This window comes from Ixodes scapularis, unplaced genomic scaffold (assembly GCF_016920785.2).
Source record: "Ixodes scapularis isolate PalLabHiFi unplaced genomic scaffold, ASM1692078v2 PGA_scaffold8__174_contigs__length_109621045, whole genome shotgun sequence".
In the NCBI taxonomy this organism is placed as follows: Eukaryota; Metazoa; Arthropoda; class Arachnida; order Ixodida; family Ixodidae; genus Ixodes; species Ixodes scapularis.
The window spans coordinates 102,344,236-102,412,384 of record NW_024609883.1 but is presented as its reverse complement, the minus strand read 5'-3'; the positions used below and the strand labels follow the sequence as shown (position 1 = coordinate 102,412,384).

Sequence of the window (68,149 nt, the reverse complement as noted above, 5' to 3'; positions counted from 1 at the left end):
ATTATTATTATTATTATGATTATTATTATTATTATTATTATTATTATTATTATTGCACACGCGGACTAAAGCACATAGGGCTCTCCGCTGAATTGATCTTCAACCAGACTTCTACGCATCATCATCGGCGCCTTTCATAAATGTTTGTGTATTGGTCTCTGCATGTGTAGTTGTGTGCCTTCAGGTTTCTTCCGCTGAGCCCGTTACTTTCATATTCCAACCTTTGCATCTTCTTCCTCTCCGCTGTCTCTTGTCAACTCGGTCTCCCGTTCTTCATTATGTCCCTACCTCCTGCCTGCGGCGTGTGTGGTGTTTGTGTGCCGACGGATGGTAGATGTATGAAGTGCATGGAGTGCAATAGTTAACTTCACTTGGGTCAATGTGCCGGGATTGCCGAGGCTACCTTTACGACGATGGGAGCAGCCAAATGAGAAAAGTGGCGCTGCAAAAGCTGTCGCAGCAGGGACAACCGCACGGGCGCTGGAAACGTGGAGGCTACATCTCAGGATGAACCTCACTCTTTCTCCGCCCAGCTAACATCCGTCAACGAAAAGCTAGACGTGCCGCTGTCGTTAAAACAGAGCGTTGATTCGCTTCTCACGCTTCCAGCGGAGGTCGATTCCTTGTTGGCCTTAAAACCCACCGTTGAGTTGATGCGGACAACCGTCCAAGAGGTCCAGGATTCCGTTGTCTTCCTCAGTGCTCAGTACGACACGGTTCTCACTAAAATCACTGAGCAAAAAAAAAGTAACCAAGGACCTTGAGGCGGAAATCCAGTCGCTCCCAAACACAGTAAAGGAGCAAGCAAATTCTCTTCACCTGCTTCAGGCAGAACTGAATGACGCCGAGCAACAACATCGCCTACCGAACATGGTAATTCAGGGCTTGCCTTCCACGCCAAAAGAAAACTTGAACATGGTTCTCTGTGACCTAGCCTGTACCACCGGCCTGTCACAGTTTACGCCATCGGATGTTCTCTCCGTCCACCGTCTACCTCCGAAGAAGGCAGACAAACCAAACACTGCTCCATTTATACTGGTCAGGTTTGCGTCCGTTGCCCTCAACGAGCAACGGATGAGAGGCCGTGGGCGACTAAGAGAGCTCAGCAACGTCGGCAGTCAGCCCAAGCTATTCTTTAATGAAGATTTCACTCGTTCCAACCGTGAGCTTTTCTGGATGGCGAGGAACAAGGGAAAAGAAAGCCATTACAAGTATATCTGGGTAAAACAGGCACACATCTATGCAAGAAAGAGTGAAGGCTCACCTTTTTTACGGATCAACTCCGTAGGTGATATTGCAAAAATCGTTTAAGTTATGAGAGCCACTTCTTCCCAATGTAATAATTTTTCGTCTTTTCAAACCTTGCTAGATAAACCAAAAGGTGCGACTTTTAGATGTTTGCATGTTAATATCCGGAGCCTTCGAAAATATTGGGATCATTTTCTCATAATGGTACAAAATATTATGTTTCATGTCGATGCATTTAGACTTACGGAAATTAATGTCTCGGACTCTATGCTTTATCAATACACTTTCATAGACTACAACAACTTTTGTTTCACGCGTTCAAATCGTAGTGGCGGAGGCATAGCGGTTTTTGTACATCAAATGTGGCAAGTTTCTCCCCTTAATCTAGATGTTTATCACGTCGAAAATTTATCTGTCAAACTTGACAACTCCACCTTCTCACTTTTTCTGTTATGTTTCTACAGGCCTCCTTCAGAAAATGTTCGAATACTTTTAAATGAGCTGCAGGAAACTCTCTCCACATTATTTTCTATACAGCAACTTTGTTTGGTGGGCGACTTTAATACAGACACAATGAGCGCAGCCGATTCCAACGTAAACGACTATCTTAACATTTTGTAGACCTTTGGCTTAGAACGCGTTGTTGATGCTCCAACCCGACAATAAAATTTAAGAACAAAGTTAGTCACTCCCTGCATTGACCATATTTTAATACGAGCACCAGGTGTCTCTGTGAAATCTGCTGTAATTCAGGAAATATTTGCAGATCACTACTTCGTGGTATGTCAACTAACACACACAGTGGCGTCAAACTCTAAATGCGAAAGTTCAAGACAAGCCCAAATTAATGATAATGTTGTTTTCGACAAGTCAGTTTCCTCTCATGACTTGCAGGCCGTTTTAGGTACAGTTAATAACGCTGAGTTATACTCAAGTTTTGTTCAAGTTTTTCGTTCGCTCACTGTCGCTGCCAGTAGAGCTGTTACGTTGAAAAAGCGGCGACCTTATCTTCAATGGCTCAAAAGCAATATACTTGAGATGATTAAAGAGAAAGGTCCCGTGGAGTTCGTGTCGCCGATCTCCAAACAACAAAGATTTACAAAATGAATTCAAGCAGTTAAAAAACAAAGTAAACGCTGTCATTCGTTCTGCAAAGAGACCGTTTTATTAAATCACAATTCGAAAATTTCAGATTTAGTTCAGCCAAAACATGGTCACTAATTAATCAATTCTGAGGAACTGGTTCCGGAAATTATATTGACCAAACCCTCAAACGAAATTTCGGGTAACTTACCTCAGAATTATCAGACGACTTTAAAGACTTCTTTGCTAAATACTCTGGCGTGCAAAGAACCCCTGCTGTGAACTCATGCACACAAAATAATGAATTTTTGGCATCAGCTTTCCTTCCTTGCTTGACCGAGAAGGATTTCCACTCCCTTTTATTTAGTTTCAAAGCCAGCAAATCTCCCGGTATTGATGGTATTCGAGCGTATGACCTTCAGAGAAATTTCCCATATATTAATAACGTTCTGCTCGCTATGCTGAACGGCTTCATTACGTCTGGCAGCATACCTGATGAGCTCAAGGCTGCTATTATGCGGCCACTTCTCAAAGGAGGAGAACAATCCAATGTTGCAAATTATCGCCCTATTTCGATTCTACCTGTTTTTGGAGAAACCCTCGAGAAACACCTCTTTCTGACGATGAACAGTTTTTTAGATAAGAACGAAATATTTTTATCTACTCAGTCCGGATTCATTACTGGCAAAGCCACGCAACCGGCCCTTGATGATTTTTCTGATTACACATATTCAACATTCGAAAGTAATATGTCTGCATGTGCTCTTTTTGTTGATGTGTCCAAGGCTTTCGGTAGTGTCATCCATCAGTTGCTCCTAGCAAAATTATATCGCCTCGGTTTTCGTGGCCCGTTTTATTCTTTACTGAAAAACTTTCTGTCTAAAAGGTCCCAGTTTGTCCTAATTGGAAACTTTAATCCGCTTTCCTTACTGGCGGGAATGCCCCAGGGTTCTGTTATTTCTCCTCTACTTTTCAATATTTTTGTGAACGACATGGCCCATGTCATCAACAGGTGTAAAATTTACCAATATGCCGATGACACTCTCCTTGTGTCATGTCATATGTCATATAAATTTCTCTGACTCACTCCACACATTCGAAATAAACGCCTCTCATATAATGGATTGGTTCGGCGATAACCTCCTGAACATAAACCGCTCTAAAACAAAGCTGGTGTGTTTTCACAACCCTCTTAAAAGACGCCAGGCTCAAGTAAAGTTTTTGTTTCACCCTTCCAGTTGTGTTCAATGCAATTGTGTATCAATCCAGTCTGTCGATCACGTAAAATGCTTGGGTGTACATTTCGATTTTGATGTCTTGGAACACACATATGTCATATATGTGTAGCAATTTACGAATTGTGTCTTGTATGCTTTATAATACTAAATTCTTTATGCCAGTCGGTATCAGAATGACAATCGGCCATGCTCCTGATTACAGTATCCTTCGATACGGTGTTACGGTGTTTGGCAACTGTTCGGGTCGTTGGCTGTCCAGTCCAAAGTTAATTCTTTATTGAAAGGAATCCTGACAAGCGTTGCATATAATTTGAATTTTTCCAGCAACAGAGATATTTTTCGAAGTCTTCAATTGCCTAATCTGCGTTCTTTTTTTATACAAACGGTAGTGCTCCGTAGCCTTTGGAAAAATGAGTTTAACACACCATTTCAGTCTCCCCGAATACTTCGCCGCGTTCCTCGTTTTGTAGTGCCAATTTGTTCGACCAGGTACGGTAAATGCACTCGTGATTACTACGTTCCGTGTTTGTTCAACGCTCTCCTTGACACTTTCATTGGGATTACATCACTGAAACAATTGCAGAAGGAACTGAAGTGCACCAACTTTGATTTCATCTAGCATCTCTTTGCTGTGTCTGCGTGCTTCGAGCTTGAACAGTAATTAGCTAAGTTACTTTTAACTTAGCTTCACCTTTTGTCTATTTTTTCTTCCCTCTTACTTCGTTTTCGCGTAACGCTTTTCGTGTTTTTTTTTTCTAAGTGCTTTTTTCTTCTTCCGTGCTTTTTTCTTCTTCCGTGCTTTCTGTTTTTTTTTTAACGCTTTTCGTGCTTTTTTTTTTCTTGATGCTTTTTTCTCTCTTCATGCTTTTTTGTATTTTATAGTTCGACTTTCTGTCTTACATTCTGGAATCATGATAACCGTCTTTTTAATTTTTTTATGGGCGTCATCATACAATCCCTCTGCAGGCTTTGATATGCCCGAATCTAGTACTTGAATTCCAATTTGTGTGAAAATAAAATATATTCTTATATGTTATATATTATTATTATTATTATTATCATCATGAATACCATGACAAACCTAGCAGATCAACTTGGTGTGGAGGGTTTTGAACCCGCGCATGTTGTGGTAGCACATCGCTTGCCGGCTAAAACCGGGAACAGTCCCTCCCATCCTAGTCCGGTTCTCTACACTCTCTCAAAAAGAACGTTGGATGGCTTGTCGTGAACGCCTCGGCTCCATAGGTCAGGACGAATCTCATCCTAGGATATACTTCAATGATAACCTAACCGAAGCCAACAGGAAGCTGTTTTGGTTGGCACGAACTAGGGGCAAAGAAAAGGGTTACAGATTTGTATGGGTGCGCCACGGAAAAATCTTCGCAGAGCAAAACCAGAATTCTCCACTCCTTCGCATCCCCAACACTGATGCATTGGAACAATTGGTTTAGGCGTCTAATAGAGTATTAAAGTCTGAAAATATATCTCCAACCAAAAAATGAAAAGCAACCCGACGTTTCAAAACCAACACGGTTTCTTCTTCAGGGGTGACTGAAGGCGCGCGGACACAGCAGCAGCTCCCAACCTCTTCGTCTTCAAAAAAGGAAAGAAAAGAAAAAGAGAAAAGAAAAAATTAAAAACGAGAAGTTAGGAAATCGGAAAAATTGTAAAATAACTTGTTAGTTATGAAGATGGTCTTCTTCTCTTTTTCTTTTCTTTCCTTTTTTGAAGACGAAGAGGTTGGGAGCTGCTGCTGTGTCCGCGCGCCTTCAGTCACCCCTGAAGAAGAAACCGTGTTGGTTTTGAAACGTCGGGTTGCTTTTCATTTTTTGGTTGGAGATATATTTTCAAACTTTAACTTTCACCCAACCAGGCAGATATCTGCCGAATATGTTTACTTTCCACTAATAGAGTATTGTTAGATAAAAAACCTAGAATTATGTCGAGGAACAGTTTTTTTTTTCAGATAAAAAACCTGGACTCATGTAAAGAAATATTTAAGACAAGGGCAGGCAGTATTTTTACTTTGTTTCATGTCAATATATGAAACATTCGAAAGCACTGGAGTGAATTTCAGTTAGGCATTGACTCTGTGCGTTTTATTGCCGATGTGTTTGTTTTTACTGAAATTAATATTCAAGATGAGGATGTCGGTCAATTTTCGTTGCCGAGGTTTAATAGCACGTTCTATATTCATGACAAAAAGCGCGGCGGTGGTATCACGGTATTTTTGAAGGACGATTTGTTTTTCTCGTAGGTTAAGTTTTCAATCCGATCATGCATGACCATTTCACTGCGTATTCTTACTTCTGTCTATAATATATACCTGCTAGCCTGCTATAGGCCATCCTCTGGAAAACGTATCTGAATTCCTCTCTGACCTGGGAGACTGTTTGCAAACTTTGCCTAATAATGTGTCCCTCTGTCTTGTTGTGAATTTCAACATTGATCTATTGAAGCCTTCGAGAGCACTGGTGTGCGAGTATCTAACTCTTTTGGCTGATCACGGCGTAGTGCCTGCGATTCAGGCCCCACAAGGGAAGAGTTCCTCGGAGACAAAATTATAATATCATCTATTGGTCATATCAATTTAAGATCTTCAAATTCAACAAAAAAGGCAGCAGTCATTTCATACAAATTATCGGGCCGCTATATTATAGGATGTCAGTTGGAATTCCCAGGAGATGTGTTGGTGACAGGTATCAACAATAAGCACCGCGTTGAGATTGTTGATCGCCATAGTCTCGGCAAATGTATTTCTACTTATGACTGGCTTACATTTCAGCATTCCGTGTCACGCCCTGACATTTATCTCACATTTGGCAACCGTTTAGACAGTTTACTGAAGCGTCAAAAAAAAAATATTGTAGTAAAAAAAAAAAAGAAACATACGCTGGCTAAATAAAGACATATTGTCTGTTATAAAACTCAAAGAAATAGCCTGGAAGCGATGCCGCCGGTCTCCGCATAACTCTATCCTTAAAGCAGAATTCAGAACTATCTGGAACAGAGTCAACGCGATAATTCACTCAGCTAAGCGGCTGTACTTTCAAAAGGAGTTCTCGGATTCTAGACGCAACTCGGCTAAAACGTGGTTGTTAATCAACGAGTTACGTGGTGTTACATCTCCTCACATGCAAAATTTTGACGGTGCCTTTGGGCTTAATTCACTGGCTACGGCAGATACCTTCAACATTTTTTTTCCTTCTCGGGCAGTGCCCGGCTATCGGCCACAGCGGTCTTTTCTAGTCCCTCCCTGAACTCAGCTTCCCTATTTCTCCCTGAAATGACATCGCAGGACCTTGAGTCAATAATCTTAGGGCTCAAGCCAAATAAATTACCGGGTTATGATGGAATATGTCTTAGCGATCTCCGTAGAAAGTTAAGGTACTTAAAAGATACTCTTCTACTTATGCTCAACACAATGATCGAGACAGGTTCCATTCCCATCGAATTGAAAACTGCTACTGTTAAACCTCTTTTTAAAGAAGGTAAGCGTGGCCAGGTTGAAAACCATCCGCCAATTTCTAATCTATCATGTATAGCTAAAATATTGGAAACATTTATTTAAATCTCTATCTCTTCTTTTGTAAAGAAGTGCAACATAATATCTCCCAACCAATACGGTTTCGTGCCTGGTCGTGGGACTCAACCCCCTCTCGAAGCGCTATCTGATGAGGTAAATTTGGGTTTTGAGAACTACCTGTTTATTTACGCTTGCTTTCTGGATGTTAGAAAGACGTTGGACACAGTGAGTCACTATTTTATTGCAAGAATTTTCAGCTGTTGGTTTCCAGGATCCTTTTTGGTCCTTATTAATTTCCTGTAAGATCGTTCCCAGCTGGTTTTAATCAAAGGCATACAAGGCGTCAAAATCTCTCTAAAATCTGGTGTCCCACAGGGCTCTGTACTTTCGCCTTTACTCTTCAATATCTCTGTAAACGATATGTCGAACTCTGTTTTGAATTGCTCCCTTTATCAATGCGCGGACGACACTCTTGTTAACAAGTCATCTTACTTATTGAAGAAATATGGAGATGCTCCAGGAATGTTCTTTAGGACTAATGAACTGGTTCACCCGTAATCTTATCGATATCAATGTCTCAAAAACTAAATTAGTATGTTTTCACAACCCCGTTAAGTTAGTTGACCTAAATACTCATCTTTTCCTCCACACATCGCACTGTGTCAACTGGCAGTGCACTCCCATCGCTTTCTCAGACACCGTGAAGTATATAGGAATCATTTTTGATTATGATCTTTCTTGGAATTCACACTTCACAAGACTGTGTTCTAAGTTAAGGAGCGTTTGTTGCTTAGTGCACAACATCAAGGCTTTTCTACCACTTATTTTAAAAAAACTCATAGTTCACTCATTAGCATATGGCTCCGTCCGCTACGGAATCACCATTTTTGGAAATCGCTCTGGATTATGGCAGGCAAAATAATAATATTCTAAAAGGAATGCTGCGTAATGTTTACCACAGGCCTACCACTTCCTCTTAGGATATGTTTAAATTATTATCTATGCCCAACTTTCAATCTCTGTCTGTGGAAACGGTAGTCCTTGGTCACTACTGGAATACTGACTTCAAAACACCTCGTCCGAATATCCGGCAACTGCGAACGGTTCCACGATTTGTTATCACCAAATGTTACACTCGTTATGGCAATAACTTGCGGTCCTTCTACGTTCCTCGGATTTTTAATTCTTTACCTGCTAATTTCCCTAATTTCACTTCCAGAAAAAAGTTTCGAAAATCGCTTCGCCTTCTCCTGTCTCCCCATGAGTCAATCTAAAATTGTATAACATTTTTTTTGTGTGTGTGTGTTTTGTTTTTGCGTTCTGTATTTTTTCTCAAACGCCCCTATTGGATTTTATTTGACAGTTTCTTTTTGTCGCCACTAGTAATGTCACTAGGTATGTGTCTTTTGGGTGGTGCATCTTGCGTATAGTCCAAAGGTGATTGATTAAAATAATGCCTTTATTTATGGTTATTAATAATGACACAAATAGGGTGCCGTCCTCAATGTGGTGTATTTGTGATATTACTCAATTTTGCTTGTGTCAAATCACGGATGGGAAGTATTTCAAATATAAGTATTTGAAATACGTATTTCAAATACTTTGTGTTATTTGCGTATGTATTTAATTACAAATTGGGTACTGTATTTGACGTGTGTATTTAAATACTAAAACATGGGTATTTCAAATACAATTGTAATAAATACAATTTTGTGGGTGAAAATACATCCCTCAAATTTATTGCCACTGTCCAGAGCAAGAACAAAACTACGTTCTGCCCCGAATGCAGTGTTCTCATTTAAGCACAAGCGTTTAGTGACTTTGTGGTTACGGTGCTAGTCCAGGGCAAGAATAGTGACGAAATAGACGTTCACAGGCAGACTGGCTAAATAAGTGCCTTGGAGAAGTTGTGATGCTTTCCAGCCTGGTTTCCATCCATATTTTTGCTTGGAACATTCTAAATGCGCGAGTCGTCCAGATTTTCGTGACTGGTGCTAGTTGCAACTATAAAAAATTCTGTAGCTAGTGCTGCGCGTCTTGCTCGTCTCGGTTCTTTGTTGTTCTTTGTTGGTCTATTCCAAAATGTAATTGACAAAAAAAAAGCGGCTTGAAGCTCTGTACTTTTTCCGCCTATTACGTCCAATTCATAAAATTCCTTTCTGACGCCATATATTGTATGGTGTCAGGAAGGAAGCAGCATAGGAAGAGTTTCCTTCAAACGAAAATAAAATTAATATTGTAAACTGCCGGATGTCCGCTGAAAACTCCGGTGGAAGGCCCTTTAAGTATTCGTCTCAACATATAAATCGAAAGAAACAAAATATATAGCCTAACGGTCATCGGCGGCGTCATGACGCCTTGCCGAGTGCGGAGTATAACGGTCTTACAATTGTATATATTGTGCATTCGTTCTTCTCTCGTGTTTTCGTTTTTTCAGCCACGCCAGTCTGATGCAAAGGCTCTCCCCCTCCTCCGTTCCAAAGTGTGGTTTGCTATTAAAATAATAAATCAGCTTCAAATAAGTTTTGAAGACGTCGTGGTATCCGCTGAGGTAAACAAAAAGAGAAAACAAGGAACAACAAGGCAGAGGGATGATGAAATTCCTCCACAGGCCCACGGAGAACCACGCAAAACTACCCGAGCAACTTCCCGCATGTGAAGACATCGAGGAGATCACCGACAACAAGCCTAGGGCATGTAAAGGGAACAGCAAGCAGCTGACTCGTAAAGCCAAGGCACACACCAAGGTGGTAGAAGCATGGGAACCGAGTTGAATCGTGGCTGCCTACACGGATACCGCATCGCTGGACGGCACAGTCACCGTGAAGATGGGTGCTGTAGCCATCCCTGCCCTAGAAGTGAGTGCTGCCAAGCAGCTCCCCGAAGGCGCCTCGACCAAAGGAGGAGAACTTACAGCAATCCGCCTCGCCCTCGAGACGTTCCTCGCACTCCCCGACCCGCTCACAACGAATCTCCGCATCGTTCCATATTTGCAAGAGGCGGTGAAGGAATGTGGAATAAAAAACAATCTAGTCGCACGATAAAGAAAGTTGCCCCCCAACTAGTCTCAAGAGGCACCACAACAAGAATTGCATGAGTTACCGGTCACGCGGGCATACCAGGCAACGGGTATGCCCGCGTGCTACCTCCCCTTCCCAACCTCCGGACGGGGGGAAGGGAAGGTTGCGGAGCCTGCGCTAAGGGCCCCTGACTCTGCGAATCACAAACTCATATCATCAAAATCGCGTCTCTTTTTTTTTTGTGCTTTGTCTGTATTTTAGCAGCACCTTCAAGCTTTCTCCTCTACGTTGCATTATAGAAATTTCTTTGTTATCAACCTTAAAGGTGTAAACAAAACGCAAAACGAAAAAGTGAGTCTGACGATATGAGTTTGTTCAAGTCTTCAGCTTAAAAGGACTTTCTCAGGTTTAAAGTAAGCAGATTCTATTTCGCTTAATCTTGCGTTGTTTTGTTTTTTAACGTCGGATTTCATGCTGTCAAGAAATAGAAATACCTCACCGGCGTAGCCCATTCACGCAAGACACTCTTGACAGTCAGGCAAAAACGGCGCCACGTACGGTATGTCAGGATAGCGTCGGCGCGACCCATCCCATTTTTCACAGATATTGGCTAGACCAAAATAATATCGGCACAATCTTTCGGATTTATTTCCATAACAGCGCAATACTGTGTGCTGCCTAGGCAGTATATTTACACGTCTTCGTTCATTTTTTTTTTCTTGCGAGCGGATATGATTTTTTTTTAAATCAAGGTTGAACCGATAAAACTGATGCACGCGCGAAACGTAATTTTAGGCTCGTGTCGAACGAAGAGTTCAATAGGAGTTGTAAAAACTATTCTCTAGCCCTTCCTAATCATACGCGACTCCGTGTGGAGATTAATTATACTCGATGTTTGTACCGCCGTACATCAACAACAGTTTCACCAAAGCAATAAATATGAACGGCTATGAAATCATGGGTGTATTTGACAGCATCACCATTACGCCCCTTTCACACCATGTGGACGAAGGGCGTAAAATGCGCCCATACACCCTTTTTACACGATTTCAGACACCATCGCTGCAAGTGGGGGGTAAAAAGGGCGTGTAAAGGGTGTAAAGCGTCGGCACACCCTTTTTACACCCACCAATATTCAGAAATAGTGTAAAAAGCGTGTAAAAAGGGTGTTTTTCCTAACCTACACCCTTTTTACACGATTATGGGTGTTACAATGTTTAGTGTGTAGGCCAATTTGCAGATGCCAACTCGTCGAAAACCAATTTGTTTGGTAGGCTTCAGAGGATTTAAGAGGAACCCCCTTTTTGTCGTTTCTTGCTCTGCATTTTTGCCTTTAATTATTTTGTTCCCTTTGCATATCCAAGAACAAGGTACTATCGGGAGAATGATTAAATGCAAACGGCGGATTATGTGGGATTTGATACACACTGCGTCACCTGGCAGCTCCCTGGGGACTCGTGGAAATGTGCGTTAGGAATGAGGTTACGACTACTACCAACCCTATTATCTACTGGGAAGTGCTAGACCAAAGGTGCACAAATAAAAAATTAGGCAGGCCAAAATTATATTTATTAAAAACTATGCAGGCCGCACCTAGTGCAACGTGTCCCACATTTTGGTTGCGGTCAGGCTTCCGATATTAGGTGTTATCGCACTCGTTTCCGTCTTTAGCACATCTCGCAATGTCATGTCCGTCATAACAGATCCAAGGTAGTTCTTGTTCAGAGTCGTTAGTCGTTAGTAGCCTGCGAGTGGTTTCAGGCAGTTGTAAGCCTGATGATACGAGTACATTGAAGACTCGAGAGCTGCTGCCTGCCTGTGACAAATTAGACTGCGAGATCCGCATAGCTGTGACTCTCATGCCGATTATTTGTCTGTGCGCCTAATGTACTACATTCTTGCCGAGTGCGGCAACCGTTGATCGCCCTGTTTTTGTTTCCTGCGCATAACCAACATACTCAGGCACTCCTGTCTGTTGTGAAAGTGGTCATGAACGACTACGCGATTGGTCGCCCATGTTGCCATGTGTCCGAGTGTCAACCGACGATCATCTGAGGATCATCTTTGTTTGTGTCTCTGTGCATCACCAGTATCGCTAAAACAGTGCTGTCTATCCTGGAATTGGTTGTGAACGAAGACGCGACTGGTCGCTCAAATCTTCATGTGTTTCACGGCAAGATGGCATATGCTCTCGGGTTGCTAATTTATTTAAGATTTCAGTGTTTTAGGGAACCATTTGTGCGACTATGGTATAATCGATCAACCTGCAGATAGTCATGTTCTGACGCTGATCTAGCCGTGACTTCGATCATACTATGGCCAATATTGCTGTCGTCTGTATGCAATGTCATGCTAGCCGCATTTTGGGTACTCTCAGAAAAAGAAGGCTGAACAGCATTGAAATATTGGAGAAAGGAGACGTGTCCTTGTCTTCAAACAATTGTGTTTTTTAGAGGTCGAGACTCCTACGGCATGGTGCGCCAGCCTTGCCTGGGCTCCCAAAGCAGCGGAAGGCTACTGACTGTGTGTCTGCCTAATAGAGCTGAACCAGGTCATTGTCCGACAGCAGCCGACTGTCGACAAGGCGTTCGGGTTGCCGGGAAGCGCTACCATTTTTTGAAAACTGGGCGCGATCTCTGGGTTTCGCCAGGTGCGCCTCTTTGAAAGCTGCCAGGTGTACATGACGTTCATTACACCCTTCGGACGATTCTATTATCGCTGCCTGCCCTTCGCAATTAAGTTGGCCCCAGTGGTGTTCCTGAGCCCGATGTCACTGATTCTCAAGGGAATTAAAGGATGCGTCAACACGGTAGACAACATCCTGGTGTTTGGCAGAGACCGGTCTAAACCCGACAGCGGACTACAAGTTGCCCTCGAGAGACTGCAGCAAGCAGGAGTTGTACTGAATGCCTCCAAGTCCCGCCTCGAAGTGCCTCCCTCAAGTTCCTCAGTGTGGTGTTGAGCACCAATGGCATAGCACCAAACCCCGACAAGGCACCCCGCCATCACGGGTATGCGATTTCCGACGGACGTGCAGGGCATGCAGCGCCTCCTGGAAATGCTGGGCCACATTGGATATTTCTTGCTGTACTTATCCACCGCCACTGTGCCCATCACGCTCCTCCTAAACAAGGGCACGGTCTGGACCTGGGGGGGGGGGGGGGGGGGGAGGAGGGAGTGGCTAAGCTTCAGCCTTCAACTCACTGAAGATGGTGGCATCCAGCACTAGCGTGGCTTAAAAGTGCCCAGGATATTCAACAACCGTTTCTGGAGGCACCAGCTCGTACGGTCTGGGTACCGTCCTTCTGTGGGAGCAACATCTGGTGAGCGACAAGCGGTCGCCTTTGTGTCGCGCTCACTGACTACTGCCGAACAGCGGTACAGCAAAATCGAGAAGGAAGCGATGGGAGTCCTGTGGGCCATTCAGAGGATCATAAAGCTGCACAATCTGAGCTCTTTTGTCGAAACCGACCACCAGCCGCTGGTCCGGTTGCTGGGCTCCACCGACCTCGACCTCATGCCTCGTCACGTCCAGCAGTTCCGCATCCAGCTGCTGCGCTACCGGTTCATGGTGCAGTATGTTCCGGGCAAGTGCCTCGCCATTGCCAACATGTCGTCTAGAGACGCCGAGGTCCTCACTCCAGCTGCGTCTTCTGTATACTGCATTGAGCTCTTCGTGTCACAGGTTGTGACTGCACACTCTAAGACAAAAGGGAGGAGAAAGATAGCAACAGCGTGTTTTCCTCCATTTTACTAACGCGCCCTCGAGCAGATCCGAGTAGCAGGAAGGAACAAGACATCTTGCTTCTTTTTGAGGCTGACTGGAGGAAAGTTATTCCACCTTATCTTCGTGAACTGCTCTAGGCTTTGTGACTTTGTTATTATTTTCTTTCTGACACGCCGAATGGGCAGTTTGATAAGCCGTATTTGTGCACCCACGCATGCCCACGCAGCATGATAAGTTACCTGAAATTGTGAACCTTTGAATGTCAACCACAGGGCGTCCATAGTATATTCTGCCAAGAACGCAGAGCAGTATGCTGGTTTTGCCCTTCATTTTGTCAAATAAGTAAACAAAGCCGTCATGAACCGCCATGTTCTAAAATGGTGCCACGTACACCGGTCACGGTGGATTAGCAAGGGTGCGCGAGTCTGCTTGAGCCTACACTGTTAGAAAAACTCCTGTCAAAATATGGGACACATACATGCTAACCTTGTTGCCACAACATGTACTGTATTACCGGAGTACAGAACATGTTCCATACTTCTTTAGTACGGGACATGTTGTTGCTATATGGGCAGCCACAACAAGTTCCATACACCATCATAACGGAACAAGTACTGTATGCTACAGGAAATGTACCATTGTGGCACACAGCCGCACATGTTCTGTTGCAAGCCATGCCAGAAGATGTACCATTTTTACGAAGTACATTACATGTTCCAACGCGTCCAAAACGACACAGGTTACATTTCTTGTACGTACGGAAAAAGTTCAGTCTTGTTTGTGATAGTACTCGCCCCATTTTATGTTACTGCCGCTATTCATGAGTACATCCGGGCTTTGTATGTCACATGCCAAGCTCCTCCTTGAAAAAGTTGATATGCGACATGCAAAACGACATGCAAAACAGGGATGTCCCGGCAGTTTGCAGGCGCAACTTGATGCACGTCTTTGCAACATAAAATTGCCTGCAATGCGCAAATGTTCCCCAAACTTGTATGTATGGAAAATTTGAACTGTCGTATCTAATGCGAGCACTATCCTGTAAACAAAACAATGAATCTGTGACATATATACTCAATAGAAAAGCCAGGGATGCAATGAGAAAGTGTTCACATGCTACGTCAAGTTTAGAGAGCATTGTACATGTAGTGACGGGGATAACGGCAGATAAACATTTGTAAAAAAATCGTTATCAAACTAAGTTCACGCTTGGTCCTTTTGGTTCCAACCCATAGCAACGGACCCATTGCAAAGAAGACTGAACAGTTTGCTGCTTCAAAAATATTTACATTTATTTTCCTTTTAAATGACTAGAGCAGATACACAATAAAAAAAAAAAAAAAACACAGTTCATGCCGCAAATATTTTGGGGGGCAGCTCAGCCATAAAAAAATATCAAAGTGAGCAGTCTCCTAAAAAAATGTGACCAAAAATTATGCTAACATGCTACATCTCGAAAAGAACCATCTTGGCCTATACAACAAATTGTAATATTAACAATAGAAAAGAAAGATTAATCTAAACAAGCACCGAAGTTTCTTTCCACTTGTTTTTGGAACTTCGAGAACTCTTGGAGGGCTCCCTGCGCCTTCAGATGCACCAGAGCAACTTTTCTTGACGACTGCCGGGACCCGTCCTGCGGGTTCATTGCCACAAGTCGCCTGAAAAAAAAGATAACATAAATAATGGGTGGGATTTCTTAGAAGAGGATGTATAACAGAAGCTAAGGAGTTCCTGGCTCCTTCTTTAACTTCTCTATCGGTTAGTAATCCAATCTGGACAAAATCTAAACCTCGTCTATAGTATACTTTCTAGCCGAGACACGCCCTTAATTTGGACAGTCCGTGCAGACAGCATGAGCCTCCAAGTCTGATCCTTGCATCAAGACGAATTGTGATTGTACACAAAAAAAAAAAAAAAAAAAAAAAAAAAAACGATTCAGCTTATTGGCATCAGTTCTCAGTAATAACTAGACACATTTCGGATCTTGTGTCAGCACACAACGCTAAAACATTCTACAACCCGAGACGGAGGCTACAAATAAGGACGAACACATCCGTCCCAATTGAAACGTATGTCTTCGAAGCCTCCATCTCGGTTTGTAGAATGTCATATTAACCAGCTCGCCTGTCTAGTAAAGTTGTACCCAACGATACTTCGGTTAAAAAAAGGAATTCACAGTACCAGTAAATGCAATATTACAAAAAAACTTGTCTGCAGTGCTTAAGCAGAATATTCTGGTTATTATTAGAGGGAGGTTATCATTTGAGCCCGTTCTCGTTTCACCCTTCTCACGTGGCCCTTCTCAAAACAACCATTCTCAAAAAGATCTTCTCTCTTGGACCTGGCGCATTCGGTCCTTTCCCGTTTCGTCCTTCGCATTTCAACCCTCCTCATTTGAGTCCGTTCTCGTTTCGCCCTTTTCACCTGGCCCTTTTCAAAACAGCCATTCTCAAAAATATCTCGCTTTGACCCGTCGCACTTGACTCGTTCTATACGAAAATCGTTTTTTTTTTTTTTTTTTGGGGGGGGGGGGTTATATTAATAAGTACATTGATATATTTTGTGCGTGCGTGTGTGTGTGTGCCACGCTACAGGCATACTCTCTCTGCCAAGGATTTTAGCAGTGCGTCGAGATCGTTGTGAAAAGCTACTAGCTGACAATAAAACAGACCAACTATTTATCGCAGCCGGATCATATTCCGAAATGTCACGTTTTTTGGGGTCTCTCGACCTGGGACAATGCCACCACTTCTATATTGCAGTGTTGCTCAAATGGGGGTCGCGAAGGCATCTATAGGGGTCCGCGAAGCCATGTCTTATCAGTCAAGCACGACAATATTAGTTGTCTTTCTTCACGTCGTTAAGAAACGTTCCAATTTTTGGGTGAGTACTCTCGTGCGTTTGTCAATTAGATAAGTCTACTTCACACTAGCAATTAGTTATATTCATTTATTAAATCATTATCATGATAGCCTATACCTTTCTATTCCCCTCACCCCGAGCGGGGTCCTCCATCATCTCCGCCTTTCTACAAGGGGTCCGCGAAACATCAATGGTTGAGAACCACTGCTAATATGTGTGCTATTTCTGTTCACACAAAGTTTCAAAAATAAATGTTCATCGTTTTTTTTTCGTTTGCTTAGAGGAAGGGAAGGACGCGTCATTGTACGATTCTCAGTGCGCACCTCTACATATAACATATGCCTAATGGTATGTTGGGGGCCCAAGCAAGGTAAGGCTCATCAACAAAGCCGCGAAGGCATAACAACGTTAGAAGCATGCGGACGTAATGCCATTCGGTCGTAGGGCGAGCGGGCAAAATGAGAATGGGTCTAGTTGCGAAAAATACGATTCGAATTTTATGAGAAGGTTCAAACGAGAAGGACCAAATGAGAATAGGACAAAATGTGCAAGGTTCAAATGCGAATGGGACGTTTTGAGATACACCCATTATTAGAATGCTGAACATTCATGTCTTTTGGTTCATATTACTTATTCTAACTGATAAGCATAGCCCGGTCACAGGGATATTCGTGTGCCCCTGCAGCACATGGGCTCATGTATTTGAGGCCGATCGATACTAAGGCGGATTAAAATATAAGTTGCATGCTCCGTAGGATGCACAAGTTCTAGTATTGGTTCTATATGACAATGTATCTGAATACCAGATTCATCCTGATTCGTTCATTATATTGCAACATAATAATATAACTTACAGAGAAACGGTCCTCCCAAGCAGGTCACGCAGTTACTGCAGCACATCCAATTAATATGAGCAACGAATATTTTCAAGTGAATTGTGAATAAGGGTGTCTAGAAAGCAGCACGTTAACATCAGGCCTTTGCCTTTCTTAGTTCGAAGTTTCAACAAAAACATGGTACAACATGTTCGAGGTTGCTGTTGAACGTGCCAAACAAACACAAATGCTAACGCTAATATGCTGCTCTACAAAACATATTTCTTTCCGAATTGCTGCCGAAAGTTAGACACTTTGTTTAATGTAATTGACAATGCCTCAGCGAAAGTGTGACCAAGCTGAATGAAACCCTTAATATCTACATGGGAATACTGCAATACGTTTGAGGAATCGTTATGCGCCTGCTACACCGAGCGCTTTTCTTTTTTCTTTTTCGTACAGATTTGTTTAAAAAAAAAAAAACCATGAAAGCTAACCTTATCCGATTTGTGCGAGTGAGTTATACGCCCAGGGGGCATTTGGGGGTGGTTAATCTTCGCGATAAGTCGGATAATTAATTAAAATTCGTTAATTAACTTTTTAATTACTGAAAATAGTCATATGGTTCCAATTAGAAATTTGCTGAGCGTCGTCCAAAACCCCTAAATCAGTAATTTTTAGAAAGACTTTGAGCGCGTGAAAAGAGCAACAGTGCGCTGAAGCTACTAGTGGAGCAGGTACAAGGCTGGGTCTAAATAAGAGACAGAAAAATCGCACAGGCGCCTTACCGCGACAGCTAGCTTTGTATGTGCTCCACGAGTTGTAACTTAAATGCACTACTACGCTTCTCACGCGCTGAAAGTCTTTCTAAAAATGACTGATTTAGTGGTTTGCGATAACGCTCAGCAAGTTTCTAATTGGAACAATATGTCTATTTTCACTAATTAAAAAGTTATTTAACAAATTTTAATTAATTAGCCGACTAATCGCAAAGATTAGACACCCACATAATGTCCCCAATGGCGTATAACTCACTTGCAGAAACCGAATAAGTGTAGCTTTCATGGCTTTCTTTAAACAAATCTGTAAGAATAAAAAAAAAATCACCCTGTATATGTACAGTACTCACCAAAGGAACACGCTACTGTATTACCTCTGGAGATTACATCAATCCATGACGTAGCGCACAAAATTGTTGCATTAAGCAACATGTTATAGTTGTCGTTTGGCCACCGACAAGTTAGCACTTATATGAGGTAATGAACAGTTGGTGTGTTCCTATAAGTTTCGGAAACATTGCACATTGCCAAATGAAAACAGAATTTGAACTTTTTTGACTTGTACCATATTATATAATGTAAACGAAATATGTTTCGAGGCGCTCAATATTTCCCGATTGAGGTAAAAGTTGAAGTTTTGGAATAATTTGCGGGTTCTAATTTTCACGATGCGCTGGGATCTCAATATAGTTTCCAATGTGTTTACATTTTACCAGAATTGTTCGCGGGACCTTTTTTTTTCAAATTGTAGGCGATTTGCGAAAATTAGGTTCTTGCGAAAAATAAGTCGATTACAGTCTTCGAAATTTATAGTTTCGAGCCAAATTGGCTTTGCCGGAAATACGTTGAAGAGCACACCATCATTCAAAAGTATGCCAAACTGCTTAGGATGTTGGCAAGGACACGATAACAGATTACCTACATAATTTATTGCTAACGGCCATTATGTCATTAATGCTGTCAAAAAGTATTTAGCAGTTATTGCTGCTTCCCAGACAAAAAATCGCCTATTTATTTCTTCATGAAATGCAATATCCACTAGACACTTCTACCACCTGAAGGAATTAGAACTGTCCATACGATACATTTTTCCAAAGCAAATTCACAGCGCACATTTTCATAACTGAAAGGCACATCTATAGTTACCTCTAAACGAACTTCAACGCTGCTAGCAGCTCAGCAGGGTACTTTAGGTATGTGGCGTACATCAGCTTCATGGCAGAGAGGAAGCTGACTCCTTCGAAGCACCTGGTGCCATCCAGTGGCAGTCGAAGGTGCTTCTGCCTGAAAAAAAAGTAGATTTTTTTAGTCAAAAAGGAACGCTGAACCGAACGTTTATGATTTTAACTGTGTTTGAGAGCATTAATACCTAGGACTTCGGGAGTTATATTGTTTTCAAACATGGTACACCTTTTCAGTTTTTATCTGGGGAGGAGATTCTCAGTTTCTTCCGGTTAACATATATATCCATGAGTTTTATCGCTTTATTCCGGTGATATATATATAGTATTTTCCTTTAAATCACAAGGAGAAATCGCACTCCGTTGAGGTGAATGAACTTGATAAGCGATAAAAACAAGTCAAATCCCATCCTCAAAAAAAAAAAAAGTGAACTTGACATTTAAAACTTAATTACAATTCACGAGCATGCTCCTGAATGTGTGAGGCTGCATGCATAATGCGCGACTCTGGTCGCATATTCACGTCGTGAATTGCGAGGTTAATTAGGTCATGATGGGGCGAAAATATTTGTTTGAGGGGCTCTGCAGTATTTTTATTGGCAGAGCGAAGCTCTGCCACTATGGCTAGGATTCGGGTCGTCCAATCAAAGAACATCAACGCGCGTCGTGCGTACAGCCACTTCTGGTTGAGCTGCACGACGTCGTGCATGTAGCATTACTCTACATAAAAAGGGTGTCCTCAGGCCATAAGCGGGAGTTCACTCTGAGCATGCGCAGCGTTCAGAGAGCTCCGATGTGGCGTCCAGTCAATACCACCTATTACAATAAAGGTTTCAACTCGACCGGGGTAATTTCGAAGTAAATTTGTTTATCAGAAACTCAGGTTATTTAGGAAATATCAGTCCTGAAAAAATGGCATTAATTTAGTACGCAAAACGCCCGGAGCATCCGCGGCACGCACACGAGTATCACCACGACGATGATTGATCACTGGCTCAGCGCGGATAAGTTTACTGGGCGACTCAAAATATCGCACGATAATGCGTTACTATTCCTAATATGCAAAAGCCTGCACTATTTCTCTGCATCAAGCAGGTGCCACCCTTATTTCACCGCATATTTAGCAGGCTGCCAAGATCGCTCACACGGTCGAGTAGCAGAGGAACGCAGTGCTCGATTATGCTTTCAGACGCATTTAAAAAAAGAAAGTTAAAAACAAGCTCCGATTCTCAAACGCTCTATTGAGACTATATTACGCGTTCGACCTTATGAAAATACTTCGTTCCTTAAAACATAACTGACCAATGTTCACGCCTTCTAATCCAATCTTCCCTCATCCTCCAAGTGCCCCATCCCCCTCCCCGATCAAGCGCTAAACTTTGAATCATGTGAGGTTGAACTTGGCGGCGAAAGAAGTTTATATTCGACGCGCTGAAGCACGCATGTTGACAGCGGCTTGGCATAATAATGCGGGAGTACTGCGAAAACTGTGCCCTCCTAGTGCCCAACTACTAAGTAGGAATAATGAATGCTTGGAGTTGGGCTAGTTGGTTTGACATTGATGGTATGCTGCGCTGCGTAGTTACGCGGAGAAAAACTGGAGAAATGAAGTTAATGCAGAAGGACAGACAAAAACATGCATGAATTGGCGCAGACTAACAACTGTTTAATTTCTTCCTCTTTTTTCTCCCCCGGCCCGTATTTCCAAAATTGCGGCTAAGAAAACGAATGGTTGATGTCTTGAATTTGTTGGCTTCTGAACTTGATGGTGTTTGCTGTAGCTGCCACTTTGATATACGAACTGGATGGTGTGTTTTTTGTAGCGTTTACCTGGGGCCTGATGTTTGCTCCGACAAGTTTGGTATCTTATTGAGTAGATCTATTTCTTCTTGTCGCAAAGCTAGTGATGGCTCACTGACGCACGCTCCGTGTCTACCCGAGGCCATGTGAAAAGCTTCGATTATTTCACGCTTTGTTCTGTCCTTTGATCTGGCCAAGATGGAAGTAGTGTCAAGGAGAGCTTTGCAGTTGCATTTTGAACAATGCTCTGCAAGGTTGCCAAGTGCTTGCAGTTGTCCGCATGCATGGTTGTGCTCCCTTAGTCTCTCGTTAAGGCATCTTCCAGTCTGCCCGACGTAGGATCTTCCACACGACAGTGGTATTTTGTATACCACACCTTCGACACATTCAACGAATTTGCTCCTGTGTTTCACTTGACACAGTGCCTTGCTGTTAGTCTCGTCCACTTTATTGTTGACCTTCCTGCATAATCCTTTGAGCCTGAAAGGGGCAGATAGTGACACTCTGACTTCGTACCTTGCGGCGATGTTTTTTATCCTGTGTGAAAAATTGTGTATATATGGCAGTACCACCTGTACATGGCAAAAGGAAATAGAGAACTACAGGGGTTTTTCCAGAAAGATGGAGTCAGCAAGTGCTTTAGATATGTAGACGATTTTTTTGTGTGTTTTCCAATACACAAACTAACAGACAAGGTATGTTCAAAGATCACGGAGAAGTTTCGAGAAGCGCACAGAGGACTGGACTTTACTTTTGAGTTACTTGAGGAAAGCAGCCTTCAGTTCTTGGACATCCACATGACTTTTGATTACAGACACACATGCTGGATGTACAAAACTAGAGGAAAAAAACGAATTCTGCCGTATGACTCTGAACACACAAAGTTAGTAAAGAGGAGTGTTGCCTCAGGATGCATGTGGCGAGCAATTCAAAAATCGTGTCACCATAAAGTCTCAGAAAGTTTACAGAGGCAGACAAGCAGACTACAGGCAAGCGATTATCCTGAACCCATACTGGTAGCTGTCGCAGAAAAATGTATTTCCACACTCACAGGAAAGTGCAAAACCAAGGAGAAGATCTTGGACAAAAGACCAATGGTGGTACTGCCATATATAAACAATTTTTCACACAGGATAAAAAACATCGCCGCAAGGTACGAAGTCAGAGTGTCACTATTTGCCCCTTTCAGGCTCAAAGGATTATGCAGGAAGGTCAACAATGAAGTGGACGAGACTAACAGCAAGGCACTGTGTCAAGAGAAACACAGGAGCAAATTTGTTGAATGTGTCGAAGGTGTGGTATACAAAATACCACTGTCGTGTGGAAGATCCTACGTCGGGCAGACTGGGAGATGCCTTAACGACAGACTAAGGGAGCACAACCATGCATGCAGACAACTGCAAGCACCTGGCAACCTTGCAGCGCATTGTTCAAAATGCAACTGCAAAGCTCTCCTTGACACTACTTCCATCTTGGCCAGATCAAAGGACAGAACAAAGCGTGAAATAATCGAGGCTTTTCACATGGCCTCGGGTAGACACGGAGCGTGCGTCAGTGAGCCATCACTACCTTTGCGACAAGAAGAAATTAAGATCTGCTCAATAAGATACCAAACTTGTCGGAGCAAACATCAGGCCCCAGGTAAATGCTACAAAAAACACACCATCCAGTTCGTATATCAAAGAGGCAGCTACAGCAAACACCATCAAGTTCAGAAGCCAACAAATTCGAGACATCAACCATTCGTTTTCTTAGCCGCAAATTTGGAAATACGGGTCGGGGGAGAAAGAAGAGAAAGAAATTAAACAGTTGTTAGTCTGCGCCAATTCATGCATGATTTTGTCTGTCCTTCTGCATTAACTTCATTTCTCCAGTTTTTTTCTGCGTAACTACGCAGCGCAGCATACCATCAATACTAAGTAGGGTCGGGCAGTATGCCGCCCCGAATCAGGAACTATAAAAGGCCTAGCTTTATGCAGCTGGGAAGACGAGACGCTACACGCTGGGCATCCCGAACTTGGAATATACGACACCCTTAGAGATAGTAAAATAACACTGCGTTAGGAACAACTTAACGTATACGTACCTTGGAAAACAAAGCCGTCTACGCACCGCTGAACGCCTCTGACGACGCGATAACAACGCCGAACTCGCCTTCCGAACGGGCAGCAGCACTCCGCAGTTCGCGGGCCCACGCCGGCCGGCAGCGGCTTGCGCATGCGCGGGTGAGAGATGTCTTCCTGCTCGCGGCGTAACACGGCTCACAGGCACTGTACTTCCGCGGTCTGATAGAGTTCCATAAAAATTGCTGGATATCCGGCACTTTTGGGCGCGTTCAATTCGCTTATACCAGTTGAACCGACTATAAACTGTAGTCTTGTAAGGCTTTTTTTATTTATACGGATAAGCTCATACTTATTGCCTAAATAGCACATTTCAATGCATATGGTACAATTCCCGTTTTTGAAAGCAAACAGCACATTGTATGCATTTCCAGAAAACGGGACATGTTCTATTCGATTTTTCCACGTAGATTGATGGAATTTTCTAACAGTGTTTTAAGTGTCACGACGGTGAGCCCGTGAGTATGGTGACCGCGAAATTCACCGTTGCAGCGACTCTGCCTGTTATTAGACTGTGGGTCTACCATACCCCATCCTTACCGAGTGTGTCAACTGCTGATCGCCTTGTGTTCTGTTTCTCCACGCATAACCAACATCGCTATGGCAGTACTGCCGGTTGTGAAAGTGGTCATGAGTCATGACCCAAGACGCAAACCGTCGCCGATGGCACCTGTGTCCCATTGCCAACCGATGATCGTCTGTCGTCTTGTTGGTTTGGCTCCGTGCGTCACCAGTATCGCTATGGCAGTGCTCTCTATGCTGTGAAACTGCTTGTGCGCGAAGCGGCCCACAGTCGCCGAGCTGACTTTCTTTTTTACTGGAAGTTGACGTATGCTCTTTGCTTGCACTATTCTATTTCAAGTTTCAGCATTTTAGGAAACCAAATGTGCGGTTACTGTGCAGTCGATGTACCCGTGGATGTTCATGTTGTGAAACTGATAGAAACCATAACTTTGATCGGGCATTCTGTGTATTGTCCTGACAGCATCTTCCAGCTTGCTTCTTGCCGGCATAAATTGGTTGAGACGTGTGTGATTGTCCGTCTTTTTATTGGTCCCGATCTGGGGATTGTGATGGGAGCTGTACACCAGCTGGCCAGTGTTTCCAAACTTTTTGTTGAAGGACCAAACTATTCTCTTTGATTTTTTTTTAATTATCTCTTTTAATCCCCATGTCCTCTTCCTTCTAGGCAGAGTAGCGAACTGGGAAAAAAAACCATATTAATCTCTGTTTTCCTATTCTGATTTTTCTTCTTCAACACCTCGAGCTGAATTTTATTGTCCCTCCCCACGTAAACTGCTGGCAGGCAAACTGTGGTGCATCATTGTGCAGTCTTTGGTTTTCCAGTGCCACTGTGGCCAGTTGCCCATTGGTTGTAAAGAAGGTTGCCACCTTTTTCTTTCAACACCTTTTGGCATTTTGAGCCTCAGCAATGGAGTTTTTCCAGACAATATCCAAACAGATGACTGGTGCTTGGTTTCAAGAGCACACTGGATAATCCACGTTTTCTCACTCCTTACGGTCAAATATTTTCTCTTATGGTTGCTTGTTTAGAATAGGTATGACATTCCTTGGCACCATTCCAGCCTTGCCTGATTTTGAGCTACCGTCGAATTCTGTGGCACCCAAGAAACAAAGCTTGTCAGACAAAGATCCTCCTTACCAAACCTCTTCACAGCAGCAGCGTTTTCTTCGGTCACAGCAGTTGAACGTCTGCCAGTGCACTTGTGACCTTTGAGAGAGGTGCGGCCACACCTTAATTCACCGAACCAACACGAAACTGTTTCACGTGATGGTGCAGCGTCTTCAGGAGCACATCGCAACCGTTCCGGTGATTTGGAATCATTTAGGCCACTTTTGAAATTGTAGCGCGCCACTGCTCGAAAATCTTGTCTCTTGATGTCCACCACCGAAGTTAAGTGAAAAGACGGGTCGTAACATGCGTACGTCCGCAGTTGACACAAGGTGGCACTGTTGCAGACAATGAAGGGCTTTTTTTATCTACTTTGGAATACCGTGCATCTGCCCATTGCGAGCTAAGTGCCCACCCCCAAAATTTGAAACATCTGAAGAAATATATTCAGTACATAAATATGCAAAATTGATGACCTCAGGTGTGCCCATCCCCTATTTTTTCGCGATTATCTTCAAATTTTTAGGGGGCAGTTGTTCAATATTTTAAGGTAGGAACAAATGAGGCTTCAATTGCACGACGCTTAATTTTTGTTTTGCCTTGTCTGTGTGCAACAGTTCCAAACCTTTGTAGTGACCTATGCATAGAAATAGTAATCTTTATTTGCTCTACATGCGGTCCGGGGCGACGTGGGAGGCTTGACAGAACGGCAAAAACCCATACGCAGTGTGCCTGTCAGCCAATCGCCTAAGATTGTGAAGAAGGATGTTAAGGAAAACAAACAACACAAAATATAACTAGGTGACGAAGCTAAGCCAAGTGCCGAGAAACTTCTCGACACAAAATTCGCAATTATTTATAAATTCCAGGAAAGGACATTTAAACGCCGAGTGGGACCCCGAGAAAATCCCGAACTGCAGCTGGCAACACCGCGTTTTGATGCTGTACTGTTCTGGAGTATAAAAACACGGGTTGTCCTGTTTCTTCTACTGCGTCAAACCACTGAGATGTAGGAGCTTTTGAGCGACCGGTCCAAGGTGCAGCAATTGAAGGGCAACAGGAGTCGCAGTGTAACGGTGCTTTTCCGTCCGCCAGTTCCAATGCTGCAACCACGTCTCGTATGATAGAAGCGTAGCATGTCAGCGGTCGGAACAAGTGAGCAGTGTCCACATGGCATGGTGTTGCACATCCTCCATCTGGTGAGTCAACTAGATTCGGTATGGGTGCCACACATACGCGGAGTGCTCCAACTTTGGTAGAACAAATGCAGCGCAAAGCAAGTCTTGAAAAACCACAGAATTTCGACAACCATGTCACAAAGCCCAAAGTGCACAGAGCTTTAGCGACTATGCTTGAAATGTGGAGAGATAAGTCCAGTGCTGGGGTACAAATATTACAAGCGTTGCCCCAAGAATTGATGGGCTTTGTACCTTCCATAAGGGGGATCCTGAGATAGTGTATAGGGGAATACTGGTAGTCTTGGCGTTGTGGAAGCGTATCACTCTGCTCTTACCCTCACTCATGGCCAGGCACTTTGCATGCGCCCACTCTGAAAAGCAAGTGATGTAGCCTTGAAGGCAGATGGACCAGCGGGAGAAGTGATGCGGGGGACAATGGACCTTTCGTCTGCATACTGTAAAGTAGGGTGTTACTGTTTTGCGGCATGTCGTTAACATAGAACAAGGAAAAAGTTGGGCCAAGTATGAAGCCTTGTGAAACTCCAGAAAGAGCTGGATAGCTCTGGGACATTGACCGATGGTAGCACGCGTCGGGTATAACCCACCATGAAGCGAGTCAACCAAAGTAGTAGTGAGCCTCGGACACCAACCCAAGCGGCTTTTCTAATCAGAACGGTGTGATCGAGCATGTCAAGCGCATTACTGAGGATCAGTTGAATCAAATCAGTAGGAATGCGACTGTCGATACTGTAAAAGTTGAGAAAAAATGTACAGTAAAATATAAAATAATTGAAGAAAGGAGAATACATAGTATGTCATGGGACCCGTTTTACATCACGAGACAGACATGTTTGTTCGGTCTGGTGCTGGCTTCAGATGCTCTTGTAAAAACACCATAACGGTGATTGTAGGCGCACACTATACGCCACACGACAACAATCGGCCAAATTTGAGTTGCTGGCTGTCCTCAGTCACTTAGAGTTTGTCACGTCTTGGAAACACTTTGGCTGTTTCTTGCTTTTCTTCTTGTTTTCTTTTTGGATATGATTTTTTTCCTGTTTCTTTTTTCAACTAGGATCACTGAACTGGCTGTACTCCGACTTTCTGTACCTTACGAGTTCATTGGCCTTAAGCTCGTCGGTGATTTGCCAAGTGAGTTGCCGCTCTGTCTATGATGCGCGGTAAGGATTGGGCCATCCATGGCTGAACTCCCTGGTTTCTCCTGTATAGTCATGGCCGCAACTGTCATGCACCCCAGTTTTTTGGTGCTCCTTGCAAAGCATCCAAACTTTTTGTTCAACATCTCACAGATTTCTTTCTTGTGTCTGTTGGGGAGCGAATGACGCTGCACGCGCTGCGGTTCACGCGGCTGACCGAAGTTGTTTTTGTTTTCTTCTTTTACTCTAAACCGCCGATCTATCAAGATCGGCCGCGCCGAAAAATAAGGCACAACGACGACGACGACGAATAAACGCTCAGTCTTGTGCCAACCAGCTAGGCGGACATGACTCCTTCATTTTGTCTTCCGAATTTACTTCATTGGCGACGAGGCTGAACCCAATGTCTGAAACCGGTCAACCCACCTCGACCAAGCACACCATGGCCTTCTCTGTTCCCCAGTTCAACGAGGGATCAGATAAGTGGACCACCTATTTGACACGCTTGGAAGCGTTCTTCGAGGGGAATGCAGTGACCGACGCGGTGCAGAAACGAGCGTTGCTCGTGTCCGCCTTAAGTTCGAAGACAATTGAAGTCTTGCAAGCGTCCAGTTCGTCGACAGCGGTCAATTCGCTTACATATACCGAAGTCGTGGAGCGCTTAGGAACGTACTACGCACCGAAACTGAACGAAATCGCTGAGAGCTTCAAGTTTTTTAAAAGAGATCAGAAGCCAGACGAGACCGTCCCGGAATACTTCGTCGCGATTCGCCGTCTAGCCGAGACCTGCAACTTCGGGGACATTCGCGAACGCCTTCTCCGTGATCGCATCGTCTGCGGAATCACCAACGAAGATGTAAGGAAGTTGCTGCTCACGAAAAGAGACTTAACGCTACAAGTGGCCGAGGACATAGTGCTCGCCGCGGAATCCGCTACCGTAAACATCGCAGCCATGAAGCCGACGCCGGAGTCCGATATCAACGCGGTTACACAAGGCCCACATCGCCGATCGCCACTTCCTCAGAGCTCCCGGAGGCGTACGACGCTAGCCTGCTCACGCTGCGGAAGCTCCACGCACGACGCGGAATCGTGCAAATTTAAGAGAGCCTCGTGTCATCACTGTGGTCGGGTTGGGCACATTGCCAGGTGCTGCCGAGACCTTACTACTCCCAGGAAAGGGGGCCGTGGATTCAAAGCCAACCACGAACCTGGAATGAACGCCGTCGAATACAGCGACAGCTTATCAGGCGAGGAAGGAAGCTTGTTTACGCTCCAATGTTCTCACGCTAGGTCTGACAACTTGGTTGGTTCAGTAGAACCAGTAATACGAAAGTTTGTTTGGGCTGGCGTGCCCCTCAAGATGCTCGTGGACACAGGGTCTCCCGTGAGCGCAATTCCCCAAGACGTCTACCACAAGTACCGAAACTCGTGGCCGAAACTTCAGAAAACGTCTGTTCGTTTGTCGTGTTTCCTTGGAACATTGCCCGTGTTAGGCGAGCTGAACATGCGCGTGAAGTACCAGGACAAGACTACAGAGGGTAGTCTTATTGTGCTCGGCTGTTCAGGTCCTTCTTTGTGTGGCCGGGACCTGATTACTGACATGAATGCTCGCGGAGTTCCTGTCCTTAGTCTTTCAGGCGCTAGAACGCCTACTTCCACTCCTGCCGCCGGACCCGGAGCACCAATGGACGATCGGAACCTTCAAAAGCTACTCGAGGAGTTCTCGGATCTGTTTGAGCCTGGACTTGGAACCGTGGAAGGCCCGCCGGTGAGTCTGCTCGTACGCCCAGACGCGCAACCCAGGTTCGCGAGAGCAAGGCCTGTACCTTACGCGCTACGCGATAAGGTATCCAATGAGTTGGATCGCTTAGTGGCCGAGGGCGTGTTATCTGCCGTGCCCTATTCTGCTTGGGCTGCCCCGATAGTGCCGGTCGTTAAAAAGGGTGGTGACATCAGAATCTGTGGGGATTTCAAGCTCACGGTAAATGCGGCATGCCATACCGAACAGTACCCATTGCCTGTTATCGAAGACATATTTGCATCTCTTTGTGGTGGTGAGGTCTTCAGCACGTTGGATTTGAAAAACGCGTATCACCAGCTTTGTCTTGACGAAGACGCGAGACAGTTGGCCGTGATCAACACGCACAAGGGGTTGTTTTGCTACAATAGATTGCCATTCGGCATCGCATCCGCACCGGCCGTCTTCCAGCGCAGAATCGAGTCTATTTTGAAAGATCTCCATGGAGTACAAGTTTACCTGGACGACGTTCTGGTAGCCGAGAAACATGGCGAGTCAACGCTGCGGCAAGTGCTACAAAGGCTGCGGGAGTACGGGGTCAGGTTGAACAGGGACAAATGTAAGTTCCGTCAGAAAGAGGTCAATTACCTGGGTCACAAAATAGATGCCGCAGGTCTTCATCCCAAGGAAGAGAACATGGAAGCAATCATGCAAGCCCCTAGACCGCAGAACGTTTCGGAACTGAGGTCATACCTCGGTCTCATAACGTATTACAGCAAGTTCCTGCCGAACATGTCGACCCTGTTAGCTCCGCTTTATGCACTGCTAGTGAAAGGCCAAAAGTGGCAGTGGTCTAGCGCCGCCGACAAGGCTTTCGAAGGTAGCAAAGCAGCTTTGAAAAACGCAAATTTTCTTGCCCACTTTGACCCCAGCAAGCCTCTAAGAGTGGAGTGTGACGCCTCGCCTTATGGCATTGGGGCGGTATTGTCCATTAAGGTTGGAAACGAGTATCGACCGATCGGGTTTCGTTCACGTACGCTATCCGTAGCCGAGCGTAATTACGCTCATCTCGAAAGGGAGGCTTTAGCTCTCGTTTTTGGAGTAACGAAGTTTCGGCAGTACTTGCTGGGCCGCCATTTCACGTTGGTCACCGATCACAAGCCGTTGATTGGCCTTTTTCGTCCGGATCGGCCAATCCCATCGATGGCCGCCGCTCGCATACAGCGTTGGTCGTTGTTACTGCGGGCTTATTCATTCGATCTGGTGTACCGAAAAGGAACTAAGAACCTGAATGCAGATGCCCTCAGCCGGCTGCCGTGCTCAAGGGAAGGTGAATCATCAACCGAGGAGCTGTCGGAGTATGTTCTTCTGATGGAGCAGCTCGATGAAAACTTCGTTTCAACGGCAGACCTGCAGCGGCTGACGGCTGAAGACAATGACTTAAGGCAGGTCCAAAAGTGGGTTCAAAGTGGGTCCTGGCCTCAGAAGAGTCATAACGGGAAAATGACCCTAAAGCCATTCCTGGAAAGGCGGAGCGAACTAACCACCTCGCACGGCCTGGTATATTGGGGATCTCGAGTCGTAATACCGCAAAGGGCTCGGAAGACTGTACTTGCTCTCTTGCATGAAAGCCACCGCGCCGCATCGGCCATGAAGGCGTTAGCTCGGTCCATTATATGGTACCCCGGAATTGACCAAGATCTGGAGCGTATGGTCAGTCAGTGCACGAAATGTGCCCAAGTTTCTCCAGCCCCACCGGCCAGAGATCCTGTGCCATGGCCGGAGACGAACGAGAAATGGTCGAGAGTGCACGTGGACTTCGCCGGCCCAATAGACGGGTTCATGTTGTTAGTTCTCGTTGACTCTCATAGTAAGTGGATTGAAGCAGTTCCACTCAAGTGCACGTCAGGGGAAGCAACCACGTCCGCGTTACGCTCTATCTTCAGCCGATTCGGAATACCACGGACTGTGGTTTCCGATAATGGGCCCCAGTTCGTAAGCGCCGAGTTCCAACGATTTTGCGAGCGGAACAATATCCGACACATTTTCTCGCCTCCCTATTTCCCCCAATCAAACGGACTCGCGGAGCGAGCCGTCCGCACTGTAAAAGAAGGGCTCCAACGGCTGAGCAGGGGCAGTATGGTGACACGATTAGCGCGATTTCTGCATGAGTATCGTCGTACACCCGGCAAAGACGGTTGTTCCCCATCTCAGCGTTTACTCGGCTACGATATACGTTCACGTCTGGACGCCGCCTTGCCTCCATTACCCACTCCTTGCAGTCAATCGGAAGCTAGTCCCTTTCGCCCAGGTCAGCCAGTGTGGTTCCGAAACTACGGTCCTGGCGACAAGTGGAGCCCCGGAATCGTAAAGGCAACAACTGGTTCCCGCCTGGTGCAAGTTCAGTCCCCAGGCGATGGCAAGGACCACCGGCGCCACGCCGACCAGCTTCGCCGTCGTGATCCCGGTGACGCAGCTACTGAGCCTCCCGCGCCAGCACCCGCTTCCGAGACTGTCCCACCTGAGGCGGCTTCCGCGCCAGACCCCGCTCTTGAGACCGTCCCACCTGAGGCGGTACCAACATCCGTGTCTCCAACTCCGCGACGATCAACGCGAAGTCGTCGCTCGCCATCACGTCTCTTCTACGGGGGGAAAGGAGTGTTGGGGAGCGAATGACGCTGCACGCGCTGCGGTTCACGCGGCTGACCGAAGTTGTTTTTGTTTTCTTCTTTTACTCTAAACCGCCGATCTATCAAGATCGGCCGCGCCGAAAAATAAGGCACAACGACGACGACGACGAATAAACGCTCAGTCTTGTGCCAACCAGCTAGGCGGACATGACTCCTTCATTTTGTCTTCCGAATTTACTTCAGTGTCCCTTAGTCACAAACGGTCCAACCTTGTTCTTTTCCCTGTTGATTGCAGACAGGCCCTCCTTCCCGCACTAAAACGTAGTGGATTACACGTTGTGAAAGCATTAGCTCATCGGTATGCTGAAGTTGAACCAGATCTCCACACTAAACTGTCTGGCCCTTTTTGAGGATGATGTCAGAGTTGGTGACGTTCACGATAGGAAGACCTGTATCCCCGTCTTTTAACTCGCAGAGGTAGTCCATCTCGTCCTCCCCAGCTATAAGGCATTATGACTGTTTTTTTTTCATAATGTAAAAGAAGTGTGACCCATTGTACAGTGTTTTTCTCAAGCTTGACCCTATGGTGGACAACGCAACTCGCACATCATCATGGACAACCTTGATTTCTTTGAGAAATGGTCTCGTTCATCTAGCAACATAATCGTTCCCTCTTTCTGAAGTAGCACAACGTTTGGTGTGTCAATGACGCCTGTTCCCACGATGATGTCAGGGCCCGTAAAAATGTTGTCTCGAACCACCTGCATCCTCACAGGCTTTGAAAAATTTGTTGTCTACTTCAAGGTCGGCTTGGATCTCCCCTAAGGTTTTGCACGTTCCGCTTACGCCATATACTTGTTCTAATCGGCTAGGAGCTGCTACTTTTTTGCCTAGGTGGGCGGCAAGTTTCGTCTTGATCAGCCTGATGTGCGCACCGGTGTCCAGAAGAGCAGCTGTTGGTTCTCCATCAATGTTCACTAATTTGAGCACTTGCGACGACCCACAAACTTTCTGCCGGTCTTTATTCTTGACCACTTGTGGTGCATTTGTTTTTCACTCATGACAGTTATTTGTAGTGTCCTCGCTCCCCACAGCGAGTGCACATTTTCTCCCGTTGTGAATCCGGGCAGTCTCATGCAATGTGTCCAAATTTCAGACAATTGAAACATTTCGGCCCCTTATTCTGGGCATGGTTGGAATTGTCATCCTCAGCTCATGACGGCAACTTGGCTTTCGAAGTTTGCCGTGGCCTCGTTCTCCTTGTTGTGTACGGTCCGACAGGAATCTTGCGTCGCGATTCTTCTGGAAACGCTCGTAGCTGTTAATGTCACGTAAAAGGTCGTTAATAGAAAGGTGAGATCGATTTCGCATGGCATAGCTGAGTTCGCTCAATGCTAGTCCCGTGATAATCTCCGCCTTCGTCTCCTCTAAATTAAGTCCCAGGCAACTGTAAAGCTTTTCTTTGTCGTAAACATAGGTTTCGTGGTCTTCTTCCTTGTGTTGCACTCGGCGTTCTATGATTCTGCACTGTTGCGTTTTCAACGGTAGGTCGACATAAGCGTCCCGAAAAGCGGCTTCCCAGGACGCCCGTCTTGCAAGCTTCGCCCAAGGATTCCAGCCAGTGACGCATCGGTCCTGATAGCTTCAAATTGGCCCCGGTTATCTTTTTTTCCTCGTCCCACCTTGCTAACTCAGTGATGTGGATAAACTCGGTAATCAACTCGTTTTGCCGCGATGCCACCATCACTTGCGGTGAACTTGGAAATCGCAGTTAACGCACCCGGAGTTACCCGCATGGAGATATCCAAAGACGTCGGTCGACTCAACTGTGTCAATGACAGGTGCTTAAGATCTTGATTTCGTCGTAGCACTCGTGCCATATCATCTTTATCACACCTGCATTGACCTCGCCTGTTAAGTCAATTTTTGTTTTTGCTTCCCATTGCATGGTCACAGATCACATGTCAGTAAGATCTCGGGTATCAAAGTGAGGTCAACTCGCCTTGTTGCAATATCTGGATCTTGTTCCGATGTCAGGCCTCGCACCACTGATTTGACGAATTGCAAAGTCTCGCTCACTCACCGTAAGGTATGAATGAGGAGCAGCTCATCCTACTTCTGAATTGTTAAAATATGAGAAACTATGTTTAATAAAATGGAAAATAATTCAAGAAGGGAGTATACATACTATTACATCATGGGACCCGGTCAACATACGAGACACACATGTTCGTTCGGCCTCAATCTGGCTTCACGTCTTCTAAAAACACCATGATGATGATTGGTAGCGCACTGTATACGCCACAGGACAACAATACTGTCACTAATGCAGTCTTTTACACGTCACTAAAAAAATGTAATCGATTACAATTGCTATTAGTCTTGGCGAAAAAGTATTCGATTAGAATACTTGATCACTTGACGGAAAAAGTGATTGGACATTACTTAAAGAAGTAATCGTTACTTTTCCGATTACTTTATTGTGTCAAGACACATCTTTAGCGCTCATAACACCATTCTATTTAGCGCCCTCTGGGCGGCACCATTTTGTTCGACAGTAGCGCCCTCTCCATACATCCGGAAAATTCAGCGGATTCGGCGGGGTAAAACGAGAGAGAGGGCACGCACCCAACTCCGCTAGCAGACGACAAACCGGGAGGTTGCCGTTCCCCATCTTTGGGCTGTATCGGCGGGCTCTACCAACCATCGAACTCTCGCTCGTGGCTGCCGTTGTGAAGCGGTTCGTGTTCTTAGAATAGTTGTGGCTACTCCAAAATCAACCTATACCCTACTGAAAAAAACCATTTGGCACCTATATGAAAAAAAACGGGTCCATACCGGTAACAGTTTAACCATACCGGTCACCAGATTGTCAAAGGGGTCGCCCGTATGGCTCAAAGGGGTCTCCCGTATGAGCCATAACGGTCACCTATTTGGACAAACAGGTCACTCCTTTGGCAAACGAGTCGCTCGTCTGGGCAAATGGGTCGCTCATCTGGACAAATGGGCGACTCGTTTGGGCAAAGTTGTCGCACGTTTGTTCAAACCGGTGACCATGTTGCAAACGGCACCGGTTTAATCAAACGGCTCTCCGGACCCCGTTTTATACTGAACGTACAGATCGGCGGCGTGGGCACGCCTAGCGTTTTATCCGTGGCAGCCAATGTTTCCGGAAGGCTAAGAGCGATGGTTCACCGATTTCAGATCGTCCGCGTAATGCAAGTAATTTTATTTATATTTTAAGTGCGCTGGTGTGCGCTTATACTGCAACTAAAACTAAAACCTTTTTTTGTTGTTGTTTTACGTAAACGCGCGACGTTGGTGAGCCAATATTTTTGACAGAACTTTAAAACTTTGTCCACCTTTGTTGCCTCAATTTACTTATTCAGCTCGAATCTCTCTCGCAGCCCTTAGCGAAAACTAGGTTACTTTAAGTATACTTTACGGTCTTTTAAGATACTCATTCTCAAGAAGTATACTAAAATTGTCCTTAAAGGATGCTAGCCAGAAGTAGGCCTGTACTGTTAGTGTCCTTTCTTAGTATGCTTGAAGTAAGTACTCTAATAGTATACTTTTAGTAAACTAGCTAAGACCTAAGTAGCTTTTAAGTTCATGCGAAGCGTCTTACTAGTAGCCTGCCCTGGGTATCTTTTAGTGCACTAGAAGAACGTAATGGAAGTAAGCTGGAAGGATCTTGTAAGTATTCGTGCAGTGACTTATCAGTTGCCTCTCTAAGGTTTCTTTTAGTGAACGAAAAGTTTACTATGGAAGTGCGCTGAAAGGATAATCGGAGCATGCACCGAGTATGCTTAGCTGCGCTCACCATGAAATGAGGACAACATTGGGCTTCGTCGATGTGTCTGTGTCATGAAATGGCGTCAGCAGCTCGCGTTGTTTCGAGCGCTGTGGCGTTTCAGTGCTGTACGTAAGCCCCCTGATCAAGTTCTCAGCGTTCCGGTGGCAGGCGTGACCGACTACGTCTGCGATTGCATCGTCCCACAATGAGTGTAGTGACCATTATACGTTGCACACACGCTGTGGACGCGTAGCTTCCCGGCGTGGCGATCAAGAAATGAGCCGCCTGGAAACGACAACAATAGTTGCGTTGACGCAGTGGTTACCCCTCACAAGAGCGCAAGAAAAACTGTGAAAGGTACGTTCAGTTGATATCTTCAGGAATGTGAAAGGTAACCACGGCAGTCTCAGCGTAGTTGTTGTCGTTTCCAGTTCGCTCTGGTTACACGGATGCGGTGAGCAGCCTGCAACAGCGAGTGAGATACGCTATCTACCGTTTGATCCACCAGCTTCGGGAGGCTGATATCAGATCGGGGTCACCAATGCGGACGCACGCGTCTTCACTACAAGTTGTCCCTCCCCCCCATTTTTTTTTTTTTCAGAAAAAAAAATCTTGTTGACTAAAATAACCCGCAAAAGTCAGGAGCTTGGCGGATGAATCCGAACACCGCGTACAAAGAAAGTGGTTGCTTGGTGACAATCAACAAATATGCGAGCATGACCGACTACGTCTGTGATTCCATCGTTTAATCATCAGTGCTACGTGTTATTTGCCCCACCAACATCGACGAGCCATCTTCTGTCGTCGAGAGTTCTCAGTCGGATTATAAAGCAGTGCAGTTTGTGTAGTGGCGCACCGGGTCGCCAAATTGATGCTCCTGAGTTTCGTCGACGCAGAAAAAACAAGCTCCATCGTGTCTGCGTCTGAGAGCTCCGCGTGGTTTCATTGCAGTGTTAAAATTCGAATGATTTGGGGTCTGTTGCTGTCGTGACGCGTTTGAGTTCTTGGTATTTCTATCAGTCGTGAGCGTGACCGACCACGTTTGCAAATACGTCGCTTTTTAGACTTAAGCTAGGTGGCGCAAGCTACCGCCCGTTACCAAGTGCGTTGCAAGGTGTCGCAGCAGAGCCGTTGCCGCAGTAGTATCCATACCCATACAATCATCCAGATGGTGCCGGATTGATCAGCCGTCAGTTTTGTTCTCTTTAAATAAACCAGTTTTTTTTATGAACGTTCGATGATGTTACTTTGAAAACTTTAGCATTCAGAAGTGGGATTACCGCTGAGCCTTCCCGGAACAGTGGTGGCTGCGACAGCCACGTTCGCGCCGACGAACGTGAGTCTTCTTCACGGGCGGTGATGCGCGTTTCACGGGCGGTGATGCGCGTCTATTGAGGAGTTTCAGCGAATATAGGGGGCGCTCCGATCGATCCAACATGGCGGACAAGAGGGGGATAGATTTGCGACGCCCGTAGACCGGTAGCGTATAAATAAAACAAAGCGTGTAGTTCTCTGTTTGTTGCCGTGTGCGAGACGATCATCGTTTCAACCAAGACCTACCGTGATGCTACAGATGAAGTCTTCAAGCCAGTTGAAGGCAAGAAATCTTGCCAGAGTCAAGATATGTGTGCAAGTGTTCGACGTGAGCTCTCACTTCTGGTGCAGCTGTCGTCAAGTTGAACCGAATGTACGCGGGTCCAAAGAAAGGTACATATCAACAATGTTCGCGCGTTGAAACTATGACGCGTACTTTATCTAAAACTAAACTTATCGGTCTGCGGCTACAAACATTTTCGTTGACGTTGCTTAGATGATGTAACCATTCAGGCCTCGCATTAAAAGGTGCCGCGAACTCTTCGGTTGTTCTAGTTAATTGTGCTAAAAAGCGGTTGGATAGAAAGTATGACAACTGCAGCATACAAGGGACGATTGAGGTCTTTATCCTGCGTTCTGTGTATCGAAACATCGGTATCCTTGGTGTTATCTTGCGATCAGCTGGTCGCCGGTCCTCCTGTTTTTACGCGTAATGTAAACAATCCCCGGAAGCGCCAATCTCATTTCTATGTGCTTTTGCACCCCTACAAGCCTCGTTTTGGCTCTTGTGGAAGCTTTATTGTAATATCAATAGTCTCATCGGTCATTCGAGTTGTATGTGCCACGGTGATATGTGCTGACAAACAAGTCTGTATTAAATGCGAGAAGGAGAACGAAGGTAAAGCTTTTTTAACTGTTTCATTTTTACAGAACAGGGCAAAGCTTCTAAAACAAGACCAAACTAAGCTGATATTTGAGTGTGCTCAAGAATGAATGCCAAAGGTGCTTATGCTAAGTTGTAGATGTATGCAGTTGATTTTCTGTTTGCCTCTGCATTGTAAATTGGAAGATATGTATCAGCAGAAGACACATGTCCTTTTGAAAATGTCTTTTATTAGGGCAGAAATAGGTTTTCATACACAACCGAAGAGTCGCAACACCATTTAATGCGAGGCCTGAATGGTTACATCATCTAAGCAACGTCAACGAAAATGTTTGTAGCCGCAGACCGATAAATTTAGGTTTAGATAAGTATGCGTCATAGTTTCAGCCTCAAACACGCAACATTGTTGATATGCACCTTTCTTGATGACAACTGCACCAACGTGAGAGAGCCCACGTCGTCGAACACTTGCACACATATCTTGACTATGGTATAACAAGATTTCTTGCTTGAAGTGAAGATCATCTCGCTACGACTAGCTACGACCACCCACCGCAGCGATGCAGGCGTCGAAGGGGCGCAACGCTGTCAGTCGCCGTCACCCGACGCAGCTCGTTTGGCATTCACAGCTTTCCGCCCAGGTGCTTCGTTTGTACTTGGCACCGAGTGTTATTTTCTGTGCTTGTGTGTGCTCCGTGGCTAGATATGGGCCTCAAAAGCAGTTCTTCAGGCTCAATAGCGTTCACCGAAGAACTTCTGAAGAAAATGCCACCCAGGAAAAAAAGCACGAAGACACAACGCACCAGCTTGGCGGGCTATGTACTGGGTGCGGAAATCGGGCCCTGCGGATTATACACCAAATGCAAACTATCTAAACAAAACAGAAACATTTTTAGGCTCAAACTGATTACTGCGGACTATACGCCTGGACACTGGTGCCTGTTATTATGCATCGTATATTCACTGCTGTTTGTTGTGGCTTGAGACTGCCTTCCTGTAATGATGGAGAGGGGTCCACTGAACCTTGAAATAAAGATATTTGAGCACATCTAGATGCAATGCCCCTTGAAGCCAGATGGTCAGGGAAAAGGTGTGCCATTATCTAATTTGCCAACAGCACACCAATGGTCACGATCAAAACTCACCGAGTCAATGGGCAGTTTTTCACCACAACATTTATTGCCGTGTAATCACCAATTTGGTCCATTAAAAACCTTAAGGGTGTAGCCACGAGCACACCCATTCTGGATCTGCAAAGCTTATGCTGTAGACATGCATCATCACATGAGCATGTTTCTTATCAATCTTAAACGTAAAACGCTAGTTATGCAACGAAATTCCCATATCATCACATTTTTAGCAAATTGAATGGTCCCACCTGTCACACTGTTAGCTTTGGAAGTAAGCCAATTCACAATACCACCAGTGGCAAACATCGTGCCAAGCATTAGTGCCGCATGTAGCACAAAAATGTCCTAACTAGGGAAGCAAACTTAATCGATCGTGTTGATTAAAGCACTCAAGTACGGGAGAAATTATCAATCAGAAGGTCACTCGAAAGGGAAGTTTTCTTGCTGAACGAATATGACTTTTTATTGGGCGTTCCGCAATGTAAGGCCGAAGACATTCACGTGATCGGTACAGAAGCATTTGCTTAGCAGTCTGTCGTGCGTGCCAAAAAACAACAAAAACAAAGGTGGATTAGAAACGCGATAGATTCACCTTTGCACGGAGTACTTACACTCAAAATCGTGTCAACATAAAGCGACTATGGCCCACCTTGCTAGCAGCAATCTTAAAATTTATCCGTGTAGTCGTCGCAGCCGTGCACCAACCGAAAGCGTTGCCGCAAGCCCTTCCGCCGTCAACTTTGAATCGCTGTTGAGTCTGACGAACTGCTCTATGAGGTCCATATCCAGCCACTGAGCACATACACAAGCACAGAAAATAATACTCGGTTCCAAGTACAAGCGAAGAATCCGGGGCGGAAAGCCCTGAATGCCAAACGATCTGCGCCGGGCGACGGCGGCTGACTGCGTAGTACACAGGTTGCGCTCCTTCGACGCCTGCATCGCTGCGGCGGGTGGTCGTAGCTGGTCGTAGCAGATCGTGTCACCTCTGTTGCTCGTACCGAAACACTAGAGCCGCGTAATATTCGTGCTGCCGAAGTTTATAAGCCTACGTTCGCGGCCAACGCATATACACAAAGCCACCGCCCAGCGAACCTATCCCCCTCGTTCTCTTTCGCAGTGTTGCCATTTTAGCGATTTTGTCGCTAGATTTAGCGATTTTCTATACATTTAGCGACGGATTTTTTTAATTTAGCGGCTAGCGACCTTTTTTAGCGACTTTGGTGTTCAACCGTAATCTTATTATTTTGAACAATTTTAGAGATGCTGGTGGGCTAAACCTTATTGCTTCTCTAGCCGAGTTTGCTTTGGGTATATGCTCAATTTAGTGGCGCACTTTATGAAAAATGTCAACACTGTTAACACTGCAGACCATCTCTCCCGCGCCCACGTACCCACGTGCTCTCCGCCAAACGTCATCCTGACCTCAAAGCTGGCCTCAAAAGGCACGAAAAAAACGTGTTTTGACTACGAACTTCCAGAAGTTGTTTGGCGAATTGGCACAGCTGAAGCCTACAAAGCTGACAACGAGCCGTCGACACTGGCAGATTTAGGTGACTTGAGCACAGTCACCATCGAGGAAGAACTCTTCTTCTTCTGGACTGTTCCGTTGAACTGTTCTTGAAGACAAAGCAGTCATTATTTCCGTGGTAAAATTAACAAGTACCCGTTTCTTATTCGTGCTTTCGTACTTACCGCCCTAGTCGTTTCCCAAAGAAACATTACAAATAAAAAGTCCTAGTTGTTTTTCAGTGTAAATTTAACCTCTCAAAATACCTGCGATATGATTATTTGAGGTTCACTTACTTTAAAAGGGTTTAATAAGCTTTTGGAATTCAGCGAATAGTTTAGCGACTTCCCGGCGAATCTAGCGACTGTTTAGTGACTTCCTGGTCTCAATCTAGCGGCGCGCGCAAAGACAAGATGGCAACACTGCTCTTTCGGCGACCGGCCGCCAGGGCGGTGACACCGTCGCTGAAACTCCTCAATTGTTTCCGCCACCAAGGAGAGGCCGTTCAGTGTTCCCGTTGACTCGACGAGAAGGCACAGCCATGGCTGCGGTCCGTGAGCTCGTACGGACCCTAGGGTCGCAACCGGGTTTCGCATCGGTGACCGCGATGCCAGACTTGACGGCGTTCGTTCCCGCCTTCTCTGACTCGTCGTCGGCAGCGAGGGCCATGAAGTGCGCGGGACTGGGCGGCGCATATCAACACGGTGGCGGCGCAGCGCAGTCCGGGTGGAGCGATGAAATAACGCTCGCTGTTGCTTCATCGAAGGTGAGCGGGACGGCTTGAGTGGCATCCAACGACGGGGAAGCGACTGGAAACTTGGTCGAAATGGGCTGAAGAACTACAGATGGTGTTCCCCGATGATGACGATTCGCACTCTACGAGATGATGCTCCGGCGGACACCGACCGGGTGAGTCCGTCGCTGATTATGTTTTCGACAAGAGCTTCTTCTGCTCGAAGTGTGACGTCAAGGAAATGAGTTAACAATGGCGCAGCTTATAATTGCGGAACTTCGGAACATGAACCACGCTGTGATCCTGCGGCTTCAACAGCGACGTTCGCAACGTCTTTCGAAATTTTGCGAACACTTGCTGATTTTTTTTCTTCAAATCACTCGTTGCAGAAGAAGCAGCCAACAAGAAAAAAAAACGACACTGTGTGGGACAAGCTTCTCAAAAAGCTTCGCCAGGAGCTGAAAGGTCACAGGGTATTATAACAACATTTTTGTTAGAAAGTGTTAGCTTTATGGAGAGCACATCAGATTTATATAATGTTGCCATTTTGGTGCTTGGTTAGATATATTTTAATCAATGTCATTATTGCTTTTTCAAGTGTACTTATCAATTATTCATTCATGCAAACTGGAAGCTGTTCGGAACGCTGAAGTAATTGGAGACTGTAGATTTACTGTTTCAGTAACCTTTGCACTGTGAGGGCAGATGACATATGATGTTATTTTCCTCAGCATTAGAAAAAGTTGGTGGGCAACGGGAATGCAACTTTGCGGGTCAGTCAGGGGTCACTTCTGGGAAGCAGTTGCTTAGGACTTCCAATGCTATACTTTGTTGTGCAACTCTGATAATCTATCATTACTGCTTATATTTTCTGTTTATAGCTCGGTGCATGTTCTGCGGATCCTGAGGACGTTGCATCACAAGCTCGGGGACCTGTCTTCGCTGTATCTGCCCTGGCCTCTGCTGAAGAGGCCTCTTCTAGGTCCAAGGAGGCCCGGATAAAGGAGGGCGAGACCTGGGCCAACAATGTCGAGACCAGGGCCAGCGAGCCTCAGACCGGGGCCGAAGCCAGGGCTAATAAGGTCAAAGCCTGGGCCAACGAGGGCGAAGCCACGGCAGGGCCACCGAGGCTCAAGCAAGCATGGAGCAGGTTGAGACCAGGACCGACCTGACTGGGGGACGCTGAGGCTAGGGCGGCCGAGGCCAGAGCACAGGAGGTCGAGGTTGTAACGTAGCGTCCTCTGCATCCGGATGTAAGGTGAAACAGTATATCCTATTTGTCCAGGCCTAACTGCTCGATGTCGCAAATTCGCAACCTAAAAGATTTTTTGCTTAGAAGTTCATTTGCACCAAAAATAACTTTAGTGATCGATTACATATACACATTTGCAGGTACTTCCCCTAGGCGCCGCCATCTCCCTAGCTGGAGAGCGCGTGAGCTGCGCCATAACCTAATTACGATGCCTTGAGACGACGTTGTAGTCAGATTATGGCGCGGCCCACAGTGTACCTAAGTACCCCCCAGCAAGCAAGATGGCGGCGCCCATAGGCCGTACTTACAAACATGCATACAAAGCAAAAAAATGAAGTTTAAAACATTTTTTTATCTACACTTTGCTTTCATTCCCTGCGTTAAATGGTCAACAAGCTTCTTCATATCCCAAAATGAGTACTACTGCTGCTACCATTCTTTGTGATTCCGTAAGTTTTTTTAGTTAAACTGAATGCTGATACAGGAAAGACTTTTTCAAAATCAGGCTAGGCAATATCTGTGATGGTAAAGCACTGAATCGTGATGCGAGAGCTGACCCTGCTTGGGTTTGGAGTTTGACTGTCTCTATGTTTACACACAGTGTCAATTTTCATGCCTGCAGGTGCAGCTTTTAAAAAAAGGTCTATTGCATCCTTTGTGATATAGCAGACGTTCACAGATCATTTTAAATCTCGCTTAGCAGACGATACATCAATGTCTTTTTTGTTGTGTTTTCGTCAGTGATTGACACTTCATGGCAGGCGAGACCAACACAATTTAGACGAACTTGAGGTTTTAGCACCGATTTTCCATGTCACCTAAAAGGAGTCAGTGTGAAGCGCGGATTGAACACGAGTGTCATGTCAGCCTTGACTGCCCATTCGGTGAGAACACGAGTCGCACCTGATTGATGATGCTTCACTAATTATTAATCTTAAATCTGTGCTCTGCTCGGTCCCCCTTTTGGTCACAGAAAATCCAGTGCGTTGACTTCCCAAACTCTTCTTTTTCTCGCACTGACAGGCAACATATTTGCAAACAGTCTTTTAGCTCCTTCACTCTCGCCAAGACGAAAATCAGACCCCGTGCTGTGGACAGCTTTCGTTCGGTGCTCGCATATTTCTTGGTTGTCACTGAGCAATGAGCATAGGTAACCTACTCGAAATAATGCATGTTTTTTTTTCAAAAGTTGACCTCCTAACTTCCTCCGCCGACGCACATTGGCACGGCAGGGTTGTACTAAAGAAACTGATTTCCCAGATACATCATATGGGAACGGCAGGGAGTAGTAAGCCTCAACATTATAACTTACAGTGCGACTAGGACAAAGACAGACAGAGGAGAAAACACAGGACAAGCGCTGATCTAGCAACTGATTCTATTGAAAAGAAAATACATATGATGCTGCTGCTGCTCGTGCAGGCATGCCCCTCCGTGGCCTGGCGCTTCTTCTTTCACTAAACACGATACCAGCCGAGTTATCCGAGATCCAAAAAGCCGATCTCGCTCTTCATCAAAGTCACTGTGGGCTGGCTCACACACAGAGATCCGTTTTGTGTTATGTAGTATGTCTACATCCTTTCTCGGGGTAGTTTTAGGTTGTGTCGGAACATCACTGTCGTGTTGTTAAAAAAGGGTTGGCATCCGCAATCCCGGCAATGCATCGCGAGATGTGTGTGAGCGGTTCCTTTCGTGGAACTGTGGTGTTCTCGTAGTCTTATCTTGAGGTAACACCCAGTTTGTCCTATGTAGGCACGCCCGCAGGAAAACGGGATCTTGTAGACCACTCCTTTTATGCAGGTGACAAACTGCATTCCGTGTTTGATGCTGCTGCGGCTGAGATGTAGGATCGTCATTTCTAGCACGTTTCTTGACTGTGGAGCACACAGAGCCGAGCTTGTGGCAGGTGGAAAAATCAACATTCACATTGTATCTCGAGGCGACTTTCTTGAGTCCGTGGGAAAGGCGGTGGATGTATGGTATGACTGAAGTTTTCCTTTTCTCTTTCTGCTCGAGGTCACATTGCTCGATCTCTGGATCTGTTTTAAGGTATTTCACGATTTTTTCGCAAGTTGAAGTAATGACCGAATTAGGATACCCCGAATCCTTGAGCCGTTGAATTTTGGAAATGAAGCTGGAACTCAATTTGTGGATGCATGTGCTTGTTAAAGCTGTCCTCAGACAGCGAAATGCGATGCCTTGTGTGACGAGTTTAAAGTGGGCTGACTGAAAGTTTAGAAGAGCCTTTGCTGTTCTGGGACTGTAACACCAGCAAACATGATCATCCCCCTCTTTGATGCGGAGATCCAGGAACTGAATAAGGTTCTTTTTTGGGGCTTCATAGGTGAATCGAAGTCCTTGTGTTTTTTTTCGTGAAGATCTTCAGCACATCGTCAAGCTTCTGATGGAAATTAGTCCTCTCAACGAACACCAAATAATCGTCTACGTACCTAAACACAAACACTTTTTGGTGTTTTTCTCCAAGCAAGGTTCCAGATCCCGATCGATCTTGCCTAGGAAGATCTTACTGAGCACAGAGGCTACCCTCGACCCAGACTTCTGTATGTACACCTTGTCCTGCCATCCAATGAATGTGAACTTCAACTCACTCCAAACTCGTCACACAAGGCATCGCATTTTCCTGTCTGAGGACAGCTTTAACAAGCACATGCATCCACAAATTGAGTTCCAGCTTCATGTCCCAAATTCAACGGTTCAAGGATTCGGGGTATCCTAATTCGGTCATTACTTCAGCTTGCGAAAAAATCGTGAAATACCTTAAAACAGATCCAGAGATCGAGCAATGTGACCTCGAGCAGAAAGAGAAAAGGAAAACTTCAGTCATACCGTACATCCACCGTCTTTCCCATGGACTCGAGAAAGTTGCCACGAGATACAATGTGAATGTTGTTTTTTCCGCCCGCCATAAGCTTAGATCTGTGTGCTCCACAGTCAACAAACGTGCGAGAAATGACGATCCTACATCTCACAGCCGCTGCAGCATCAAACACGGAATGCAGTTTGTCACCTGCATAAAAGGTGTGGTCTACAAGATCCCGTTTTCCTGCGGGCGTGCCTACATAGGACAAACTGGGAGTTGCCTCAACATAAGACTACGAAAGCACCACAGTTCTATGAAAGGAACCGCTCACACACATCTCACAATGCATTGCCGGGATTGCGGATGCCAACCCCTTTTGAACAACACGACAGTGATGTTTCGACACAACCAGAAACTACCCCGAGAAATGATGCAGACGTACTACATAACACAAAACGAATCCTTGTGTGTGAGCCAGCCCACAGTGACTTTGATGAAGAGCGAGATCGGCTTTTTGGATCTCGGATAATTCGGCTGGTATCGTATTGAGTGAAAGAAAAAGCGTCAGGACCACGGAGGGGCATGCCTGGACGAGCAGCAGCATCATCATATGTATTTCCTTTTCAATCGAATCAGTTGCTCGTTAAGTGCTTGGCCTGTGTGTTCTCCTCTGTCTCTCTTTGTCCTAGTCGCACTGTAAGTTATATTGATCTCTACCGTAAACTCGCCCCATTGTCCATTCTGCTAAGCCTGAACAGTTCGGTCTTTTTTTGGTGACCAAATTCGGTCGGCAGCAAGACTGCTTTTTAGAAGTGTGAACGAACCATATGTTCTAGCAAAAAATGTGCCTATTAGAGAGGTTCAACTATTAGAACCATAGCTATACTTACTGACCTTATAATGTGAGGCCTAAGTTTCCACATTCCACCAGGATGGGCGAAGAGGTAGGCATTGGAGTCTATGGAAGAAGCTTAGCAATGTTAAGGCATAGAAAGGTAATGGTTCTTTAAACAGCGCTAACTGTATTGTTGGTTTCATTTCTGAATTGTTTCGTGTTGTCTCTGTCTCTGTCGTGTCCTTAAATCTCAGTGATTTGCTTTGTTCGTGGTTTGCAAAGTTTCAGCAGACCCGTCCTCTTTTTTAAAAGGTTTTTTTTTTTTAATTAGATGCTGTATATGGGGTGTCTGTTCATGCAGGCTTAGGCCATCCCAACAATCTCAGGACTGCTTTCTGCTGATCATTTTCATAACCTAAATATAATTCTGTTAGAACCCAGGGAACAAATTTTGCAACAGATATATCCCTCATTGCCTCTACGCACGCCTTATAAATTCTGGGAACTGGATGGAAATAGTGTATTAGGTTCACCACTATCTTTCGATGATTTTCCGAGTGATGCTGCCACACTCCACGAATGCGGCCAGCGGAAGTTCTCATTCAGCCACTTTAGGGCACGCAGCATTCAATCGGTTGAGGCGTTTTCAAAGCTGGAGGATATAGTAGTGCCTCGATTATATGACTTTCAGGAGACTTCGCGACAACATTGGATAATCCAAAAAACAACAATTACGGGACAAAGATATGCAGAACTTCCAAACAGCCTTTAAGCTGATAATCTGCTGGAATCTGAAGAAGCTAGAACCCTCATGCAACTATGAATGTAACCTAGAAATTGTGTAATAGAGGTGCCAATCAATCTTTATTATCACATTGGAACTTCAAAAGAAATCAGTGAGTTTCTGCTGACTCGTCCAGTCGTGCATACTCCGGGGACGCATAATTGGGGTTTTACTGTATCCACTGTGGGACACATTTCATGCTCAATCGCATAATGTGTAGAAGTTTCTTAAAAAATTCTGGGCGTTGCCTTTAAGGACTAGCATTTTCAAAATAAAAAAAAAACAGGGAACTCCTTTAATAAACGACGCAGATCAAGCCTGGAATGTGCTCGACAGCGGATGTTTTCTTCAGCTTCGATAATACTTCCCCAGTCGTCTGCTGCATGCTGCAAGATTGCCAATTGAGAACTTCTGGAGGCTGCAATCACAGAGTGGAGAAGCGTAATTATAGTTGGATGCACATACTACAGTCCATGTGCATGCTCTCTCAAAGGGACACTTGCATGGCTGTTAGGGATATAGCTAATAGTAATCAATAATATTGATTACTATTAGCCTTGGCACACTCGCAACTGTTGTTTATTTGGAAAGACAATTTACTATATAGGCCCCTTCGGCCAGCCTAGTCATCATCACTTCGCGCGAAGCATTTTTGTTTATTAGTGCGATTGATGCCTCACTTACACACTCTTTTCATTTTTCCTAAATATCATATTCCTCATGCAGTTCTCTGCTTGTTTTGTCATTGTATCTGGCAAGAATCTTAACATCGTGCAACACCAAGGAACAGGGGCATCTATTGCAGTGAATGGCGAGGTGGCCAGACAGGCTAGCTCGCGTGGCAGCCACGTGCTCATGGGCACGTTCATTCATGCATCCACAAATTTATTCTTGTGTTTTATGCTGCAAGGCTCAGACGGCTGCTCTATGCTGTTGATTCTGTGGCAGAGCCGAGCCATCTTATTGGATGCCAAGGACACCACAGGAATGCGGTGGCGGTGACCGACTTCCCTTAATTGTGTGAAACTGAGGGTATGGTATCACAGCTGGTCTTACATTGGACCTCTCACGAGTGGGTTTGTTTATCCAGAAGCAAGCTACTTGCAGATGTGTATAATTCAGGTCGCCAAAGGCCTGTTAAATAAAGTTGAGGCATAAACAAACCTGCTCGTGAGAGGTCCAATGTGAGACCAGATGTGGTACCATACTTACACTCATACCTGCCAACTCTTCCGAATTTTTCGTAAAATGTACAAATTGGGACTAATTTTACGATTTTACGAATCTTGCTTCAAATCTTACAAAAAAAATATTTTTTATTTTTTTTTGTTGTTTTTGTAACTCCGTTGTTGGTGGTATCTTGCATTGCCACAAGAGGGCGATAGGTACCGTCCACAGCAGCGTGGTGGTTTTTACTATCCGTCTATCCGGTGGCCACGGATCGAAAACCAATCCAAAGCTCAAAGCCTTTGTTTGTGTGTTCGGCGGTGCACAGGTGCACGTTGGTTCGGTGTGTTCAGACGTTGTTGGGCCTCGTTGTTTCGGCCAGTTTCGAGGCAAAAAGTATGGCGTCTGTGTTTGTTGCACGTGTAACTGTAGCATTCTGCTGGTCACTGTGGCTTTGCAACGCAATGCCGAACTCGAAACCTCAAAAGAGGTACTTTCAGGTGTTCCTGAAGTCCTACACGTCGAAATTTCCGTGCTTCATGCCGCCCAAAAAGCAAGAGAAGTTTGGATTGTGTAGCACGTGCACGCGTGATGTAAGCGTTTCTCACGCTGGCCAGGCTGACATTAAGCTGCACATCGCTTCGCGTAGCCCCCCCCCCCCCCCCCCCCCCCCCCGCCGCAGCCGCGCGACGAATTTGAAAGTCCACAGGTTGGCAGGTATGTACACTCAGTGTCACACAATTCAAGGAAGCCGGTCAGCGGTACCGCACTACTGTGATGTCTTCGGCACACAATAGGATGGCTTGGCTCTGCCACAGAATCAACAGGCCCAAGCCCCGCCGTCTTAGCCTTGCAGCACAACACACAAGGATAAAATTGCTGGGTGTGTTTTGGGCGTTGTGTATCAGATACCAATATTGTGAGGGGCAGTGTATATGGGCCAGATGTGTGAATGACCCTGCCCGTGAGCACGTGGCTGCCACGCGAGCCAGCCTGTCTGGCCACCTCGCCATTCACTGCAGCAGATGCCTCTGTTCACCGGTATTGCATTATGTTAAGATTCTCGCAAATACAATGACAGAACAAGCAGAGAACTGCATGAAGCAAATGAAATTTGGGAAAAAGGAAAAAAGCGTGTGAGTGAGGCATCAATCGCCCTATTAAACAAAAATGCTTTGCGCCAATGTGATGGTGACTAGCCTGACCAGTGGACTTTATACAGTAAATGTTCAAACTAGCCTTATTACCCTCTTTACTATTAGCTAGCTCTCTTCATCAAACACTTCCTTACCACCAGCATGTCACGGCCATTCGTGCACATGCGCTCATCTAAAAGGCGTTCATATGGATGTAATGACCGTATTTGGTTCTACTTTTATGTTTCAGATAACCTTTGGAGACATTGCGCTTCCTGAAGCGCAGTTGGAGCATGTCGACACGAAGCAGCCATCCATTTACGTTCAGGAACTCGCGGTCATGGTATTTGAAACTGAGGCCCTGACAAACTGCTGCCTTACTGGGTCGGCAATGAAGGGAAAGCTTCCTAAAAGGGGAGTTAAGGACTTGATAGGTGAGTAAATTGCCGTAAAGAAGAAATGGCAAGGCACTATTGCAATCAAACTTAACAGGAACAAATACTAAGTCTACTCTTGACATATATTGGACTTAAATCTTGGACAAAAGCTCACCAGACAGAAGCTCACCGGTCAAAAGCTCACCACGTGAAAATTTCATGTTGGTCTTAACACGAGTGCAGACAACTTAGGTGCATGCGTGCGACACTAAAACACAATGAATTAAATCTGATAGGCACATGGTTTGTTGATTAGACTGGAAACAAGTTTATCGATTGGTTAGAAGGAAATGCAGTCCCGTACAGGCTGCCTCCAGCAGTCTTGGTAGATCTCGGTGTACCTGGAGCCCCTTGCAAATATTTTCCAGACGGTTGTGGCATACCTTGAGTCAACCCAGATTGATCTTATCAGCTTCAGCTCCACTCAGTTTGGTGAGCTAAATTTTTGTCCCAAATCGTTGCTTCTGTGCCTGTTATGGCTTACCTGTCGACACCGTTGCATGAAATGGGGTACCACTTCTTCTAAAAATAGTGCAATGTCCATTGCGTCCGCACTTTGGCCCAGCTCGTGATTCACCGGGTAGTCAAAAAAAAGGGGGTGAGCTATTGTGTGGGTCTACGAAAAAAACGGGTGAGCTTCTGTCCGGTGAGCTTTTGTCTGGTCACCATTGGACTTGTGTCTCGGTACTCATGGATGGTTGTTTCTTTTTGGCTTATGTTGGGGGAGGTATTTGTCTTTTTGTGTCATTACGTCTTGTGCTACACCTCTGGTTTCCAATAATGTGCCCCAGTTCTAGCATACTTTAATTTTTGCCTAGATTATAATTCACTCTGATGTTCCTTCTGCTTAATTTTGATCGTCGATTTATATCAGCGATTAAACTTAACGAAATTTCAGTATTGTTTACTTTTGTGTACAATTTTCTGAAGATAGCTGACTGTTTACCCCAGCTTTAGGCTGCTGAATCTTTCAAAAACTTTCAGCATGTTCAGCTGTTTTTAAAGTAATTGTTTGGTACAGTACGGCCTCAGTTGGTTTTCTATCAGTAAACCCTGAATTATAATATAAAATAGATGTCGGAATCAAAATTAAAAAAATGTGGTCATCTGTGTGTTTAAAATTATTGTCTAGCTACGCTATCTTCGACTTTCTAGCCAAATATCCTGAGGCACTGGTTCTTGAACAGGGTTCCTAGTACAGTATAGACCGTTCCATTAGGGTCATAGCAGAGAGGGTAAAAGAGAAAAAAATGCACTCCCCCTCTCACCCCGCGTTCCGTCCGCTCCGCCGAGTTGGCTGTAGCTAGCGTCCGGCTGGCGTGCAAACTCTGTTTAAAATCGCGTCATTTTGGAACTTTCAAGCGTAGATGCGCAGATTTTGGTATGCCAGTTGTCGTGTAATATTATGCTAGATAAAGAGACTCACAGGGTCCGATTGCGCTGTTACCAGCGTGCAAATAAAAGAAAAAAATAGGGAAAACTGTGTCAGATTGGCCGATCTTTTTGGCGAAAAGTAAATCCGGTTGCTGTATTTTTTTTACTATACAAAGTTCGTACTGGTGTAGGCATTTAGCGACCGTGAGTGGAAGTTTGAAACAATAAATAAAACGTGCTCTCCTGCCACAATACACGCAATAGTTGAGGGTAGTACTGCCGGCTCACTCAGCTGCTATTTAAGTAACGGAAAAAAGATATGCTGGTTGATCATTTCGCAAATAGAACAACAAAGAGCTATGGGCTGATTTTGGAGTAGCCACAACTATTCTAAGAACGCGAACCACTTCACAACGGCAGCCACGAGCGAGAGTTCGATGTTCGGTAGAGCCCGGCGATACAGCCCAAAGATGGAGAACGGCAACCTCCCGGTTTGTCGTCTGCTAGCGGAGTCTGGCGCGAGCCCTCTCTCTCGTTTTACCCCGCTGAACCCGCTGAACTTCCCGGATGTGTGGAGAGGGCGCTGCGGGCGAACAAAATGGTGCCGCCCAGAGAGCGCTAAATGGAATGGTCTATACTGAGGGTTCTTTCAGCACCTGAACTTCCTCAATCGTTCCTACACCATTGTCATACACTCAATTGCAACAATGCCAAGAGTGGAAGGGGCTCCTCGGCTAACAATAACAATAGTAAATTTTTGTTCGCTGATGTCAGAAAGTTTGAGAATCCCTGTCACAAAGAATGTTATGTTTGCAGGCTTTTAAAGGGGTTATGAAATAGTCTTCAGACTTCGGCCAAGTAAGTGTGACAGTATCTCACCATCGCATGTGCAGCGAAGATCAGAAAACAATTTTTTTCCAAGGTGCATTAGTTTTATTTAAAAAATTAAATAGACTCAAGCTTGGAGGGCCCCTCAACCTTTCGAGTCCCTTCCAGGTCACGTGTGTGTGACATGAATTGGGGGCCAAATGAGTGAATGAAAACTTTTATAAAAACCTTAGCTTCAAATTGGGCAGATACCTGCTCAACTCGCAAACTCGACCACTATTGGCGCCAAGCCAGTAGTTCCTGTGGCCACCATAAGCTGCATGATGAAAAATAGACCGTTTTTTCCTTTCTGATTACGCAGTGCACTCGCGACATTTTGAGGGATCACGGTGTGTTTCTCGTACTTGTGATAAGGTAAAAGAAATAAAAGTAACGAGCTCCAGACTGTTTCCACGGTAAACTTGTTTCATGATCCCTTTAATGCATTGCAAATTGACGAAACGCCTTGTTTTACATTATTTCACAGCAGCAATATTTCACAGTTGCCAATAAACATAGTCATTGGTCCCCATGCTCAATATATTTAGATGATTAACTTTTTGTTGTTGGTTTCTCTTTGTGAAATTTTCTAAAATTATGTGGACCTGAAGTATAATTTTAAGTAGTATTAAGAAAATATGAAGTCTTAAGGCAACTTTCTTAATTGTCTATTGTCTTCTCTTTTCAGCTTTTGTTACTGTCAATTCCCTGGAGAAACTCGGAAGTCCGTGAAAGAATACCTGCAAAGGAAGTGCAGCAATGCTTCCTACACTCAAAACAAAGCCTCCAATACACAAAAGAAAACTGCAGAATGAAAAAAAAAATTAGCTTTCATTTTAATTCATTTTGCGCATTGGCTTTTTTTTTTCTCTTAAATCTGATTAGCGATTCATTTAGATTTTATTTAACAAGTGCATTAACTTTTTCCATTCATTTTACTTCAGTCATGTAGGTGATGTTACTTCAGTCATGGTAGATGATAAATATTGTAGGTTTTATATTAACCGGTGCAATACTATTTTTGCTCGTTTTTCTTCAGCATGATAGTTTATAATTATTTTTTTCTTCTAATAAGAGCTTGTTTATAAAGCTTTAAGTGCATCTGTGATATTTGTAAGCCACTAAAAGTATTAAGTTTTTTGTTCCATCGTATGTGTTTGTTGTAGGCAACATGTGTTCATTCTATTGAAAAAATATTTGTTTAATAAAAAGTTCTTACTTTAATTTGTCATCACTTTGAATTCGCCTACATTAAAGCCTGTAACATAATGTATTTCAGTTTCGATAAGTGCAAACCACTGCAATTGCTAAATCAATATAATTTTCTACTTTTCTTATCTGGAAATGGTGAGGAATGAATTGGTGAAATGCTTTAAAAGTTCTATTAAGTGTACCCCCGATTATATTTGAAAGCCTGCTTCCAAGTTAAATCCGGGGTACAATTTATAGTACTAAAGGCCTGCATAAAAGCATACTAAAATTCTGCTCAGAAGTGTACTAGAAGTAGTATCCTAAAAGGATGGCGAAATGTTACTTCTGAAGTGCGTAAGAAGCGTACTAAAATGCCTCTTGCAGGCATGCTTAGAAGTATCCTAAAAGGATAGCGAAATGTTACTTTTGAAGTGCGTAAGAAGTATACTAAAATGCCTCTTACAGGTATGCTTAGAAGTATACTAAAAGTATGGCGAAATGCTACTTCTGAAGTGTGTCAGAAGTATACTAAAAACCGGCCAATTTAGAGCATCAAGCATACTTCTGGAAGTGCAAATAAAGTATACTCTAAGAGCCCCGGTTTTTCGCTAAGGGAGAAGACGCGACCGCGTGAAAGAATGTACGTCTAGACTCCGTTTCACTTTAATTAAAGACGCAGAGAAGGTAGCACGCGTACACGCGCTGCAAAAACATCGAGCATTGCGAGAGCACGCCCGCCGTTGCAGCAGTCAAACTACGAGCTCGCGCTGAGTACTTTCTTCGCTCGGGCGCAAGCCGAGCTTCTGGCCGCCCCGCCGCCATTTCCAAGGTTCGAGCGTGCTAAAATGCGCGCGCGCGTGTTTTTTTGTTTTTTTTTCGAGGCTACAAAAACACTTTTTACTGGAATGCCTGGGGAGCGGGAGAGGGGCCGTCCCTGTGGTCCTCGCCCCCTCCCTCCTCTCTTGTCACCCGTCACGTGACCCGCTGCCGCGCGCGAGCTACACGCTGATAAGCATCGAGATCCGGAAGGGTGCGCCTAGCAGCCGCCTTTTTCTTTGTCTGCTTGTTGTCAGTTCCAGCTCGAAGTTCGCGCGTCCACCTGCTTCGATCTGTCGCCTAACCCTGCGGTCTTATTAGGATGTCTCTCGACAACGTATTGGATGTGCACCAAAGCTATCAGTGTTCGAAAAGTCCTACGTCTATATCGGCAACAAGCGATTCTTCAAAGAAGTCAGGAATTCTCGCGGTTTGGTTGGGTTCGGCAACTGACAGCTTGTGCGCCACATCGTGTTGAAACTTCCAAGAAGCCGTTCCCTCTCATTTGTGTTTGTGTGGTTGTCCTGCTTTGACCGTGTCGACAAATATCACGGATTACATCTTTAAAGTCCGCTATTTTTATGGTAAGTGCACTGCAACCTACTTCTTGGCAACGATTGACCGTTCTTCTACTCGTACTCTTCCAGATTATCTATATAATTATGCAGCCACTATTCTCGCGGCAGCCGGGCGAATAATTTCCCGAAAGTCTACCTTTATAGTCTAAAATTACCTCGGTTCTTGTTTGCTTTGCTATCTTCTCAGTTGTATAAAAGCTTAGAGTGCCTCTCACATTTCACAGATCGCTTGCACGTTTGTACTGTCTACAGAAGACGTAATAAACTTTGAGGAGAATTGAAAACAATCTTTTGTGTCTGTTTTCCTGTCCATTTGCAAGCACCTACGTGAGAACATTTGTTCTACGCATTTCCTTCATGTTATAAATAGGTTTATGAGTTTCGGAACCTCTTAAATAAGTTTAAGATAACTAACCTACCAGACGATCCCCGTTTAGGGCTAGCGCATAATTTCCCGATTCGAATGGCACGTTCAAACGTGTGGTCACGTGCAAGGTCGAACGGGCACCTGTATCAAATGGGTACCGTTTCGAGCGGGTACCGTTTCAAACGGCTACCCGTATCCCATAATCACGTTTGATCCAAACGGGTCGACAAGTTTGCACCCTTTTGATTTACCAGTTTGCCACCCGTTTGAATTTCAAATGGTTTTTTTTTCAGTAGGGTAGCTCTCTGTCGTTCTATTTTGCTAAATGATCAAAGTAGCATATCTTTTTTCCGTTACTTAAATAGCAGTTGAGTGAGCCGGCAGTACTACCCTCAACTACTGCGTGTATTGCGGCAGGAGAGCACGTTTTATTTATTATTTCAGACTTCCACTCATGGTCGATAAAGGCCTACACCACTACGAACTTTGTACAGTAAAAAAGGTACAGCAACCGGATTTACTTTTCCCCAAAGAGACCGGCCAATCTGACACAGTTCTCCCTATTTCTTTTTTATTTGCACGCAGGTAACAGCGCAATTGGACCTTGTGAGTCCTTTTATCCAGCATAATATTACGCGACAACTGGCATACCAAAATCTGCGCATCTGCGCTTGAAAGTTCCAAAATGACGCGATTTTAAACAGACTTTGCACGCCAGCCGGACGCTAGCTACAGCCCACTCGGCGGAGCGGACGTCGTCCGGGGTGAGAGAGGAGTGCATTTTTTCTCTTTTACCCTCTCTGCTATGACCCTAATGGAACGGTCTATATTTCACATTTGCACAAGTATTGAAGAAGAAAAACTGGCTCCCTCTTTGTGGTCGTTGCACCTTCACAATGCGGACACAACCATAGAATTCGTTTGAAGACGCTTAATAATTTGGGCGTTCGCCAGTGTGTGTGTGGGCGGGGGGGAGCGGAGGGTAGATCTTGTTAAGCTTGAGCAAGGGTTGTCGCTCAAAGTTTGCGTCGCTCATTTTATTATTCACATGTGGATGAGCTCGCATGTTATACAAAAGAGCAGAAGCTCCAGCATTTGAAACGGATCATGTGTAGTATCCATTAGCGGAAGAGATCGCCCCGACCACTTCTCAACACGAAACATTGCTTGTCACAAAGACCACGTAGGGAAAATGGGGAAACATTTCAACTGCCTTTGTTATATTTTGCATCCGCTTTAGGCATTCTTCGGTTCTGGTTCTCCTACGGGCTGCGAGTAGGTACCCTAAGCATGATTTTTTTATTTTTTTTATTTCTGTGTGTGTGTACGTGAGGGGGCTAGTTTGAACGAAGGACTCACAAAGCTACATTCTGTTTCCTCAAACTTCGCCCTGAATGGCCTTTGTCATGCACTGTGTCTTCCCTGGGGATTCCCACTCCCAATTCCAGCTCGCAAAAAAAAAAAAAAAGGGGACATTTAACGGAAACTGTACATAGAAAGAGATTGACCTCGTTTCCCACAGCTCCGCAAAAATCTTTCTTCTTTCCGTTCGAGAAGAATGCCAATTCTATTTTTGTCATTTCTTAAAAGAAAGCGTGTGCCGGGGGGGGGGGGGGGGGGGGTCACGTGGAAAAATTGTAACGGTTACAACTAATTTTATTACTTCAAAAAGTAATCAGATTACTCTTGTGATTACTGCCTAATTAAAGTAATGAACTGATTACAAAATTGCTCCAAAAAGTAATCGATTACAAGTAATTTGATTACTTGTAATGCGTACGGTAGAAGTCTGCACTGATGTAATGCATAACTGTGGCAAGGGCAGTCTCGTATAGCTGCGATTTGGCTAGAAGCCGAGCTGGGACTGCAAGAGTATGTCATTCTCCTCCAGAAAAGTTAAGGGGCCCAGCAATCATATTTAAGCGTCTAACCTTTTTGCGGTTTCCACGTCTCTTGGGGTTCGGGCAAGCCAGCGGGCACGGAGACAGTAGCGAGTTTTAGTAGACCGTGTTTCCCGCTCCGCTAAGCCCGTCCGCTACCCGGAACTCTACAGCCAAGGCCATCGGCGCGCAGGCGCAGTGGCGGTTTCTTCGTAGCGGAGGGCTAGCGGAGCGGGAAACACGGTCTACTAAAACTCCCTAGTAACTAATTATCAGTGCGTCATATTTTAACCGGACGACGCGGAAACCTCCTCCCCCTACAGGGGCGACCCGCGGTGCCGAAATCGCACGATATGTGAGGTCTTTTGGTTTTGGCCTAACTACAGGTCAGAGCCCCGAAAAGCTTTTTTTTTATTTTTAGTTGAAATACAAATTATAAGTGGCGCATACCGTTTCAATTGTTCATGAAAGTGGTTTTTGTTCAGTATTTTAGATGAGGAAAGAAACAAATGCAGTTTATAAAGTACGGAAACAAGAAATGACCCGTGACATACCCGCCACCAAGCGGTAAAAAAGGCGGTGCATACTAGAAAGGTGTAGTTCATGGGATCAGGCACCGACGAACAGCGAGCACAGCAAGGTCCCGGATATATGCCGCGGCACTGCGGTGGTATACCGGCAGGGTTGGGCAGAAATACTCAAGAATGTATTTGGAAATACAAATACTGGGATACATTAAAATAGTAGCTAAAATACTGATACTAAGATACATCTGTAAAAATGTATCGCGATACGTATCGGAAATACATTTTAAAAAGAGGCGAAAAGTATTTGGAAATACAAATACAGCAATACATTTTAGGGAGAGCAGAAATACTAATACAGAAATACTGATAGTGCAATACATTTTCCAAATTTTTTGAGACGCCAACTGAGATGAAGCTTGAAGTTTGAAGTGGACATGTTTTCGATCCCGAAATTACTTTCCTGTAGGCTTGACACTTTGCCTTAAAGGTAGTGGTTTCGGACGACAAGGAGTCTTCAATGGGCCCCAAATAACGTTCCATCAAGGGCTGACCGCGGTCCCTTCCATGACATCCTGTCTGTCTGACAAGGGAATCCTGTCAACCTTGATCACACGATGTCACTGTGGAATGAACTAGTATTTTTTATCTGTAGGTGTGGCCTTGAACATGACACTTTACCACGCTACTGTATGAAAGGACAATACGTACTTTAGGTTTAGGTTACCTAGTTGAAGATCGTGCATGCAGTGTCATTTGGAATTTTTGGGAATAGTGGACCACCTGAAGCATCTTGGAATACATGTCTTATCTTCTGTTACGGTTGAAAAAAACGATACGGTAGCATCCCTGTTCTGAAGGTCCTTACTACCAACCCTCCGCCACCGACGCACGGAGTGCAGTCCTCAAGCTTTTCCTAGCATTATCCAAACAGAGACATCGTAGATAGCGAGCTGATATTGCCGGCACATGTGCGAGCTGTCCGAAAAACGGCGGTCTCGAGGCGAGTCGCGGGAACGTAGTCTGGGATAGCACAGCGAGGTCAGTTCTGGCCTCCTTCTGGGTTTCGGATCACCAGAGCAGCGGGTCACGTTCACGTCGGCTGATGACGTACCCTTGAGCCGTGCAATGTTACGGGCGCAGCCCCAGATGCATTAGAATATGTGTTGAACTTCACAGCATGAGTCTCCATGCTATTTCAAGTCAACCACCGCTAGGCTCGTGCTGCAACGGACTGTGACTCAGCTTTGCCGGCTGGGTGTACTCTGTACGCTAAGGCGAGAGAGACGGTTAGCAGCGGGAGTTGGATGCCAGCAAACAATGACTCAAGAAATACCTACCTAAGGACCTGCGGCAGAAGATGCTCTGACTCCACTCCTGGCACGCCACCTGGTTCGAGTTTCCGACTACGCAACACTTCTCAGAAGAGAGAAGAGGACACAGAAAAATAGTTTTCACAATCAACAGGCACCTTGGTCAGCATAGTAACAATGCCCCAGCATTTCCTTGACTTTGGTGCCCTCAGAAGTAAAAAAAAAAAGGCGTTTGCACATTCTTTTTTTTTTCTCGGGGGGGGGGGGGGGGGGGGGGGGAGGGGGTATTTCTCAAGAAATGTAACGAAATACATTTCATCTTGATTGTATCGCGATACAAAGGAACATTCAAAATGTATTTTGATACAGGGATGCATATACTGGTGCAAAAATGTATCGCAATACAGAAATACAGATACGAAATGTATTTCTGAAATACTATCCCGATACATTTGTATCGCGATACTGCCAAACCCTGTACCGGTGCGAGTATCCGACGCACCGGTACAGGGTTGGGCGCAGGTTTGGCTTGCGATTTGGCCTTTTGGCAGTATGGCAGCGCGAAGTGGCTCCCGTTCTGAACTGATTTTTACCTTGTGTTTGCTGTCGTTTATGGCCAATGAAGTATCATGCCGAATTAGCGTTTAATCGCGCAGCAAATGCAATGCGAGCCGCTTTGGCTGCCCGCTTCAAACAGCCTATCTAGAACATGCTTTAATGGCGCCCTCTCGAGCAGTCGGCTCGGAGTGCGGCAGCCGTGAGCGCTCGCTGAGCTCACTACCCCTCCTCTCATTCACGGCCACTCAAGCGGCCAAGGACGTCATGAAGGACGTTATTTTTTTGTTGTTTTCGTAATCTTAATTTGCCTATAACTTTTCAAAGAAAGCGAAATTCGAGAAAAGAACAGTTTCATTAAGTTACTACGTTCAGTGTACTCAGGTTCGGTGCAGATTAAAAACAAGTCAAAAAGTTGTTGCAGGGGTCTTTAATACAGCACGGTTAAGAAGAAGTTCCAATGTTCTACAGAGGATTCATGTGATTGAGACGGGGTGATAAGTTAAGATTGACCCAGCATAAGAGTTTGGGGAAGCACACAGACGTGTGCTGAGTGTATACATTGAGCACCCTGCTTGGTAAACAAGACAAAACTAAGACACTAAACTGTAGCACTGTATGACTACATCCTGACGGTTACCTCTTGCATTGCGACCAGGCTTTATTACCTTTGAAAGGTTGCACAAGCAGAGTTTAAATGGGAAGGTCAAAACCGCCGTACCCCCGCCCCTAAATTGACGCAGGAATATATACCGGGCAATTATAAATGTAATGCAAGACCCTTAGCTGGAGGATGCCAGGCTGCCAGGACTGTCACGCAGTGCAGCAGACCTTGAGCTGGGGGTTCGCTGCGTTGTTTGAGTTTTCGCTAGCCCCCGGAAGCATTATGAAAACCTAACGGCACATTTCGAATACCTCTGCCTCTAGTTTCCTTACCTCGATCTTCCTTCAGAAACGCCATAATCAGAAACCCTGCAAAAATTACGATGTGAGAACCTGCGGTAGCCATTTTGCCTGGTGCTACACCTCAGCTTCGCGCGAACGTATTGCAGTGATCGTCGACGCGTCACCGTAACGTCCCACGAGCTCTCACGCACGATGAGCACCGATGAAAGCTATCCGCGCACTCGCACTTCATTTCTCAACCGCATGTAAGCGATTTAGCGAGCGACGGCACAAGCGACGAGAGTCGGCGACGAGCGACGGTGATTTTCCAAGTATAAACCGCACGAGCGAGCGTTTTATAACATCAACCTACTCTCGCCAAGCGAGTGTCTCCCTTCTTAAAAACTCTATCCTCTTACAACCACTTGAAATACGTCGCACCGCTGCCCTTTTATGCATCATTCATAAATCACGCTATTCTAACCCTAACGTTATCGCCCCCCTGCTTGAGCCTCCTAACCGAACATCTCGTCGTTTAACTAACAGCCGAAGTTATAAGCGCATTTTCGGTCATACATCTGCCTTTAATAACTCCTCATTACCACGCGCAATCATGCACTGGAATTCTCTTCCCGATCACATAACCGCACTTTCCAACCCTACCGCATTCCGAGTAGCTGCCTTAGATTTTTTAACTACTCTTTAGTTTTAGATTACAGTGATGTTCTTGCCCACATAATGAAGTGTTATATGTGCTTGGACCCTACAATCTGTATAATGCATAATTTTGTTAAAGTGTTGTTTCAGTTTTGATATTGCTATCCTGTTGGTACTGTTCTTTTTTTTTTTTTTTAAGTGTTGACTATACTGTAATCTGACCAAATCCCCCCCCCCCCCCCCTTTGTGTAATGTCCAGTAATGGACCTTCTAGGTATCATGAATAAATAAATAAAAATTTGGCGAACGGCAGGACAGGCGACGTACGGCGACCCGCTTCGCTGGCGCTCGGTCAGTCGCGCGGTGGGGCAAACCGCATGAAAGCGACGGGAGCGAGCGACCAAGGCGATGAGTGACGCCTTTTAGAAATCCAAAACCGAGCGGTACGTGACGAGCGACCGAGCCAAGAGCGACCGTGGGAAATCTCCGTCGCTCGTCGCCGACTCTCGTCGCTGTCACCGTCACTTGCTTAATCGCTTACATGTGGTTCAGCCTTTATTCTTGTTTTTCTCTCGACTAGAACCAGAAAACAAGACTGTCTCGCGTCGTTCTGAACTTTCTGGACGCATATATGGGCGGTCGGAGTTGCTACGCGGGGAAGCGGACACACCAGGGCGCACAAGCGCTCACCCATATGCGCGTATTCTTTTTTTTTTTTTTCTTTTTTTTTTGTGCCGGCGGCTGGGATTCTTTTATCGACTACACGAAATAATTACCATGCTTACGCTTACATTATACGTGGAGATATATGCCTTCGAACGTTTAAAAACATTCTTAGCTGCAGATTTTCGAGCGAGAGCAGTAATGTTTTTGCATTATTATTCCTTCTTGGGCAGTCATTGCGGAAATAGGTGCCGTAAATTTGCCCGGTATATATACCACTGGTACAACCGTTGGTGTCAGTGATGAGGGGTTTTGTGGCGTGTTATATATGTATGCGCTGTTATAATGTTGCCATCAGGGATGGGCAAAATACATGCAAATATGTATTGAAATACAAATACAAAATACTTCGTAAAAATGTATTTAAATACAAATCTAATTACATTTCCAAGAAAGCATTTAAGTACAAGATATAAATACAACCAAATGTATTTGGTCTCCTCCAAATACTTTCCCAAATACATTCCTCAATATTTGCGTCGGCGACTTGAGGGCACCTGCAATGGGTTTATGGGTCCGTCGACATTTGAATTTTGCATCGCACACTCGGGCGTTAGTGTGCGATGCTCTAGTAACGGTATAGAAATATAATCACAAAACAAAATGTAATCAGCTTGGACGTAATAGGTGAAAAAGGTACGGAGCTTCAAGCAGCTTTTTTTTTTTATCGATTACATTTTGCTATAGACCAACAAAGAACCGAGACGACCGAGACGCACAGCACTAGCTAGAGATTTTTTATTGTTGCAACTCGCACCAGTTACGAAAATCTGGACGACCCGCGCATTTAGAATGTTCCAGGCAAAAATATGGATGGAAATCAGGCTGGAAAGCATCACACGTTGTAACAGGCACTTATTTAGCCAGTCTGCCTGTGAACGTCGATTTCGTCACTATTCTTGCTCTGGACTAGCACCGTAATCACAAAGTCACTAAACGCTTGTGCTTGATTGAGAGACACTGCATTCGGTGCAGAACTTAGTTTTCTTCCTGCTCTGGACGTGTCTTAGGCTGAGGAAAATGAGTTGTTGCAATAAATTTGAGGGATGTATTTTCGCACACAAAATTATATTTAATTACAATTGTATTTGAAATACCCATGTTTTAGTATTTAAATACGCATGTCAAATGCATTACCCAATTTGTATTTATATACGAATGCAAAATACACAAAATATTTAAAATACGTATTTCAAATACTTGTATTTGAAATACTGCCTATCCAGGGTTGCCATGTATGTGTCCATGTTGTTCAGTGCTTTGCGTGCGTAATGTGTATGTACAAAGAGACTTCCTGTGCGAAGCAATGGGGAGCGTGGAAGTGAATTTGGGTATCACTAGAGTGAGACATTGTTTTTCTTAAAAATATTGAATTGGACGGTAACAGCACCACCTGGAGTAGTTTGCTTTAAACGTTAGATAATATTTATATATCCAGTGCTTTTGGAGTTTGCTTGAGCGCGCCATCTGGCCGTGGACGGTGCAATTGTCTTCGTATTTCCTTTCGCCTGAGGTACCCGAGGTTCGGATCAGCCGGTAGCATACTTTTGGCGAGTTGTAAAGAATCCTTCGGCGCACCGTATCGGTTGCGTGGGATTACGATCGGTCCTAGAGCTCCTATCCGTTTTTTGGGCTTTGCGACGGAGTAATTGCGATATGAGAACGAGCACGAATAAGTAACGCGAAATTGAGTGACCATTGTGGCGATGCGTTTCGGCAAATTTGTGTGTCTGTGTGTGTGTTTGTTGTTGTTCGTGCCGCGAAATATGATTCGGGGCGCGGATTTCCTCACTTGCATGGGTAGCCGGATTTTCCAATAAATATACGACGTGCAAAGCTCGTGTTCTGTGGTGATTCGGTGCTCATCATGCCCTGGAACTGTCGGCTCGATTTGGGTGGGCTTCGTCGCTGTTAGGCGGCGAACGCGGTGCCCTTCTGTCAAGTATTGCCGACAAAGCAGTGGCAGACCGCCAGTGGGTGGGAGGCATTTGCCTGTCCGGTGACTATCGGAACACTTTGCTTTGCGGTGGTACTGGTGGATCGTCGATAGCGTGCCGGAAGGACCTACAATAGGCGCTCGATTTGGAGCCGCCATTTTGAAATGTGCCTCCAATTCGACGGAGGAGCAACTTTCCTCCCTTTTTGAAGGTGGCAAAGTTGCTCCATTTCTGAAGGAACATATGTATCAGACTCGTTCCTCCATTTAAGGAGGACTATTCGGACCCTTTTTTCTAAGACTGTAGTAGACAGCAAAGCGAATTCGTCTGTGTATGTTTAATAATTGGGGTTTTGTGTGTGTTTATAGAGCCTAGAACTTGGTCTGCCTCACAGGGGCGACGAGTCTACCAGCTGTAGATGAGAAATATAGCCAGTGCGGTACGACCGCTAGCGTGGGGTCTTTAACGTGCATCACGCAGTAGTAATACTCGACTGCACGCCGGTACGATGCTCATCCAGATCGAAACGGGCAGGGGTGGGGCTCGAACCCAGGATCCCTGGGTTCTGAAGCGCGAGCTTTCGCTCCACGTGCTTCGAGCTGGTGTGCGTTAGACCACTCGGCCACCGATCCCCTTGTATACAGCCGGAAGTTAGTTTGGCGCAGTGGGCGTCTGGTGCCTCAGCTCTTGATGAGCAATTCTGCCAATGCGGTACAACCGCTAGCCTAGGGTCTTTAACGTGCACCACGCAGTAGTGATACATGACCGGAGCCGGTACGACACTCATCTTGATCGAAACGGGCAGGGGTGGGCATTTGAACCCAGGATTCTGTGTTCTGCAGCGCGAGCTTTCCCTCCACGTGCTTCAAGCTGGTGTGCACTAACCCACTCGGTCATCGATCCCCTACTAGGAGACGACGTTCGTAAAATGGCATAAGCTCTTGTTGGCTTCACGCGGCGGTACCGTGCTTACTTCCATACATTGGGTGTTTGTTGCCATGGTGACGGGAATGAAAGGAAATGACTTCTATGTAGCGGAAACACTCTGCAGCGCAGCTATACAATGCGCGTGATGAAGCCCTTTCCGCAGGCTTTTCATTGAGCGGAACGCGAACAAAAAGTTTTGGAAATCAGAACTTCACGCAGGAGGCTACTTTTCTTCTTCACCTCATAATTCGACGAGCCTTGCACAAAAATCATGTTTTTATACCAGAATTTGGAGATAGCAATTTATTGAAATAAGCACAATGCAAGACAATCAACTTTCATGGAGTAGCTTAAATAATGCAACGACTCCAAACTTCCACTTTACGCTTTGCACCAACCGTGATCCTTTTCCTTTCCCATTAATGATAAGCAGGCAGGGTCGACTGGCAAAAAACAGGGTCTCAGCTGAGACTGGAGCAAAGATAGCAATGCCAAAGCAAGCGCACGAGCTGAGCGGGACTCAAGCCGTGTCTCGAGACACTCGTGCACCCCACTCTTTTCGGCGCTTTCATTCACTCAGTCTCAGCTGTGACGCTCTTCTAGCAAGCCGGTTCAGGATCGCAACTCGTGAGGTTTCCTCGCTCTTCTCGTTCGTTCCTGCAGGTCCCTGCAATCAGTGTTGCGATATAAAATCAAGAGAGAGTGCCCAGTGAAGCCCTGCCATGTTCTTCTATGACCGGCTAGATAGCGGTTTTCCTTATGGCCTTCGGTTTCGCTATTTAGCTGCATGGGTGTCCAACCACAATGTCATTCCCAACGGCACTTGGGCCTTCCTGACCAACAGTTGCCCGATCACTGTAAGTGCGAATGTGTCGAATCATATCTGCTTCAAATTGTTGTAGTGAGCCGATTGATATAAGTTTCAGCTTGCGATATTTATTTGCTTGTTAATACAAACTGGCTTCTTGAGGAGACAAACAAATAGAAGTGCTTTGCATAAGTCCTTGCAGGCAGCCGGCCTCGTGACCTCTGGGTCTAATTACTCTTGAAGCTTGTCCAACCCAACCCCGCAGAAAAGAGGATAACTCGGTGAGGAGGAGGTACCTCTCAGAAAGAATTAAGGCGCGGTAGGAGCCGTAGAGTTACAGCGACCACTTCGAGCTGGCGGCGCAGGGAGCAACTACAACAAATCAAATCAAATCTTTATTTTCCAGAAAACTGGAGGGATCGCCAGACAATAATATGTTAAAAAAACAACTTGACTGGGTCTGGGATCCCTTTACATTGGCAGCAGCTTTGACACTGAAAAACATATGTTATACACACATTATATATATATATATATATATATATATATATATATATATATATATATATATATATATATATATATATATATATATATATATATATATAAAGAAGAAACATTAAAAAAAAATCACAGCAAAAACGTGCATTCAAAATCCCACTTAGCGAAGCTACCCACAGTTCAAACGGATGTCTTTTTCGTTTAACGTGTATATGTTTATGTTGTCAGTTTTATACTTGTTTAATCAGCATGGTACATTATAATGTAGTGACTGAAAGTTATAGTTTGTGCGAGATTGAGGAAGCACATATGTCTCTGTACTGCATGTGATAACATTACTTTCCTTCATTTTGAATCCTGAAATAATGTACAGAAATCTACAAATGTTTCACATGAAAAACGAATCGCAGAGAGTAAACGGCATTCGTACGTGCTCGCAACAGGAAGTATTCTAAATTTTGTAAACAAAGGTTCTGTGTGGTCTGTATACGAAACATCCGCAATATAGCGTACTATTTTTTTTTTCAGTAGTAGTACATTTTGAAGATTAGTTCTTGTCGTTGTAGCTCACACGAGATGGCAATAGTTTAAGTGAGACTTAAATAGAGCGTGGTAAATTTGTAGCTTAATGTTGGGGAGTAAAACACTCCGACAACGAGCGACAATACCGACAAATCAAGAAAGTTTACCGAGTAGATAGTTGACACGAGATTCCCACGTCAAGTGCTCCGTAAAAAATACACCTAAAGTTTTATGTTTATTTACTCGTTCAATTTCCGAAGAGCCAAGTTGAATAGTATAATTTACCACGATTGGTTTATTGGTAGCCCTGAATAAAATAGCCTTCAATTTTGTTGCGTTTACGTTAAGCCGATTTACCTCATACCATTGCGAAAACCTTTCTAGAACAGAGTTTGCTTTGCATATTACTGCATTAGCATCATTGCCAGAGAAAAACAGGCTTGCGGCACGCCTTGCTGTCCATTTCGAAAAGGAGAGCAATGACCGTCAATAATAACACAGTGTTTCCGATCTTGTAAATATGATTACAGTAAAGCCAATGGCACACCACACGGACGCCATAACGATTTAATTTCGGAAGCAAAATTTCATGATTTAAAACGCTTTGATAAAATCAATGAATGCACCTAATGTAATAAGTCTCTTTTCTATGATTTGTAATATAATTTCCTTTTGAAATAACACTGCAGCTTCAGTTGATTTACCTTTTCGAAAACCAAACTGATTGTCTGTTAACACGCAATGTTTTACAAAAAAGTTATCGAGACGTGTAAGAATAATTTTCTCAAGTGCTTTAGAGAAAACAGGCAGCACGGATATAGGTCCATACCTTTTTACCATGTTTTTATCACTACCTTTTTATATGGCTGAGAATTTAGCAAACTTTATACTTGCGGGAGAAATTCCGGAGGATAATGATAAGTTATATATATGCGCTAGGCATGGTGCAATAATGTCCATTACAAATTTAACAGGTTTCATTTAAGCTTGTCGATATCACTACTCTTACTCTTTCTGAGACCTCAGAATGTACTAAAAGCTTCTTTCTCGTCGGTTGGGTTTAAGAAAAAAGTGTCATCGACATGACTGACCTAACGAATGGCAGTGTCATCGTAGGTAGTAGTCTCTGTATCATTAAAGTGGGCGTTAAAACAATCTGCCAGACACTCTCCCGACATAGATCGACCATCTACGGTTAATTCCCCTATACAAGAAGATACCTTATTGCGATTTAGAACTTCATTTATAACTTTCCAGACAACCTCAGGGCGCTGTTTTGTGGCGTCATAAAATTTTTGCTTATAGTATGAGGATTTCGCTTTTCTCAGTTCAAACGTTAATTCGTTCCTAAATTTCTTAAAACGCAATAACTTGTCCTGTTTTCTTTAAGTTACAAACTCCCTATATAAGCGATCTTTCTTCTGCATCATTTTAACATGCAGGGGGGTTACCCTTGGCTTCCTTATCTTCCTATTTACAGTTACTGTTTTGACCGCAAAAATGCATGTTATCAAGGTCTTTGAAAATGTGCAAGAATTCGTTATAAGATTCATCCGCTTCTATCATAGAGTAAATAGGGGAGCAATCGCAGGTTAAGACCCGTGCAAAGGCCGTACGAGACCGCGCCTGTTCACTAAAGACCGGCCATTGTTCTTCCAACTACAAGACAAACGTAAACACATTGATGGGCTTTAGTAGTGTGAACAAAGATTAGCTAGAACACACAGATGACTCCCTGCTTTGATCATAATCCGACATAATCCGAATGACGAGTGACAAGGCACTCAAGCGCCTCCTCACTCGTCACAAAATTGCGTGCAAACCTAAAACGCTCGAGCGTGTTTTTTTTTTTTTGTTTTTTCTTGTTTCATGTGCGTTTTTGAACTACCCGTATTGCACCCGTTAGTAGAATGGTAACTTTAGAGCAACACGCGCTTAAAATCAATCGACTCTTCACGTCTATAGTTGTTTTCAATGACGTTGATCAAGTTTCTTTGTCAAATCATATGTTTATTTTCAATAACTAAAATGTGTCATTCTTTGGAAACCGCAGATTCGCTATCCGCACATACATTCTTGAAGGAGTGGCCATGTACCGTCAATGCTTTCGCCTGTCGTTTTTTCTTTTTTTTTTTTTTGCGGAAGCATGAATTGTTTTATGGAGTGAAGCGGCGTTATCAGCTTT

At 44.8% G+C, this 68,149-nt stretch overlaps 1 protein-coding gene across 1 annotated transcript; it reads left to right on the top strand.

Annotated features, from left to right (window-relative positions):
* The first annotated feature begins 30,421 nt into the window (after positions 1-30,421).
* LOC121833642 (uncharacterized protein K02A2.6-like) lies at positions 30,422-31,787 on the top strand. The gene is made up of 2 exons (XM_042287078.1): positions 30,422-30,981; positions 31,423-31,787. Exons 1-2 carry the CDS (start codon positions 30,483-30,485, stop codon positions 31,785-31,787), a joined length of 864 nt encoding a protein of 287 aa, XP_042143012.1. The 5' UTR covers positions 30,422-30,482.
* Positions 31,788-68,149: the final 36,362 nt, after the last annotated feature.

Excerpts from the sequence above, each read along its gene's own strand:
- LOC121833642 (XM_042287078.1), top strand. The coding sequence starts at position 30,483 with ATGGAGCAGCTCGATGAAAACTTCGTTTCAACGGCAGACCTGCAGCGG. Across the intron at positions 30,982-31,422 it reads AGTTCTCGTTGACTCTCATA|GTCAGCCAGTGTGGTTCCGA; the intron begins GTAAGTGGATTG and ends CCTTTCGCCCAG.